The following is a 72,089-nucleotide window of genomic DNA, read 5'->3' as shown; positions in this document are numbered from 1 at the left end:
CAACAAAATCCCCATTTGCATTATACGAATTATCACCAACAGTGATTGGTCACAGGGGGATCTCTTCCAGTGAATTACTACACCCAGGCAAGGGTTAGCACAAGTGGTCCTCACAGGATACTCCCAAACCAACAGATCTACTCCAATGGATCAAACAAAGTGACAATCATATATTCGGTAAACGCTGGATCAATAATCAACCCATCCTGTGGGCATAGGAGAGTCCAAACAGTGGCCTTTGGCCTCTAGGAACCTTTGTTTCGAACTTTCCATCTTCTTTCTTTCTCTCTGGCTGAGTGTGTTTGTGACTGTCCTTGCTTAAATAAAACAAACTGCGAGCTATGTAAACACAAGCTGCGAGCAAGTGTAAACACGCTGCATCGTCAAATAGTTCCGTCCCTCTCTCTCTCTCAGTAAGAATCAAACAGGAGCCGGGAAAGCCAGGCTTGTATACATAGGAATTTAGAAGGAGAATTTAGAATTTAGTATTTTCTCCGTGTGTCGCTTTTTTAGTTATCTTCTGTTGCTCTTTAAAAGTTTCCCAATCCTCTGGCTTCCCTCTCATCTTAGCTATGTTACACATCTTCTCTTTTATTTTTATACTGTCCTTGACTTCCCTTGTCATCCACGGTCGCCCCCTACTCCCCTTAGCTGGCTTTTACCACTGAGATGGTGTGAGACCATGGGTTAAGGGTGAAAGGTGAAATGTTAAGGGTAACATGAGGGGGAACTTCTTCACACAGACAGTCATCCGGGTGTGGAATGAGCAGCCAGCACAAGTGGTGCATGCGAGCTCAATTTCAACATTTAAGAGGTTCGTGTAGGTACCTGGATGGTAGGGATGTGGGAGTGGGCAGTTTAATTCGTTCAGCACAAACCAGATGGACCAAATGTCCTGTTTCTGTATTGTAATTTTCCACAAGAACCTGAAGTAATACTAATAGTCACTCAAAATCCTTTTAACAGCTGTGCAGACCAACCATTCACCTCAGCAGGGATTTTTTATATGGCGTTAAAATTGTGGAACTTTAAGTTAATAATACGTGACAGAAAATCCCAGATGCACGTCAGGAAAGACTATTTGTGTGAGAGTGTTTCATTTACTGTGGGGCCAGGTGCCCATGCAGCTCAGCAGGAAGAGGGAATAATACCAATGGAGAGAGTCAAACTGAGCCAGGGTACAAATTGCAGATGGCAGAAATGCCCCATTCTTATAGAAATAGGAAGAGCATCGGGAAAGTAATGGTCATTCCAGATACCAGCACTCTGCCCAGTCAGGAGATGATTTCTCTGTCGAACTTGGGTTCAACCTCATTGTAACAGTGAGGAACAGCCAGATCAAAACTTGGCGACTCAAGCAATCTCATCTGAAATGTTGTCCTACAGCCATTGATGGACTTTGTAAATCATTACACAGGTTAACACGAGAAGGAATTTGTCTCCAGGAATCTCAAACACAACACGCCAGTTTTGCTGTCTCTGTCTAGGTATTTAAGAAGTGGAGCGAGGGATTCAATCGACTATCCTTCCTACTCAAGACTGTGGGGAGGGATTTATTCGGTCATCTGACTAACTGGCACGCCCGTCAGTTTACACAGGAGAAAGGCCGGTCACCTGCTCAGACAGTGGGAATAGATTCACTCGGTCATCTCAACTGAAGGTACATCAGCAAGTTCACACTGGACAAGACCATTCACCTGTTCTGTTTGTGAGAAAGGATTCAATTGGTCTTCCCACCTGCGGACACACCGTCAGTTTACGCCGGCAAAGGCTGGTGATCTGCTGAATTTGTGGGAAAGGATTCACTCAATCATCCGACGTAATGGCACACCAGCGGGTACACACTGGGGAGAGGCCATTCACCTGCTCAGAATGTGCGAAACGATTCACTCGGTCATCCGACCTACAGAGACACCAGCGAGTTCACACTGGAGAGAGGCCGTTCACCTGCTCAGAATGTGGGAAGAGATTCACTTGGTCATCCGACCTACAGAGACACCAGAGAGTTCACACTGGGGAGAAGCCCTTCATTTGTTCAGAATGTGGGAAGCGATTCACTCGATCTTCCACCCTACAGGTACATCAGCGAGTTCACACTGGGGAGAAGCCGTTCACCTGCTCAGTCTGTGGGAAGGGATTCAGTCAGTCATCCAACCTACGGAGTCACTTGCGAGTTCACACTGGGGAGAAGCCGTTCACCTGCTCAGTCTGTGGGAAGGGATTCCGTCATTCATCCAACCTACAGAGTCATCAGCGATTTCACACCGGGGAGAGGCCATTCACCTGCTCAGTCTGTGGGAAGGGATTCACTCTATCACACCACCTACAGAGACACCAGCGAATTCACACTGGGGAGAAGCCGTTCACCTGCTCAGAATAAGGGAAAGGATTCACTCAGTCATCCCACCTACTGCCACATCAGTCAGTTCACAATGGGGAATTGCCGTTGTTATAAATCCCTAGATTTCGTTTGCTGTAGACTGCCAGTTTAAGAGAGAGAAATTAAAAAAGTTAAATCAGTTTGACTTGCAGCTTGTTTACATCGCTTACAGCTTGTTTAGTTTTAACCGAGGACACAGACACTCAGAGTCAGACGGAGACGAAGTAGGTAAAATGGAAGGATCAAAACCAGGGAACTAGTGGCCAAGGGTCACTGATTGCAATTTTCCTATGCCCACAAGGGTGGGTTAATTATCGATTCAGCGTACTCAAATGTGTGGTTGTCACCTCGTTTGATCCGTAGGAGTGGATCTGATTTGGGGTATCCTGTGAAGACCACTAATGTATTAACCCTTGCCTGGGTGTGGTGGGGTAATTCACTTGAAGACGATACCCCTTGTGACAAGTCACTTTCCGTGATAATTCGTATGTGGATTTGGAATGATGACGGATAAAATTTACAGCAACTGTTGTCTCGTTTTACCACCATGAAACCTGTGGAATTCAACATAATTGCCTTCTCTCAACATTTACGCTGGATTACAAATATCTCTCTCATCACCTATTCCATGGTTGAACTGAACTTTCATACTTTGCCATTTCAAGACGCCAAGCCTTGTTTCTCCCGAAATCAATATTATATTTGCACACATATATACACATAACACATTTGTTTATCTTGTTTAAGTTATTATATTATAAGTAGATTCTAATAAAGTTGGTTCTAACATTAAAAACAGACTCCAGGTGTAGCCTATTGCTGGTGTTCGTTTCTAAAGCGTTAAAATTCATAACAAAATTTGGGCCTGCGTCTGGGATATGAACAGATTTGGGGGCGTAGTCATTAATTATCGATTTCATTGGGGAAATTCCTTTTGATTTATTTGTGTGTGAAAAATCTGTAGCAATGGATGTTGATAAATGTCTCGAAGTGACAGGCATTGGAGGACGCCAGAAGGATCGAGTTGTTACATATTGGTAAAAGGTTAAAACTTGCTAAGGGGAAATCGACAATGAGGAGGGCACAGATGCGGAGTGTAATAGCCGAACATTATGTATCTGAGGGTGAGTTTAAAGTGGAGGAATTGGAGGTGTTTCCTGAACGTAAACCTAGTGAGCTTGAGCTCCAGTACAAGTGAGAAAATTAAATGCGGAGGCTGTGGAAAGGCAGAGGCAGTTCGAGCTGGAAAGGATAGAGAGATTGCAGCAAAGGGGTCAAACGTTAGACTCTTGTGAAAAGTTTAAGGCCAGTCAGGAAGTTAAATTGGTGCCTCCAGATGGCTGCTCAGAGTTTAATGTGGCCAAAAGAGGTTTGGCCTATTCTCTTACAAAGTGTAATTAAGGGAAAGGCTCAGCAAGCCTATTCTGCTTTGACAGTTGATGAAGCAGCTGATTATGACATAGTGAAACAAGTTGTGCTCAACGCTTACGAGCTGGTCCCAGAAGCATACAGGCAGAAGTTTAGAAATTTCAGGAAGTCTGTGAACCAAACTTATATGGAACTTGCTTATGATCAGTTTTTGTGTTTAGCTGCTGTTGCACATATAAAAATATAAATGATTTTAACAGTTTGTAAGAGTTGATTTTAATTGAAGAATTCAGAGGGTGCGTGCCTGATGACATAAAGAGATATTTAGATGAAAAGGATGCTGCCACTTTGCAGGAGTCTGCTGGATTAGCAGATAAGTTTGCTTTAACTCATAAAGTTCTGAACATTCTGTTTGAGGCTCTGATAGGAAAAAGGAAAATGAGTCAGTCCCGAATGCCTGTGATCAGTCTGTTGAAGCACCTGTAAACCCACAGGGTTCTGAACATCCTGTTGAGGCTCAGATAAGGATTTGAGAGGTCTGACCCAGTTAAGATGAGATTCGATCATTTTACGTCAGATGGGATTGTATTATTAAAGGAAGGATCAACCCCGGTACCACTGAAAATTGTTTGAGATACAGGGGCTTCTCAGTCACTTATATGAGACAGCATTCCAAAGTTTGGTGATGAGACTGAAACAGGTGAGGTAAATCTTATTAAAGGGATTGGGGGCGGTGTGGTTTCTGTTCCATTGTACAAGGTAACTTTACAGTCAGGGTTGGTTTCGGGACCTGTTAAAATCGGATTGTGCTCCAGTTTACCGGTGGAAGATGTTACTTTGCTGTTAGGGAATGACCTGGCAGATGTTAAAGTAGTTCCTGCAGTGTAGTTGACAACTAAGCCAACCACTGACGACACACAGATGGATTTTAACATTTATCCTTCCTGCGCAGTAACTCGAAGTATGGTTAAAAAGTCTGCCGACGCAGACGGTTCTGTGCAGCATGATTCTGATACCCATGATAGCCAAAATCGGGATTCAGGTTATGATGACTTGTCAGGGACTTTTCTGCCTTCATTGTTTCAACAGGATTCAGGTGGCAAGTTTGATGAAAAATATTTATCCCTGTCTAGGAAGGAGTTTATAGCAGAACAGAACCGAGACCGTGAGACTGAAGCTTTAAAAGAAACAAATCTCTCAGATGATGAGATTAAGAAAGTGCCAGTAGGGTATTATCTCAAGGATGGAGTGATAATGAGGAAGTGGAGGCCACCTGCTATACCAGAGAGTGAGGAATGGGCAATTGTTCACCAAGTTGTAGTTCCTAAAGTTTATAGGAATTAAATTTGAACTTTGGCCCACAGTATGCCCTTAGGTGGCCATTTTCGAGTGAATATAACTGTAAATAGGTTTACGAAATAATTTTACTTGCTTAATTTCAGGAAAGATGTGACCTTTTGCAAACCTGTCACACTTGTCCATTTGTGGGTAAACCCCACCAGGTCACCCCAGTGGCCCCACTGTCGTCTATACCTGCATTCGGTGAACCCTTTTCTAAAGTTATAGTGGATTGTGTTGGCCCATTACCGAAGCATAAAGCTGGCCATCAGTAACTACAAAGTATTATGTATACTGCATCCAGATTCCCAGAGGCAATACCTTTCAGAAATATTAAAGCTAAAACTGTAGCGAAAGTTCTTATCAAGTTTTTTTTTCACTTTTTCTGGATTGCCTAAAGAAATCCAGTCTGATCAAGAAAGTAATTTTACACCTGGATTATTTCAGTAGGTATTTTATGAACTAGGAGCTGAACAAATAACATCATCTGCGTACCATCTGGAATCACAAGGGCTGCAGAAAGTTTTCATTCTACACTCAAAACAATGATTAAGACATAGTGTGTTGAAAATGGAAAGACTGGGATGAAGAAATATATTTGCTTTTGTTCTCAGTAAGAGTCAGTACAGGATCACTGGGCTTTAGTTCACTTGAACTATTTGGTTGTAGACTGAGGGGACCTTTCACATGTTAAAAGAACAGTGGATTGATGGGGATGTACATGTTAACTTGTTAGACTATGTTTTGAAGTTCAATAAAAACTACACCAAGCGTGTAGTCTAGTGAGACAAAACTTAAACATTTCTCCAAAAAAACTGAAGTGTTGGTTTGATAAGCGGGCTTGCGAACGAAAATACCAGGTGGGGGATATCTTATCTTTTCTTACTTTATCTCCAATGTTGACGAATCCACTCCAGGTGAAACTCAATGGACCATATGAAATAGGCTCTCAAATTAACGTTGTAAATTATGTTATTAAAACACCCGACTGACGTAAACTAACACAGGTTGTACACAGAAATATGATAAAGCCTTATTTTGACAAACAGGCACCATCTGTGAGTGTTGCTGTCAAAACATATGAATCTGGTAACCCTGAGAATAAAACAATTGTCTTGTCTTGAGACTTTTCACAAGCCAAACGTTACCCCAGTTAGGCTAATGAACTCGGTTGTTCTGGAAAAAAAAATGATAACAAGCTGGGTCATTTGCAGCCAGAGCAACAACAGCTGAAGGAATTAATTCTGAAGTTTAAAGATTTATTTCCTGATGTTCCCAAGCAAACCACAGTCGTAGTACATGATGTAGATATTGGTCAAGCCAAACCGATTAAACAACACCAATATCGTATGAAAGTAGAAAAGAGTAAATTGGCTGAGCAAGAATTTGAAAATATGCTGGAAAATGGTATTATTAGTCCTGCAGCATCAGATTGGAGTCACCCACCGTTATTGTGCACAGACCTGATGGCAGTATTAGATTTTGCACTGGTTATAGGAAGGTAAATGCAGCAACAAAAACAGATGCCTATCCTATCCCTAGGGTGGATGATTGTATCGATAAAGCTGGAAAAGCTAAATTTCCAACAAAGATTGATCTGTTGAAAGGGTTTTGGTGTGTTCCATTGATGGATAGAGGTAGAGAAATTTTTGCGTTTGTGATACCTTCTGGGTTGTATGAATACAATGTTTTGCCGTTTGGAATGGAAAAATTGTCCAGGATCATTTCAGAGAACGTTTGATTCTGTAATTCGAGGGTTAGAACACACAGATGGCTATATTGATGACTTAGTCACAGGGGGTGACACTTGGAAAGAGCATATCTCTGCAGTAGAGAAGCTGTTTGACAGGCTTTCCCAGGCCAGCCTTACATTTAGCTAAGTTTGAATTTTGCCATGCCACTGTGACTTATCTTGGCTATGTTGTAGCTCAAAGCAAGTTGGCTCCTGTTCCGGCAAAAGTCCAGGCAATTTCTGAAGTTCTTATTCCGACTGGTAAGAAGGCTCTTAGAAGTTTTCTGGGAATGGTTGGATAAAGTTCAGCAAGAACTTTACTGATATCGCTCTTCCTCTGACTAATGTCCTGAAGAGGGGTCAAAAGTTTGTTTGTACCGAGCCTTGTCAGGAGGCATTTGATCGATTGAAAGCCATTTTTATGTCATTAACCTGTGCTCAGGGCACCTGACTTTACAAAACCATTTTCTATAGTTGTGGATGCCAGTGATGAAGCTGCCGGGGCAGTGTTATTACAGAAAGATGATGATGATGTTAAACATCCTGTAGCTTACTTTTCGAGAAAATTCAATCAGCATCAAAGAAATTATTCCACCTTAGCCGGCTCACTTTTGACATTTAAGAAAAACTTGGACAGATATATGGATGAGAGGGCCTTGGAGGGATATGGCCCAAGTGCAGGTGAGTGGGACTAGGCAGAAAAATAGTTCGGCACAGCCAAGAAGGGCCAAAAGGCCTGTTTCTGTGCTGTAATGTTCTATGGTCCTTAGAGAAAGAGTTGTTGTCACTCATCTTGGCTTTGCGGCATTTTGATGTTGATGTTTGTCCTGAGAAGAAACCTCTTGTAGTTTATACTGATCATAAACTGTTGGTGTTTTTGATTAAGGTAAAGGGCAAAACCAGATGATTGTTAAACTTGTGTCGGATTTTGCAAGAATATGGTATTGTGATAATGCATATGAAAAGCACGGACAATATCATTGCCGATTGTCTTTCCAGATGAAAGCTTACAGTTTTAATAGTGAAGCAGAATCTGGTATTTGCATACGATTCTGCAATGTGTTACATGATAACCATACATGCATTATTTTACATACTGTAGCTTGCAGTTAAAATTTTTCTCTTTTAGTTCAGAAAGAAATTTCCTTTGTGGGGGGCGAAGTGTTATGTATCTCTCGGTATCGTTTGCTGTGGACTGTCACTTTAAGAGAGTGCCTGAGTGAGGTGGGGACTAACAATGACGTCAGCCGCTGACTTTCTCAGCTCACTTTTGATTTTTACAGAGAGAGAGCTCAAGGAGGCGGGACAGTCTGACTTGCAGCTTGTTTACATTACTCGCAGCTTGTTTCGTTTTCAGCGAGGACACAGACACTCACAGTCAGAAGGACGCAAAGAAAGAGAACAAAAGGATTTAGACAAGGAAGCTAGTGGCCAAGGGTCACTGTTTGGAACTCTCCTGTGCCCACAAGGGCGGTTTGATTATCGATCCAGTGCACATCGAATGTGCGCCTGTCACCTCAAATAATCCACTGGAGTGGATTTTGTTTGGGGAATCCTGTGGAGACCACTTATGTGTTAAACCTTGCCTGTGCATGTGGTGTGGCGATTCACTTGAAGACGATATCCCTGTGAGAAACACGAGGAAATCTGAAATTCAAACAACAACACACACAAAATGCTGGTGGAACACAGCAGGCCAGGCAGCATGTATAGGGAGAAGTGCTGTCGACGTTTCGGGCCGCGACCCTTCTTCAGGACTAACCGAAAGTTAAGATAGTAAGAGATTTTAAAGTAGTGGGGGGAGGGGAATTGCGAAATGATAGGAGAAGACTGGAGGGGGTGGGATGAAGCTAAGAGCTGTACAGGTGATTGGCGAAAGTGATACAGAGCTGGAGAAGGGAAAGGATCATGGGACGGGAGGATTCGGGAGAAAGAAAGTGGGGGGGGGGTAGATGGAGAACAGGTAAACAACTAAACGTGTCACAGATGGGGTAAGAAGAGGAGGAGGGACATTAACAGAAAGACATTTAATTACACGCCCCATTCCCATTCTGATATGTCTATCCATGACCTCCTCTATTGTCAAAATGAATCCAAACTCAGGTTGGAGGAACAATACCTTATAATCGGTTGGGTAGCCTCCAACATGATGGCATGAACATTGACCTCTAACTTCCGTTAATGCCGCTCTTTCCCTTCTTACCCCATCCCTGACATATTTAGTTTTTTGCCTGTTCTCCATCTCCCTCTGGTGTCCCCCCTCCACCTTCTTTCTTACTCCCAAGGCCTCCCGTCCCATGATCCTTTCCCTTCTCCAGCTCTGTATCACTTTTGCCAATCACCTTTCCAGCTCTTAGCTTCATCCCACCCCCTCCAGTCTTCTCCTATCATTTCGCATTTCCCACTCACCCCACGACTTTCAAATCTCTTACTATTTTCCCTTTAGGTTAGTCCTGACGAAGGGTCTCGGCCCGAAACTTCGACAGCGCTTCTCCCTATAGATGCTGTCTGGCCTGCTGTGTTCCAACAGCATTTTGTGTGTGTTGTTGATCCCTATGACAAGTCACTTTCGGTGATAATTTGTATGTGGATTTGGAACGCTGACGGATAAAATCTACGGCGACTGGTATCTCACTTTACCACCGTAGAACCTATGGAATTCAACGTAATTGTCTTCTCTCTGTATTTGCCCTGGATTACAAATATCTCTCTCCCATCCCTTATTCCGTGAATGAACTAAACTTTCATACTTTACCATCTCAAGACTCTAAGCCTTGCTCCCCCCCCCCCCCCCCACCCACCACCAAGCTCAATAGTTTGGGAGTTATATTTACACATGCATATACACACATATCTTGCTTAAGTTACTATATTGTAAGTAGATACTAATGAAGATAGTGGTTTTAACATCAAAAACGTGCTAGTCAGAGCAGAAATAGGAGGATATTTCAGATGAATACGTGGCTTGAAAAATGGTGCAAGGGGGAGGGATTCAAATTTTTGGGGCATTGGAACCTGTTCTGGGGGAGGTGGGACCAGTATGTCTGCGCCTGGGCTGGACTGGAACCAATGTCCTAGGGGAGCGTTTGCTACTGCTGTTCAGGAGGATTTAAACTAACGTGGCAGGGGGATGGGAACAGGTGCAGAGAGACAGAGGTGTGTAAAATGAGGGTAGAAGCAAAAAGTAGTAAGGTGAAAAGTAAAAATGGCAGGCAGGCAAATCCGGGGCAAAAAGCAACAAGCGCCACTTTTCAACATAATTGTATAAGGGCTAAGAGTGTTGTGAAAACAAGCCTGAAGGCTTTGTGTGTCAATGAGAGGAGCATTCGTAACAAGGTGGGTGAATTGAATGTGCAGATATTTATTAATGAATACTATATAGTTGAGATCATAGAGACATGGTTCCAGGGTGACCAAGGATGGGAGGTCAACATCCAGGGATATTCAATATTCAGGAGGGATAGACAGGAAAGAAAAGGAGGTGGGTTAGCATTGCTGGTTAGAGAGGAGATTAACGCAATAGAAAGGAAGGACATTAGCCTGGAGGATGTGGAATCGATATGGGTAGAGCTGCATAACACTAAGGGGCAGAAAACGCTGGTGAGAACTGTCTACAGGCCACCTAACAGTAGTGGTGAGGTTGGGGATGGCATTAAACAAGAAATTAGAAATGCGTGCAATAAACGAACAGTAGTTATAATGGGTGACTTCAATCTACATATAGATTGGGTGAACCAAATTGGTAAGGGTGCCGAGGAAGAAGATTTCTTGGAATTTATGCGGGATGGTTTTCTGAACTAACATATCGAGGAACCAACTAGAGAGCAGGCCATTCTAGATTGGGTATTGAGCAATGAGGAAGGGTTAGTTAGAATTTTGTCGTGCGAGGCCCCTTGGGTAAGAGTGACCATAATATGGTGGAATTCTTCATTAAGATGGAGAGTGACATAGTTAATTCAGAAACAAAGGATCTTAACTTAAAGAAGGGTAACTTTGAAGGTATCAGACGTGAATTAGCTAAGATAGACTGGCAAATGATACTTAAAGGGTTGACGGTGGATATGCAATGGCAAGCATTTAAAGATCGCATGGATGAAGTACAACAATTGTTCATCCCAGTTTGGCAAAAGAATAAATCAGGGAAGGTAGTGCACCCATGGCTGACAAGGGAAATTAGGGATATTATCAAGTTCAAAGAAGAAGCATAAGTTAGCCAGAAAAAGCGGCACACCTGAGGACTGGGAGAAATTCAGAGACCAGCAGAGGAGAACAGAGGGCTTAATTAGGAAAGGGACGAAAGATTATGAGAGAAAGCTGGCAGGGAACATAAAAACTGACTGTAAAAGCTTTTATAGATGTGTGAAAAGAAAAAAAAAAGATTGGTCAAGACAAATGTAGGTCCTTTACAGTCAGAAACAGGCGATTTGATCATAGGGAACAAAGACATGGCAGACCAATTGAATAACTACTTTGGTTCTGTCTTCACTAAGGAGGACATAAATAATCTTCCGGAAATAGTAGGGGACCGAGGTTCTAGTGAGATGGATGAACTGAGGGAAATACATGTTAGTAGGGCAGTGGTGTTAGGTAAATTGAAGGGATTAAAGGCAGATAAATCCCCAGGGCCAGATGGCCTGCATCCCAGAGTGCTTAAGGAAATAGCCCAGGAAATAATGGATGCAGTAGTGATAATTTTTCAAAACTCCTTAGATTCTGGATTAGTTCCTGAGAATTGGAGGGTGGCTAATGTAACCCCACTTTTTAAAAAACGAGGGAGAGAAAAATCGAGGAATTATAGACCGGTGAGTCTGACGTCGGTGGTGGGGAAAATGCTAGAGTCGGTTATCAAAGATGTGATAACAACACATTTGGAAAGAGATGAAGTCATCGGACAAAGTCAGCATGGATTTGTGAAAGGAAAATCATGTCTGACGAATCTTATAGAATTTTTTAAAGATGTAACTAGTAGAGTGGATAGGAGAGAGACTGTGGATGCGTTATATTTAGATTTTCAAAAGGCTTTTGACAAGGTCCCACAAGGAGATTAGTGTGCAAACTTAAAGCACACGGTATTGGGGGTATGGTATTGATGTGGATAGAGAATTGGTTGGCAGACAGGAAGCAAAGAGTGGGAGTAAATGGGACTTTTTCAGAATGGCAGGCAGGGACTAGTGGGGTACCGCAATGCTCAGTGCTGGGACCCCATTTGTTTACAATATATATTAATGATTTAGACGAGGAAATTAAGTGCAGCAACTCCAAGTTTCAAGATGACACGAAGCCTGGCGGCGGTGTTAGCTGTGAGGAGGATGGTAAGAGGATGCAGGGTGACTTCGGTAGGTTAGGTGAGTGGGCAAATTCATGGCAGATGCAACTGAATGTGGATAAATGTGAGGTTATCCACTTTGGTTGCAAGAATAGGAAAACAGATTATTATCTGAACGGTGGCCGATTAGGAAAAGGGGAGGTGCAACGAGAGCTGGGTGTCATTGTACACCAGTCATTGAAGGTGGGCATGCAGGTACAGCAGGCAGTGAAAAAGGCAAATGGTATGTTGGCATTCATAGCAAAAGGATTTGAATGACAGGAGCAGGGAGGTTCTACTGCAGCTGTACAAGGCCTTGGTGAGACCGCACCTAGGATATTGTGTGCAGTTTTGGTCCCCTAATCTGAGGAAAGACATTCTTGCCATAGAGGGAGTACAGAGAAGGTTCACCAGATTGATTACTGGTATGGCAGGACTTTCATATAAAGAAAGACTGGATCGACTAGGCTTATACTCACTGGAATTTAGAAGATTGAGGGGGAATTTTATTGAAACATATAAAATTCTAAAGGGAATGGACAGGCTAAATGCAGGAAGATTGTTTCCGATGTTGGGGAAGTCCAGAATGAGGGGTCAGAATTTAAGGATAAAGGAGAAGCCTTTTAGGACCGAGATGAGGAAAAACTTCTTCACACAGAGAGTGGTGAATCTGTGGAATTCTCTGCCACAGGAAACAGTTGAGGCCAGTTCATTGGCTACATTTGAGGAAGTTTGATATGGCCCTTGTGTCTAAAGGGATCAGGGGGTATGGAGAGAAAGGAGCTACAGGATTCTGAGTTGGATAATCAGCCAAGGTCATACTGAATGGTGGTGCAGGCTCGAAGGGCCGAATGGTCTACTCCTACACCTATTTTCTCTGTTTCTGAAACCAGATTCCAGGTGCAGTCTGTTCCTGCTGGTTTGTTTCTAAAGTGTTACTGTTCGTAACAAAATGCTGGAATCTATCCTGCCATACCCTATGATCATAGCTTACAACTCTTACCCCACCAGGTGCTGCATTCACTTACAGCTCTTGTCGTTCTAGCTAAAATAAAACGATTCCTGGAAAAATCAGTGAGATAGAAGGTGCAAGCTAATACTTCACAATGAAGTCAAATGTTACAGGAAACTTTACTGATACACTGTACATCATTGCCTCTGTCAAAGTAAGAATTATAAAGCTCAATTGTTTAATCACATATTGTGTACCATTTGTTATTTTGGGGTACAGTACTGATTTGTAACAGGGGACACAACACGCAGCATCCACCCAATTGAGATTTCTTCAGTTTGGCCGGGTGGGGAGGGGACTATCACCTCCTATATTAAGCTGCCAGCCTAAGCGAGAGTTACATAAGGTTAGATGAATAAGCGAATCGCTTCCCAAATTCACACTAGGTGAACAGCCTCTCCCCAGTGTAAAGTCAGTGATGCACATTTGGTTGATTTGGCTGAGAGAATCTCTTCCCAAAGTCCGAGCAGGTGATCAGACTCTACCCAGTGTGAATTCGCTGGTGTCCCCGTAGTTGAGATGACCTCATGTTTCCTTTTAGGGATATCGTCTTCAAGTGAATCGCCACACCACATACCCAAGCAAGGGTTAACACAGAAGTGATCTCCACAGGATTCCCCAAACAAAATCCACTCCTGCGGATTATTCGAATCCCTTCCCACAGTCGGAGCAGGTGAACGGCCGCTCCCCGGTGTGAACTCGTTGGTGTGCCAGTAGGCCGGATGACCGTGAATCCCTTCCCACAGTCTGAGCAGGTGAACGGCTTTTCCCCAGTGTGAACTCTCTGATGTACCTTCAGCTGAGATGACCAAGTGAATACCTTCCCACAGTCGGAGCAGGTGAACGGCCTCTCCCTCGTGTGAACTGACTTGTGTACCAGAGGGAGATGGAGAACATGCAAACAACTAAATATTTCAGGGATGGGGTAAGAAGGGGTGGAGTTGCATTAACGGAAGTTAGAGAAGTCAATGTGCATGGCAACAGCTTGCAGGCTACCCAGCCGGTAGATAAGGTGTTGTTCCTTCAACCTGAGTTTGGATTCATTTTGACAATAGAGGGGGCCATGGCTAGACATATCAGAATGGGAATGGGACGTGTAATTAAAATGTCTAACTTCCGTTAATGCTGCTCCTCCCCTTCTTACCCTATCCCTGACATATTTAGTTGATTACCAGTTCTCCATCTGCCCCCCCCCCCCTTTCTTTCTCCAGAGGCCTCCCGTCCCATGATCCTTTCCCTTCTCCAGCTCTGTATCACTTTCACCAATCTCCTTTCCAGCTCTCAGCTTCACCCCACAACCTCCGGTCTTCTCCTATCATTTCGCATTTCCCCTCCCCCCACTACTTTCAAATCTCTTACTATCTTTCCTTTCGGTTTGTCCTGACGAAGGGTCTCGGCCCGAAACGTCGGCAGCGCTTCTCCCTATAGATGCAGCCTGGCCTGCTGTGTTCCACCAGCATTTTGTTTGAATTTCGGATTTCCTCGGGGATATCGTCTTCAAGTGAATCGCCACACCACATACCCAGGCAAGGGTTAACACGTAAGTGGTCTCCACAGGATTCCCCAAACAAAATCCACTCCTGTGGATTATTCGTGGTGACAGGCACACATTCGATGTGCACTGGATCGATAATCAAACCACCCTTGTGGGCACAGGAGAGTTCCAAACAGTGACCCTTGGCCACTAGCTTCCTTGTCTAAATTCTTTTGTTCTCTTTCTTTGCTTCCTTCTGACTGTGAGTGTCTGTGTCCTCGCTGAAAACGAAACAAGCTGCGAGTAATGTAAACAAGCTGCAAGTCAGACAGTCCCGCCTCCTTGAGCTCTCTCTCTGTAAAAATCAAAAGTGAGCTGAGAAAGTCAGCGGCTGACGTCATTGTTAGTCCCCACCTCACTCAGGCACTCTCTTAAAATGACAGTCCACAGCAAACGAAACTTAGGGATTCATAACACTTCCCCTCTCCCCAAAAAAATTTGTTTGCTCTAAAAGAGAAAATTTTAACTGCAAGCTACAGTATGTAAAATAATGCATGTATGGTTATCATGTAACACATTGCAGAATCGTATACAAATACCAGATTCTACTTCAGTATTAAAACTGTAAGCTCAGCATGTGGAAAGACAATCGGCAATTATATTGTCTGTGCTTTTCATATGCGTTATCGCAATATCATATTCTTGCAAAATCAGACTCTAGTTTAACAATCATCTGGTTTTGCCCTTTACCTGAATCAAAAACACCAACAGACTGTGATCAGTATAAACTACAAGAGCTTTCTTCCTAGGACAAACATCGACATCAAAATGCCGCAAAGCCAAGATGAGTGACAACAACTCGTTCTCTAAGAACCACAGAACATTACAGCAGAGAAACAGGCCTTTTGGCCCTTTTTGGCTGTGCCGAACCATTTCTTTGCCTAGTCCCGCTGACCTGCACCTGGGCCATATCTCTCCAAGCCCCTCACATCCATATATCTGTCCAAGTTTTTCTTAAATGTCAAAAGTGAGCCCGCTAAGGAGGAATAATTTCTTTGATGCTGATTGAATTTTCTCGAAAAGTAAGCTACAGGCTGTTCAACATCATCATCAGCATATAGTCTATTTCTTGCTCAGCCAATTTACACTTTTCTACTTTCATACGATATTGGTGTTGTTTAATAGGTTTAGCTTGACCATTATTTAGATCATGTACTACGACCCTGGTTTCCTTGGGAGCATCAGGAAATAAATGTTTAAACTTCAGAATTAATTCCTTCAGCTGTTGTTGTTGCTTTGGCTGCAGATGAGACAACCTGTTATCAATGTTTTCTAGAACAACCGAGTTCATTAGTCTAACTGGGAAGAATGTTTGGCTTGTGAAAAGTCTCAGACGAGTCAATTATTTCATTCTCAGTTTTACCAGATGCATATGTTTTGACAACAACACTCACAGATGGTGCCTATTTATCAAAATAAGGCTTTATCATATTTATGTGTACAACCTGTGTTAGTTTACGTCAGTCGAGTGTTTTAATAAGATAACTCACAACATTAATTTGAGAGCCTATTTTATACGGTCCATTGAGTTTCACCTGGAGTGGATTCGTCAACATTGGAGATAAAATAAGATAAGATAAGATAATCCCCCACCTGGTATTTTCTTTCGCAAGCCCGCTTATCAAACCAACACTTCATTTTGTTTAGAGAAATTTTTGAGTTTTGTCTCACTAGACTACACGCTTGGTGTAGTTTATTTTTGAACTTCAAAACATAGTCTAACAAGTTAACATGTACATCCCCATCAATCCACTGTTCCTTTAACAAGGTTAAAGGTCCCCTCAGTCTGCAACCAAATAGAAGTTCAAGTGAACTAAAGCCCAGTGATCCTGTACTGACTCTCTTACTGAGAAGAAAAGCAAATATATTCCTTCATCACAGTCTTCCCATTTTCAATACAGTATGTCTTATTCATTGTTTTGAGTGTAGAATGAAAACTTTCTACAGCACTTGTGCTTCCAGATGGTACGCAGATGATGTTATTTGTTCAGCTCCTAGTTCATAAACTACCTACTGAAATAATCCAGGTGTAAAATTACTTTCTTGATCAGACTGGATTTCCTTAGACAATCCAGAAAAAGTAAAAAAACAACTTGATAAGAGCCTTCACCACAGTATTAGCTTTAATATTTCTGAGAGGTATAGCCTCTGGGAATCAGGATGCAGTATACATAATACTTTGTAGTTACTGATGGCCAGCTTTAGGCGTTGGCAATGGGCCAACACAATCCACTATGTTTAGAAAAGGGTTCACCGAATGCATGTATAGACCACAGTGGTGTCACTGGGGTGACCTGGTGGGGTTTACCAACAAATGACAAGTGTGACAGGTTTGCAAAAGGTCACATCTTTCCTCAAATTAAGCCAGTAAAATTATTTCATAAACCTGTTTACAGTTATATTCACACCGAAATGGCCATCTAAGGGCATACTGTGGGCCAAAGTTAAAATTTCAGTCCTAAAAACTTTAGGAACTACAACTTGGTGAACAATTGCCCATTCCTCACTCGCTGGCATAGCAGGTGGCCTCTACTTCCTCATTAACACTCCATCATTAGATAATACCCTACTGGCACTTTCTTAATCTCAGGGTCTCGGTTCTGTTCTGCTATAATCTCCTTCCTAGACAGGGATAAATCTTTCTCATCAGACTTACTACCTCAATCCTGTTGAAACAATGAAGGCAGAAAAGTCCCTGACAAGTCATGATAACAGAAATCCCGATTTTGGCTATCACGGGTATCAGAATCATACTGCACAGAACCGTCTGTGTCTGCAAAAATTCTTAGCCATACTTCGAGTTACTGGGCAGGAAGGATAAATGTTAAAATCCATCTGTGGGTCTCAGTGGTTGGCTTAGTTGTCAGCTGCAGTACAGGAACAACTTTACCATCTGCCAGGTCATTTCCTAACAGCAAAGTAACATCTTCCACCGGTAAACTGGAGCATAATCCGATTTTAACAGGTCCCGAAACCAACACTGACTGTAAAGTTACCTTGCACAACGGCACAGAAACCATACCGCCCCCAATGCCTTTAATAGATTTACCTCACCGGTTTCAGTCTCATCACCAAACTTTAGAACGCTGTCTAATATAAGTGACTGAGAAGCCCCTGTATCTCAAACAATTTTCAGTGGTACTGGGGTTGACCCTTCCTTTAATAATACAATCCCATCTGACATAAAATAATCAAAGCTCTTCTTAACTGGGTCAGACCTCTCAAATCCTTATCTGAGCCTCAACAGAATGTTCAGAACCCTGTGGGTTTACAGGTGCTTCAATATACTGAACACAGGCATTCGGGACTGCCTCCTTTTCCTTTTTCCTTATCTGAGCCTCAAACAGAATGTTCAGAACCCTGTGGGTTTACAGGTGCTTCAACAAACTGAACACAGGCATTCGGGACTGCCTCCTTTTCCTTTTTCCTTATCTGAGCCTCAAACAGAATATTCAGATCCCTGTGGGTTTACTGGTGCTTCAACATATTGAACACAGGCATTCGGGACTGCCTCATTTTCCATTTTCCTATCTGAGCCTCAACAGAATGTTCAGAACCCTGTGGGTTTACAGGTGCTTCAACAGACTGATCACAGGCATTCGGGACTGACTCCTTTTCCTTTTTCCTTATCTGAGCCTCAAACAGAATGTTCAGAACCCTGTGGGTTTACTGGTGCTTCAACAGACTGATCACAGGCATTCGGGACTGACTCCTTTTCCTTTTTCCTTATCTGAGCCTCAAACAGAATGTTCAGAACCCTGTGGGTTTACTGGTGCTTCAACAGACTGATCACAGGCATTCGGGACTGCCTCCTTTTCATTTTTCTTCCCCAGGAGGCAACAATTAGCCATCTTACGACCAGCTTTCTTGCAATAGTAACAAGTAAGACCGGCATATTTCTCCATCAACTGCTTCCCTTCATCCTTACTCTTGTCACTAGTCCCAGCTTTAATTTCTGGTTTACCCTGGTTATCCCTGCTACTCTGTTGGAAGCTCTATTTCGGGATAAACTTAACCATATGAGTTAAACCAAACTCATCTGCTAATCTAGCAGACTCCTGTAAAGTGGCAGTATTCTTTTCATCTAAATATCTCTTTATGTCATCAGGCACCCACCCTCTGAATTCTTCAATTAAAACCAACTCTTTCAAGCTGTTCAAATCATCATTTATATTTTTATATGTGCACCAGCGGTCAAAACACACAAACATCTCATAAGCAAGTTCCATATAAGTCTGGTTCACAGAGGTCCTCAAATTTCTAAACTTTTGCCTGTATGATTCTGGGAAAAACTCGTACTCTTTGAGCACAGCCTGTGTCACTATGCCATAATCAGCTGCTTCATCAGCCGTCAAAGCAGAATATGCTTGCTGCGCCTCCCCTTTAATTACACTTTGTAAGAGAATAGGCCAACCCTCTTCTGGCCACTTTAAACAACCTTCCTAAAATGCTGAAAGTATTTATTAACCTCTGCTTCGTCAAATAGAGATACCAACGAAACTTCCCGAATGGCCTTAAACTTATCACCAGAGTCTAACACTCGACCCCTTTGCTGCAATCTCTCTTTCTTTTCCAGCTCGAACAGCCTCTGCCTTTCTGCTTCCTCCCTCTGTTTTTCTGCCTCTCCAGCCTCAAACTGCCTCTGCCTTTCCGCAGCCTCCGCATTTAATTTTCTCACTTGTAAACGGGAGCTCAAGCTCACGAGGTTTACTTTCAGGAAACACCTCCAACTCCCCCACTTTAAACACACCCTCAGATACATAATGTTCAGCTATTACACTCTGCACCTGTGCCCTCCTTATTGTTGATTTCCCCTTAGCAAGTTTTAACCTTTTAGCAATACTTAACAACTCAATCCTTCCGGCGTCCTCCAAAGCCTCAGAGGCTGGCACTTCGAGACATCTATCAACATCCATTGCTACTGATTTTCCACACACAAATAAATCAAAAGGAATTTCCCCAATAAAATCGATAATTAATGACTACGCCCCCAAATCTGTTAATATCCCGGACGCAGGCCCAATTTAGTTACGAATTGTAACGCTTTAGAAACGAACAGCAGCAATAGCTACACCTGGAGTCTGTTTTGATGTTAAAACTATCTTTATTAGAATCAACTTGTAATATAGTAATTTAAACAAGATAAATAAAAGTGTTATGTGTATATATGTGTGCAAATACAACTCCTGGACTATTGAACTCGCAAGAAACAAGGCTTGGAGTCTTGAGATGGCAAAGTATAAAAGTTCAGGTGATGAGAGAGATATTTGTAAACCAGCGTAAATGTTGAGAGAAGGCAATTATGTCGAATTGCAGAGGTTTCATGGTGGTAAAACGAGATAACAGTTGCTGTAGATTTTATCCTTCATCATTCCAAATCCACATACGAAATATCACGGAAAGTGACTTGTCACAAGGGGTATCGTCTTCAAGTGAATTACCACACCACACACAGGCAAGGGTTAACACATCAGTGGTCTTCAGACGATACCCCAAATCAGATCCACTCCTACTGATCAAACGAGGTGACAATCACACATTCGATGTACGGTGAATCGATAATTAACCCACCCCTGTGGGCATAGGAAAGTTGCAATCAGTTACCCTTGGTCACTAGTTCCCTGGTTTCGATTCTTCCATTTTTCCTCCTTCGTCTCCGTCTGACTCTGAGTGTCAGTGTCCTCGGTTAAAACTAAACAAGCTGCGAGCGATGTAAACAAGCTACAAGTCAAACTGAAATAACTTTTTAATTTCTCTCTCTTAAAATGACAGTCCACAGCAAACGAAACCCAGGAATTCATAACAACGGCCACTCCCTATTGTGAACTGAGTGATGTGCCAGTACTTGGGATGACTGAGTGAATCATTTCCCTTATTCTGAGCAGGTGAACGGCTTCTCCCCAGTGTGAACTCGCTGATGACTCTGTAGGATGTCTGGCCGAGTGAATCTCTCCCCACAGACTGAGCAGGTGAATGGCTTCTCCCCAGTGTGAACTCGCTGGTGTCTCTGTAGGTTGGAAGACTGAGTGAATCCCTCGCCACAGACGGAGCAGGTGAATGGCTTCTCCCCAGTGTGAACTCGCTGATGAATCTGTAGGTGGGATGACTGTGTGAATCCCTTCCCACAGACTGAGCAGGTGTATGGCTTCTCCCCAGTGTGAACTCGCTGATGACTCCGTAGGGTGGATGACTGAGTGAATCCCTTCTCATAGACTGAGCAGGTGAATGGCTTCTCTCCAGTGTGAACTCGCTGGTGTCTCTGTAGGTTGGAAGACTGAGTGAATCCCTCGCCACAGACTGAGCAAGTGAATGGCTTCTCCCCAGTGTGAAGTCGCTGATGTATCTGTAGGTCGAATGACCGAGTGAATCGTTTCGCACATTCTGAGCAGTTGAACGGCCTCTCCCCAGTGTGAACCCGCTGGTCTGCCATTACGTCAGATGATTGAGTGAATCCTTTCCCACAAATTCAGTAGATCACCAGCGTCTGCTCGGTGTGAACTGACTGGTGTGTCCACAGGTGGGAAGACCAATTGAATCCTTTCTCACACACAGAACAGATGAATGGCCTTGCCCAGTGTGAACTTGCTGATGTACCTTCAGTTGAAATGACCGAGTGAATCTATTCCCACTGTCTGAGCAGGTGAACAGCCTTTCTCCTGTGTAAAATGACGGGCGTGCCAGTTGGTCAGATGATCGCATAAATCCCTTCACACAGTCTGAGTAGAAAGGATGGTCGATTGAATCCCGCGCTCCACTTCTTAAATATCTGGACAGAGACAGCAAAACTGGCGTGCTGTGTTTGAGATTCCTGGAGACAAATTCCTTCTCGTTTTAACCTGTGAAATGATTTACAAAGTCCATCAAAGGCTGTAGGACAACATTTCAGATGAGATTACTTGAGTCGCCAAATTTTGATCTGGCTGTTCCTCGCTGTTACAATGAGGCTGAAGCCAGGTTGGACAGAGAAATCATCTCCTGACTGGGCAGAGTGCTGGAACCTGGAATGACCATCAGTTCCCCGATGCACTTCCTGTTTCTATAAGAATGGAGCATTTCTGCCGTCTGCAATTTGTACCCTGGCTCAGTTTGACTCTCTCCATTGGTATTATTCCCTCTTCCTGCTGAGCTGCATGGGTCCTGGCCCCACAGTAACTGAAACACTCTCACGCAAATTGTCTTTTGGACGTGCATCTGTGGTTTTCGTTCACGTATTTTTAACTTAAAGTTCCACAATTTTAACGCCATTTAAAAAATCCCTGCTGAGGTGAATGGTTGGTCTGCACAGCTGTTAAAAGGACTTCGAGTGAATATTAGTATTACTTCAGGTTCTTGTGGAAAATTACAATACGGAAACAGGCCATTTGGGCCATCCGGTTTGTGCTGAACTAATTAAACTGCCCACTCCCACATCCCTACCATCCAGGTACCTACACGAACCTCTTAAATGTTGAAATTGAGCTCGCATGCACCACTTGTGCTGGCTGCTCATTCCACACCCGGATGACTGTCTGTGTGAAGAAGTTTCCCCTCATGTTCACCTTCCACCCTTAACCCATGGCCTCTGGTTGTAGTCCCGCACCATCTCAGTGGTAAAAGCCAGCTAAAGGGAGAAGGGGGAGACCGTGGATGACAAGGGAAGTCAAGGACAGTATAAAAATAAAAGAGAAGTTGTATAACATAGCAATGATGAGAGGGAAGTCAGAGGATTGGGAAACTTTTGAAGAACAACAGAAGATAACTAAAAAGGCAATACGGGGAGAAAATACTAAATTCTAAATTCTCCTAAATTCCTGTGTAAACAAGCCTGGCTTTCCCGGCTCCTGTTTGATTCGAGAGAGAGAGAGAGAGAGAGAGAGAGAGAGAGAGAGAGAGAGAGAGAGAGAGAGAGAGAGAGAGAGAGAGAGAGAGAGAGAGAGAGAGAGAGAGAGAGAGAGAGAGAGAGAGAGAGAGAGAGAGAGAGAGAGAGAGAGAGAGAGAGAGAGAGAGAGAGAGAGACGGAACTATTTGACTATGCGCGTGTTTACACTTGCTTGCAGCTTGTGTTTACATAGCTCGCAGTTTGTTTTATTTAAGCAAGGACAGTCACAAACACAGTCAGCCAGAGAGAAAGAAAGAAGATGGAAAGTTCGAAACAAAGGGCCTAGTGGCCAAAGGCCACTGTTTGGACTCTGCTATGCCCACAAGGTGGGTTAACTATTGATCCAGCCTATACCGAATGTGTGATTGTCACTTTGTTTGATGCATTGGAGTGGATCTGTTGATTTGGGAGTATCCTGTGAGGACAACTTGTGCAAACCCCTGCCTGAGTGTGGTAATTCACTTGAAGAGGTACCCCTGTGACCAATCACTGTTGGTGATGATTCGTATAATCCATATGGGGATTTTGTTGGAGTATCCCGTGGCTACCACTTTTGTTAACCCTTAGCTGGATTCGGGTGTGTTATGTGGTAAACACTTGTGAGAAGGGATATTCTGTGGAAATCACTGTCGGTAATACTTTGTGATTTGGATCTGGATTGGGAGTACCTTGCCGAATATTCCTGTGTGTTAACACTTGCCTGGGTGGTAGTTCCTTCTGACGACAGTACTCCTCTGATAAGCTACTTCTGGTGATAATTCGTATGTGGATTTAGAACAACGACGGATAAGACCTACAGCGACTGTTATCCTGTTTTACCACTGTGGAATTTGTGGAATTCAACGTAATTGCCTTCTCTCGACATTCACCTTGGATTACAAATATCTCTCTCTCGTCATTGATTCCGTGGATGAACTGAATTTCATACTTTCCCATCTCAGGACTTTAAGCTTGGTATTTCCTGAGCTCAGTGGTTTGGGAGTTACATTTACACATATGTGTAATCATAACACTGTTATCTTTTGAGTATTTTGCTTAATTGGTTATATTATAATTAGAGACGAATAAAGACAGTGGTTTTAACATCAAAACCACACTCCAGGAGTGGTCTATTGCTGCTGGCTCATTTAAACCGTTACGGGAATGTAACAGAGGTGTTCGTGTTTATGTCTTTCTGGGGGTCCCCATGTTATCACTTTAATGTATCTCTGTCACGCCGATGCCAAGCAGGCAGAACCACGGGCCTGCTGAGTTTGTGTCGAAATTCCACAGCATGCTAACACTCTGATTCCAATGTCAGTAATCCTGCTCAACCAGAGTGAGGAACTCTCAGCCTGGGCTTTCTCAAATAACTTCCGGGGAAGTGAGATGAGGACCTGTGGTCCAGTCAGAGATGACTCTGGCTGTCGGTGTTTTGAGGGATTGTGTCTCAGGCCCCCACCAAACGAAACTTCCTATACTGGGAAACATGCATCCTGGCCATAACTGCAGGTGCCCAGCAGCCGAGAGGAATAACTGAGACTGAGCGATTTTGGATGATCGCTTTTCTCTCCTATGGAGTAGCCAGGAATTCATGAGAGATAATCAATTTGGCTACAAGCACTTGAGGAGATGGCCACAATATTGCAGGGGCCCTGACAGTAACACAGGCCCAAGTAACAGAAATATCCACTGAAATGATTGTAATCCGACAAACAGTCGTACAGAATCGTATGGCTTTAGATTTTATCCCAGCTGAGAAAGGGGGAACCTGTGCTATTATTGACACAGAATGCTGCACCTATATCCCTGATGAGTCTACTAACGTTACATCCCTCTCCAAGCACACTGCCAAGGAGACTGACAGCATCAAGAGAGTAGGGCAGGATTTACACGGGTTCACCGAAGGGTCGAAATGGTGATATTCGAAGACCTGTCGGTAATATGTGGGGCATGATATTGCATTATCTCCAAATGGTTGTACATATCATTGTTATAATTACTGATGTATGCCGTTTTTACCCACTGAGAAGTTAATGCTGTACTTGGTTGCTTTCTCTATAAAAAGTTACTGCTTTGTTGATCATGTAATGATTTAAAGGAGGGAATGATAAAGTATGTAAAAGGGTTAACTCTACATTACAAAATAGCAGCCTGTTTTTCTGAAAGAAACTTCTGATGATGAACCAATGTACTAAGCCGTGCTGAGCCATATTTCTTCTTCAGGGTAGCTAGCTCGGGTTTCAGGATGCTTATCTCCTTGTGCACTCATGTGTACAGATAGGACAACTTCTGTCTGTTCTGTGTGTGTAAGCCATTATGACTATTTTGTAATTTGTATTTAGGGTCTGTCATATGGTAAATATTTTTGGCTCCAGCCTGTCTTGTGTGGGGAGTATCTGGACAGATATATCTGTGGTGTAAGGGAAATTGGTGAATTGGGTGGGAGCATTCACAGACTGTTCCTGTCTGAGTGACTAACTAACTAAGTCCCGCTCGGAGTGGATAGTTCAAAGGTTAATTTATTATCAAAGCAGGTATTCATAAATAACGCTGTTTTTTTTTTCTTCTCCAGAGAACCACGAAACAAAGAAAACATGAAAGTCGTTCAGAAAGAAAAAAATGAAACTCCATCCCTACCCCTCGCATCAAAACGGACGGCATCCCGATCATCAACCCCCAAAACCTGCCCTCCCCCGCACAAAAGGGAAGAAAAATATCGACACCCGTTAAAAAACATTCCTACCCGGAACAACTGAGGAGGAGCCGGTGTCACCAGTGTCGAGGCGGCCACATCGGGAGCAGCGGACACAACAGGCGACCCCGGAAGATTCACAGATGAAGTGTCGCCTCACCTGGAAGGATGTTTGGACAACGGAGAAAGTTCGGTCGTCCCGCCCTTTCACTGTGACACCCCAAACCCCACATCAAATCCGTCCAAACGAATCTGGGCGAACTTTAATGACCAATAAATATAATTCATCTCAGCGATCAGCTGTCTCAGTGATTCCCTGACTCTGAGAGGAAGCGGTACCTATGGTCCACATTGTCAGGGTGTTGAGTTTACCAGGAGACAAAGACTGCAGGGACGAGAGGTTTTCTGTTGACTAATACACTGTGTGTGGACCCCGCTGGCAATTCTGGTGTTGTGACCCGAATCGAGACAAACACCACGCTGCCCATTCCACCAACAACACGGCACAGCCGGACACTTAACAGAGGACTTTACATCTCACAACACTGGATTCAGTGATGAAATCCGTGATTCATGTTGTTGTCCCACTGAAAAGTCCATTAACCCTAACCCTAACCCTGCAATATGGTGTAAAATCCCGCTCCCCATACTAACACGGGTTATACAGACCAAAGAACAAATTGCAGGAGGAACTCAGTGGGTCGGGCAGCATCTGTGGAGGGAAATGGACCGTCAACATTTCGGGCCGAGACCCTCCCTCTGGACTGAGAGTGGACGGGAAATAGTCAGAGAAAAGAGGTGAGGCATGGGGATGGGGCAAGAGCTGGGGATGTAGATGTGGATACAGGTTAGGGGTGAGGTGGAAGGTGAAAATAGTGACAAGGGTGGGAGGTGAATGTTTGGGGCAACACGGGGCTACAGAAGATGGAAAGTAATTCCATAGAGGATGAACAAAGAGGTTAGAGAGTATTTGTTATAGAGAGCGCAATGAAGATTCACCTGACTGATCCCTGGAGCGGTGGGGTCATCATATGAAGAAGATCAAATGTGATAACTCTAAATGTCATTTAGAGAATCGAGGACCGAGAGGTGAACACATTGAAATGCACAACATCATTACGGGTTGAACCAGGGATCCCAGTCTCTGAAAAAGGGGGTGGACTGTCCGGGACTGTGATGAGGGGAAATGTCTCCATTCCGAGGGTGGTAAATGTCTGTAAATCCCGACCACAGAGGGCGGTGAAGACTCAGTGATCACCATCACGTAGAAAAGAGGCCGGCAGATGTGTGGAGACCGAAGGGATCGAGGAAATGAGGATGGGACAGAAAAATGTGGCTGAGTTGGGAGAGCAGCCGCCATCTTGTTGATGGTTAGAGGGGCCGAATGGCCACCTGCTGCTGTTTCTCACTTGATGTTTCAGTGTTCCTGTCCACTGAGGCCGGAGGAATGTGAATAGAATTTAGTGTTTATAAACACAGAACCGATTAAAATGAAATGTGAACACTTCCTGTTTGGGCTTGAATTATGTTTAGGAACGGGATGGGAATCGAGCCCTTGACTCTGTGACCTGGGGGTGGAGGGAAAGGGATCGGTGTAGATATGGTGTGGAAAAGCAGACATGTATCTGGTGTAAATATGGAACAATGTGGGGAATGCGGCGGATGGGTCGGGCAGTGTTTGATGGGCGAAGAGCAGAGTCACCAGTTCAGGTGGGAGACCCTCCACGCGTGATCTGATACCGTTTCCTGTTCACGTTTTTCTGCAGATCTGCAGCATCTGCGGGTCACTGTTCTACGTGTCCGTGTAGCTTCACCTTTCCCCCTTCAGACAAGGCAGTGAGATCCGGATCTGTCACGTCCTCTCGTTGTGGGTGGACAATGTTTTTTTTCCTGCAATATTTTCTGCATGTTTCATTCACTGTTTCAACGTGCTGAAGTGCAGCCGATGTTTCTGAGTGTATGACCCATTTGTGTGAGAATTTAGCCATTTATATTTATCTGAGCTTCTCATAAATGTGTACAGTTTAATTCAGCTTCACTTCAGAATTTCCAAAGCAACAACGCTGTCAGTCAAATAGTTCCACACAATTAAAATGGTTTATTACATGTACACAATTAAAATAGTTTATTACATTTTTATTTTTGTACTATATATATATATATACTTATTTTAAATCACAATTGTTAAAATCTTTTGTTAAGAATTAGGTTCTACTGCTACCGCAGAGACAACGAATTTCAAGGCATATGCCGGTGCTATTAAACCTGATTCTGATATTGATATGGGAGACCCAACACCGGTCACCTGATCCCAGTTACTGCAGATCGTAATGTGAGATTGAAGCATCTTCCATATATTTGCTTTCCTCAGAAATGACAACAGTTCAGTTTCCTTCTGTGGTTCCAGAGCAGAAGCTCAGTCTGTCTAATATTTCCACACAATTAAAATGGGGAATTTGTTTATTATCATCATGTACTGAGCTACAGTGACAATCTTGCCTGATGTACCATCCACACAGCTAGATACATTACAACAGTACATTGAGCTGATATACGACAAAACAATAACATTAATGCTGCAGAGAAAGTGCAGTGCAGATAGACATATGGTGCAGGGTCAAGTCGAGTTACATTGTGAGGTCGAGTCCATTTTATCATTCATTTGGCTTATAACTGCAGACAGGAAGCCGTCCTTCAGCCTGGTGTTACGCACTTTAAGGCTTTTGTATCTCTCCGCCAATGTGGGAGCGGATTTGCAGCAAGAATGTCCAGGTTATGAGCTTCTTTGTGTACATGGCCTGCTTTTCTGAGGGAGGGGAAGTGTAGGGAGAGTCCATGGAGTGGAGGCTTGTTTCTCTGATGTTCTCTGCTCTCGAAAGTTATCTGCAGTTCCTTGCAGTCATAGGCAGAGCAGTAGCCATTCAAAGCATGAAGTATCGACAAGGAGCTCAGAGACCTCGGCCTTCACCCTGCCTTGTGTAGCTGGATCCTGGACTTCCTGTCAGATCCCCAGCAGGTGGTAAGAATGGGCTCCCTCACCTCTGTCTCTCTGACCCTCAGCATACATACCCCACAGGGTTGTCTCTTTGGACCTCTCCTTTACTCTCTGTGCATCCATGACTTGTGTTGCCACCCACAGCTCCAATCTGCTAATTAAATTTGCTGACAATACTACATTGATTGGTCTAATCTCAAAAAATAACTTTCAACCGATCAAATGCCTACTGACAAGGTTCGGTCCGAACAAACTTTTCAACCTTCTTCAGGAGATTAGTCAGAGGAAGAGCGATAGCAGCAAAGTTCTTACAGAACTTACGATAATATCCATCCATTCCCAGAAACCTTCTAAGAGCCTTCTTAGCAGTCAGAATAGGAACTTGAGAAATTGCCTGGACTTTTACCCGAACAGGAGCCAACTTGCTTTGACCTACAACATAGCCAAGACAGGTCACAGTGTCATGGCCAAATTCACTCTTAGCCAAGTTAACTGTAAGGCTGGCCTGGGAAAGCCTGTCAAACAGCTTTTCTACTGCAGAGATATGCTCTTCCCAAGTGTCAATCCCTGTGACTAAGTCATCAATATAGGCACCTGTGTGTCCTAACCCTCGAATTACAGAATCAAACGTTCTCTGGAATGTTCCTGGACCATTTTTCATTCCAAACAGCAAAACGTTGTATTCATACAACCCAGATGGTGTCACAAACGCAGAAATTTCTCTACCTCTGTCCGTCAATGGAACACACCAATACCCTTTCAATAGATCAATCTTTGTAAGAAATTTAGCTTTTCCAACCTTATTGATGCAATCGTCTACCCTAGGGTAGGACATTTGCCTTCCTTTTATCAGTGCAAAATCTAACACTACCATCAGGTTTGGGCACAATGGTGCAGGGCGAGCTCCAATCTGATGCTGAAGGGCTAATAATACCATTTTCCAGCATATAGTCTATTCCTTGCTCAGCCAATTTACACTTTTCTACGTTGATGCAATATTGGTGTTGTTTAATCGGTTTGGCTTGACCAATATCTACATCATGTATTGCGACCGTGGTTTGCTTGGGAACATCGGGAAATAAATCTTTAAACTTCAGAATTAATTCCTTCAGCTGTTGTTGTTGCTCTGGCTGCAGATGAGCCAACCTGTTATCAATATTTTCTGGAACAACCGAGTTCATTAGCTTAACTGGGACCATGTTTTGCTTGTGAAAATTCTCAGACGAGTCAATTGTTTCATTCTCAGGGTTACCAGATTCATATGTTTTGACAACAACACACACAGATGGTGCCTGCTTGTCAAAATAAGACTTTATTATATTTATCTGTACCACTTGTGTTAGTTTACGTCATTCGGGTGTTTTGATAACATAACTCACATTATTAATTTGAACGACTATTTCATACGGTCCATTGAGTTTCGCCTGAAGTTGATTCGTCAACATTGGAGATAAGGTAAGCAACTTAACCCCCACCTGATATTTTATTTCGCAAGCCCACTTATCAAACACTTATTTTGTTTTGAGAAATCTTTAAGTTTTGTCTCGCTAGACTACAGGCCTGGAGTATTTCATTGTTGTACTTCAAAACTTAGTCTAACAAGTTAACATGCACATCCCCATCAATTCATTGTTCCTTTAACAAGGTCAAAGGTCCCCTCACTCTATGACCAAATACAAATTCAAATGGACTAAAGCCCAGTGATTCCTGTACCAACTCTCTTACTGCGAACAAAAGCAAATATATTCCTTCATCCCAGTCTTTTCCATTTTCAACACAGTATGTCTTTTTTTGGCATGTGTGTGCGTGCGTCCGATGATGTATTTTTCAAGCCTTTACAAGGCACGGAGCGAGAGAGAGAGACAGTGTAGAACACATTGTGTATTAATCATTGTTTTGAGGGTAGAATGAAATCTTTCTAGAACCCATCGTAATTCTGGATGGTACGCAGACAATGTAATTTGTTTCGCACCCAGTTAATCAACTACCTGCTGGAATAATCCAAATGTAAAATTACTTCATGTCAGACTGGATTTCTTTAGGCAAACCAAATAAAGTAAAAAAAAACTCGGTAAGAGCCTTCGCCACAGTTTTAGCTTTAATATTTCTGAGAGGTATTGCCTCTGGGAATCTGAATGCAGTACACATAATAGTTAGCAGATACTGATGGCCAGATTTAGTCTTTGGCAATGGGCCAACACAATCCACTATAAATTTTGAAAAGGGTTCACCAAATGCAGTTATATATAGACTGCAGTGGGGCACTGTGGAGATCTGATTAGGTTTACGAACAACTTGACCAATGTGACAGGTTCTGCAACAGGTCACAACATCTTTCCTCAGATTAGGCCAGTAGAATTATTACATAATCCTGTTTACAGTTTTATTCACTCCAAAATGGCCACCTGAGGGCAGACTGTGGGCCAAAGTTAAAATTTCAGTCCTATAAAGTTTAGGAACTACACCTTGGTGAACAATTGCCCATGCCTCACTCGCCGGTATAGCAGGTGGCCTCCACTTCCTCATTATCACTCTATCCTTGTGATAATACCCTACTGGCACTTTCTTAATCTCATCATCTGAGAAAGCTGTTTCTTTTAAAGCTTCAAACTCAGAGTCTTGGTTCTGTTCTGCGATTAACTCGTCTGCGTCGGAAGACATTTTAGCCATACTTCGAGTTCCTGCGCAGGAAGGATAAATGTTAAAATCCATCTGTGGGTCGTCAGTGTTTGGGTTAATTGTTAACTGCACTGCAGGAACAACTTTACCATCTGCCAGGTCATTCACTAACAGCAAAATAACATCTTCCTCTGGTAAACTGGAGCATACTCCGATCTTAACAGGTCCTGAAACCAACCCTGACAGTAAAGTTACCTTGTGCAATGGCAAGGAAACCATGTCGCCCCCAATGACTTTAATAAGATTTACCTCACCAGTGTTAGTCTCATCACCAAACTTTAGAACGCTGTCTAATATAAGTGACTGAGAAGCCACAGTAACTCAAAGAATTTTCACTGGTACCCGGGTTGACCCTGCCTTTACTAATACAAACCCATCTGACATAAAATGATCGATGCCCTTCTTAACACGGTCAGACCTCTCAGACCTTAACTGAGCCTGAAACAGAATGTTCAGAACCCTTTGGGTTGATAGGTGCTTCAACATACTGACCACAGGTATTTGTGACTGAATCCTTTTCCTTTTTCTTCTTCAAGATGGAACAATTAGCCATAATATAACCAGCTTTCTTACAATAGTAACAAGTGAGGCCAGAATATTTCTCCTTCAACTGCTTCCCTTCATCCTTACTATTGTCACAAGTCCAGCTTTAATTTCTGGTTTACCCTGGTGATCCCTGCTACTCTTTTGGAATCTCTTATTCGGGATAATCTTAACCTTATGAGTAGAAACAAACTCACCTGCTATTCTATCAGACTCCTGCAAATTGGCAGCATCCTTTTCATCTAAATAGGTCTTTATGTCATCACGAATGCACCCTTTGAATTCTTCAATTAAAAGCAACACTTTCAAGCTGTTACAATCGTCATTTATATTTTTATATGTGTACCGGCAGTCAAAACACACAAACTTCTCATAAGCAAGTTCCATATGTCTGTTTCACAGATTCCCTCAAATTTCCAAACTTTTGTCTGTATGATTCTGGGACCAACTCGTAAGCTTTGAGCACAGACTGTATCACTAGGTCATAATCAGCTGTTTCATCAACTGTCAAAGCAGAATAGGCTTGCTGGGCCTTCCCCTTAATTACACTTTGTAACAGAATAGGCCAACCCTCTTTTGGCCACTTTAAACTCTGAGCAACCTTCTCAAAATGCTGAAAGTATATATCAACCTCTGCCTCGTCAAATGGAGGTACCAATTTAACTTCCTGACTGGCCTTAAACTTATCACTAGAGTCTAACGCTAGACCCCTTTGCTGCAATCTCTCTATCTTTTCCAGCTCAAACAGCCTCTGTCTTTCTGTTTCCTCCCTCTGTTTTTCTGCCTCTCTAGCCTCAAACTGCCTCTGCCTTCCGCAGCCTCCATCTTTATTTTTTCTCACCTGTTCTGCAGCTCAAGCTAACGAGGTTTACTTTCAAGAAACGCCTCCACTTTAAACAGTCCCTCAGATACATAATGTTTAGCTATTATCCTCTGCATCTGTGCCTTCCTTATTGTCGATTTCACCTTAGCAAGTTTTAACCTTCTAGCAAGACTCAACAACTCAATCCTTCTGGCGTCCTCTAATACCTCAGAGGCTGGCGCTTCCTGACATCTATCAACATCCATTGCTACTGATTTTCCACACACAAATAAATCAGAGGGACTTCCTCAATGAAATCGATAATTAATGACAATGCCCCCAAAACTGTTAATATCTCGGACGCAGGCCCAATTTTGTTATGAATCATAACGCTTTAGAAATGAACCAGCAGCAATAGACTACACCTGGGGTCTGTTTTTGAAGTTAAAACTATCTTTATTAGAATCTACTTATAATATAGAAACAAGCAAGATAAACAAAAGTTAACATTGTTGTGTGTATATATATGTGCAAATATAACTCCAAAACTATTGAGCTCGGGAGAAACAAGACTTGGAGTCTTGAGATGGCAAAGTATGAAAGTTCAGTTCAACCATGGAATAGGTGATGGGAGAGATATTTGTAATCCAGCGTAAATGTTGAGAGAAGGCAATTATGTCGAATTCCACAGGTTTCATGGTGGTAAAACAAGACAACAGTTGCTGTAAATTTTATCCGTCATCATTCCAAATCGACATACGAATTATCACGGAAAGTGACTTGTCACAAGGGGTATCGTCTTCAAGTAAATTACCACACCACACCCAGGTAAGGGTTAATACATCAGTGGTCTTCACAGGATACCCCAAATCAGATCCACTCCTACGGATCAAACGAGGTGACAACCACACATTTGAGTACGCTGAATCGATAATTAACCCACCCTTTTGGGCATAGGAAAGTTGCGATCAGTGACCCTTGGCCGCCACTTCCCTTGTTTTGATCTTTCCATTTTTCCTTCTTCGTCTCCGTCTATCTCTGAGTGTCTTTGCCCTCGGTTAAAACTAAACAAGCTGCACGTGATGTAAACAAGCTGCAGGGCAGACTGATTCACCTTCTTAATCTCTCTCTCTCTTAAAATGACAGTCCACGGCAAACAAAACCTAGGGAATCATAACAACGGCCACATCCCAATGGGAACTGACTGGTGTGCCAGTAATTGGGGTGAATGTGTGAATCCTTTCCCACATTCTGAGCAGGTGAATGGGCGCTCTCCAGTGTGAACTCGCTGATGTCTCTGTAGATGGGATGACTGAGTGAATGTCTTCCCACATTCTGAGCAGGTGAACGGCCTGTCTCTGGCATGAACTTGCTGATGTACCTTCAGATGCGATGATTTAGTGAATCCCTTCCCACATTCTGAGCAGGTGAATGGCTTCTCCCCAGTGTGAACTTGCTGGTGACTCTGTAGGGTGGATGAATGAGTGAATCTCGTCCCACAGTCTGAGCAGGTGAATGGCTTCTCCCCAGTGTGAACTTGCTGGTGACTCTGTAGGGTGGATGAGTGAGTGAATCTCGTCCCACAGTCTGAGCAGGTGAATGGCTTACCCCAGTGTGAACTTGCTGTTGACTCTGTAGGGTGGATGAGTGAGTGAATCTCGTCCCACATTCTGAGCAGGTGAATGGCCTCTCTCCAGTGTGAACTCACTGGTGTATCTGTAGGGTGGATGACTCAGTGAATCCTTTCCCACATTCTGAGCAGGTGAACTGCTTTTCCCCCGTGTGAACTGACTGGTGTGCCAGTAATTGGGATGACCGAGTGAATCCCTTCCCACACTCTGAGCAGTTGAAGGGCTCTCTCCAGTGTGAACTCGCTGATGACTCTGTAGTGTGGATGACTGTGTGAATCCCTTCCAACAGACTGAGCATGTGAATGGCTTCTCCCCAGTGTGAACTCACTGGTGACTCTGTAGCTGAGATGAATGAGTGAATAACTTCCCACAGACTGAGCAAGTGAACGGCTTCTCCCCAGTTTGAACTCACTGGTGTGCCATTAGGTCAGATGACTGAGTGCATTCTCTCCCAGAAATTCAGCAGATGACAGCCTCTGCCCGGTGTGTACTGACTGGTGTGTCCACAGGTGGGAAGACTGACTGAATCCTTTCTCACACACAGAACAGGTGAATGGCCTTGCCCAGTGTGAACTTACCTTCAGTTGAGATGACCGAGTGAATCCATTCCCACTGTCTGAGCAGGTGAACGGCCTTTCTCCTGTGTAAAATGACGGGCGTGCCAGTTGGTCAAATGCACGAGTGAATCCCTCCCCACAGTCTGAGCAGGAAGGATGGTCGATTGAATCACTTGTTCCACTTTTTAAACATCTAGACAGAGACAGCAAAACTGGCATGCCAAGTTTGAGATCCCTGGAGACAAATTCCTTCTCATTTTTAACCTGTAAAAAGATTTACAAAATACATTAATGGGTGTAGGACAACATTTCAAGTGAGATTACTTGAGTTGCCAAGGTTTGATCACCCAATTTACTATCTCACCTTGAATGCTGAATGACTGAACCTTCGTGACCAAACTCCCTTATGAGAGTTTGTCAAGTGCCTTGCTAAAGTCCATGTAGACAACATCCACTGCCTTGACCTCCCCATCTATTTTGTTTCCTCATATGGATTACCATTCTGATCTTGCAGAGGATTAATTTTTTCCCATGTAATCTTTTTTACTCTTAACATATCTGCAGAATCCCTGAGGATTCTCCTTCACCTTGTCTGCTGGGGCAACCTCATGCCTTCTTTTATTTCACTCATAAGTGTTCACTTGAATTTCCTGTATTTCATAACTACCCCATTTGTTTCTATCTGCCTGTACCTGGTATGTGTCTCCTTTTGTTTTGATCTGGGAGAGGAAAGCCAAAGGGGTGATAGAGCTGCATGCTGGGAGGTGGTGGTAAGGTGGGGGGAGGGGGGGTTGAACGAAAGTTACAGGGGGAATGGGAGCCTGAATAACTGAACAGTGTTTGTGGAGATAGTTGTTGTTCAGTCCTCAAAGTCAGGAATGAAAAAGTTGAGCATGATGCAGTGAATATGCTGAGCCCTGAATATTTCAATACAAGGAGCAGCGTAGGAAAGGTGGATGTGTTCAGGGCATGGATCAACGCCTGGAATTATGATACTAGGATCTGGCTGCTTGGGACAGGCTGCTTTATGGCAAAGGTATAGGCAGGCAGAATCTTATGGAGTATAAGAAATGCAAGAGAACACACAAGAAATAAACCAGTATGGCTAAAAGAAGGCATGAGGTTGCCCTCACAGAAAAGATGAAGGATAATTCTCTGAGATTCTAGAGATAGATTAAGAGCAAAAAGATTTCAATGCACAAAGGTGGTCCTCTGGAAAACCGGAATGGCAATCCACATGTGGAACCAAAGCAGATGGTGGAGATGTTAAATCTTAAATATTTTTCCATCTCTGTTTACTCAGGAGATGGCAAAGAGTCTATGGGAGTGTGGAAAAGCGGCATTTAAATCATGGACCCTATACAGATTAAAGAAGAGTAGTTAATTCACTGTTCAAAATAGAAGATAGAAATCTACAGCATATTCCAGGCCATTCAGCCTAAAATGTTGTGCCAACCATGTAACCTACTCTAGTAACTGCCTAGAATTTCCCTAGCACACAGCCCTCTGTTTTTCTAAGCTCCATGTGCCTATCTAAGAGGCTGTTAAAAGACCCCATTGTATCTGTCTGGACCACCACTGCTGGCAGTGCATTCCACGCACGCACCACTCTCTGTGTAAAAATCTTACCCCTGACATCCCTCAGTATCTATTTCCAAGCACCTTAAAACTATGCCCCCTCGTGTTAGCCATTTCAACCCTGGGAAAAACCTCTGGCTATCCACACGCTCAATGCCCCTCATCATTTTATACACCTAAAAAAGGCTCTAAACATAAACAAGGAAATTATACATTGGATTGAGGATTTGTTAGAAGTATAGAAAATTATGAGGGTATAGATAGGGTAAATGCAAGCAGCTTTTTCCACTGAGGTTGGGTGGGACCACAACCAGAGGTCATGGGTAAGTGGGGAAGGTGAAAATTTAATGGGAACATTTGGAAAAGCTCTTCACTGTAATGGCTGTGAGAGTGCGGAATGAGATGCCAGCACAAGTGGTGAATATGAGCTTGGTTTCACCACTTAAAGGAAGTTTGGATGGGAGCCTGGATGGTACGGGTATGGAGTGTGATGGTCCCAGTGCAGGTAGTTGCATTAGACAGCTTAAATGTTTTTTCAGCATTTACTAGATGGGCCAAATAGCCCATTTCCGTACTGAACTTCTCCATGTTTCTATGACAGAGAAACTGGCCAAACTTGTTTGGAAGGGAAAGATAGGAGTGACAATGGAGCAACAATGGCTGGAATTTCTGGGAGCAATTCGGGAGCTGAGTGATTCCACAGAAGTGGAAATATTAGAAAGACAGGAGGACACAACCGCGGCTAAAATGAGAAGCCAAAGCCAACATAAAGCCAGAGAGATGGCACATAATAGAGCAAAAACTTTTTAAAACCAACAGCAGACAACTAAAAAAACTCAGATGAGCTCAGTGTGTGGAATCCTGATATTGTAGTCATTAATGGGTCTTGGTAGCTCCCAACAGTCTGAGGGATTTAGAGGAACAAAATATCTGGGGCCTCGATATCTCTTGAAAACCAAGGTTCCCTGCACCAGTTATCTCTCAACTTTTATTTTGGCAGGCACATACAAACTCCACACCCTCAAAATTTCACTTCTGAAGGCCTCCCACTTACAAGTACTCCATTGCCAGGAAACAGCCTGTCCCAAACCGCACTTGTTAGATCCTTTCTGATACCATCAAAATTGACCTTTCTCCAATATAGAATCTCAACCCATGGTCCAGACCTTTCTTTTTCCATATTTCCTTTGAATCTCATGGCACTATGATCACTAAATTCTGTCACCAGCCTTGGATCATTTCCTAACAGCTTATTGCACACTTCTACGTCGGGAATTTTACATACTGATTAAAGGCACATTTGACAAACTTTACCCCATCTAGTCCTTTTACAGTATGGGAGTCCCAGTCAATGTATGTAAAGTTAAAATCACTTACTGAATAAACCTAAGTTTATTGACATGGTCTACAATCTCGTTACAAATTTGTTCCTCTAAATCCCTCAGACTGTTGGGTGTAAACAAGTCCCAATAATGGCTACAATATCATAATTCCCTGTCTTGAGCTCATCGGGCTTTCCTACGGTGCTTCTTGCATTGTGATATACACAGCTCAGCACATTCATCGCACCATGCTCAACCATTTGATTGCTGACTCTGTCTGAGGTCTGAACAACATCCTACTGGTGTCAAGAAAACAAACTCTCCCACATTATCATAAAAACAAAGGAGCTGATTGTGGACTACAGGAGGAATGGAGACAGGCTAACCCCTATTAACATTAATCAATCTGTGGTTAAGAAGGTGAAGAGCTTTAAGTTCCTTGGTATAAACACCACCGAGGATATCACATTGTGCCCTGACGAAAGGTCTCGGCCAGAAACGTCGACAGTGCTTCTCCCTATAGATGCTACCTGGCCTGCTGTGTTCCACCAGCATTTTGTGTGTGTTGCTTGAATTTCCAGCATCTGCAGATTTCCTCGTGTGTACGTACCGGCTGTGTTGTGAAAAAAGCACAACAGTACCTCTTTCACCTCAGACAGCTGAAGAAGTTTGGGATGGGGTCCCAAATACTAAGAACTTTCTACAGGAATGTAATTGAGAGCATCCTGACTGGCTGCATCACTGCCTGGTATGGGAACTGTACTTCCCTTAATTGCAGGAACCTGCAGAGAGTGGTGTGGACAGCCCAGCACATCTGTAGATGTGAACTTCCCACTATTCAGGACATTTACAGAGACAGGTGTGTAAAAAGGGCCCAAAGGATATCGGGGACCAATTCCACCACAACCACAAACTGTTCCTGCTGCTACCATCCTGGAAACAGTACCACAGCAAAAGGACCAACAGGCTCCTGGACATCATCTTCTACCAGGCCATCAGACTGATTAATTCTGCTGATACAGTTGCATTTGTATGTTATATTAACTGTCCTATGTACAAACTATTTATCATAAATGACTATATTTTACACATTGCAAATTTAGACGGAGACATAATGTATAGGGAGGATCGATGTAATAAAGTCAATTCAATTCAATTCACCCTCTCCACTATCTGTTCTGTCATTCTGGCTCGCATTCCCCCTACAACTTATTTTAACCACATTAACCCTCACCCCCCACCCCACCACTAGCAACCATTACCACTAGGATATTAGTCCCCTCTTGTTCTGTTCCCCTAACTATCGAATCCCATATCACCCCTTTGACTTTCCTCTGCCAGGTAATCCCCCCCAACAGTTTCTAAAGTGTTGGGGAGGAAGCATTAAGAAGAGGGACTTAAGAACTTTTTTAAGCTATTATTAATGCTTTTTGAGACGGTGATTTAGATGCATATCATATTTTTTTTTACTGAGTTAAGTATTGTATGTAATTAGTTTTGCTACAACAAGTGTATGGGACATTGGAAAAAAAGTTGAATTTCCCCATGGGGATGAATAAAGTATCTATCTATCTATCTATCTATCTATCTATCTATCTATCTATCTATCTATCTATCTATCTGTTGTTCTTGGGGGATGAGCACTAGAGTACTCTGCAATGGCTATTTACCCTCATTCCCCTTCCTGACTCTCATCCCGTTTCCTGTGTCCTGCAACTTGGGTGTAACTCACCTCCTAACTATCACCCCCTCCAACTCCTGGATGATCCAGAATTCATCCATTTCTAGCTCCAACTCCTTAAATTGCAGCTGAACACACATCTTGTAGGTGAGGGCATCAGGGACACTGGAGGACTCCCCACCTTCCCACCAATGTCCCCTCAAATTTCTAATGACCATTGTGCACATAAATCATGTACTGTGCATTCTTTCACCCAGTGACAACATGTGCACAGTGAATTTTATCTGGAGAGGTAGGAACTTGGATCTCCTTTGAGTTCGATCGAGTTCATCTGCACTCTCACAGAACCTATGTAGCAGGCCTGTAATGGGTAATGAAGGATTTGCACATTGCCTATATGTGGTTTGCCTGCTAAATTACACTTTAAAAAGACAGATTTCAAATAGCACTCCACTTCTTCCCACTTGTAATTTCTCCAGCAACGTTTGCATCGCCACAATACACACATCAGTTTCTGTATTGTACATAAATATTCCCCCTGAAGACTCCCCCAATGACTGACGGTGGTGAACTCAGTGATGGCAATGCCAATGAATATGAAGGGAAGGGCAGTAGTCTGTCTCATTGGAGTCTGGCACATTTGCGATGTGAAAGCTACTTGTTGCCCAAGGACAAAGGTTTTTGATGTCATTATCTTCCCAGAGAGAATGGGTCAAAACATGTCGTCACGGGCAGAAAAGTCCAGAAAAACGGAGGTAGCTCAAGCAACACACACAAAATGCCGGAGGAACTCAGCAGGCCAGGCAGCATCTAGGGAAAAGTGTACTAATGCTGAGTTTCTGGTGATTTTCTCAACTGATTATGTAAAAGACCCTAATTTGTTCCCTTTCTCCGAGTTCCTAATCCTTGCATTTAGATAGCTGGAGCTCAGCTCTGTCTGAGAGATCCATCGGTTCCCATTCCCTCATCAGTCGGTGTACGGATCGTGGGGCTGAGAGACAGGGAGGTGAGCAGGACTGTCCCGGGATTGCGGGGTACAGTGTCGGAATGTCACAGCAATTGTCCCTCAGTCGGTGTTTAGGACAGTCGCCCGGAGATAATCACTTAACTGAGTCCGATCCAGAAGCCGTACTCCCGAGGCCTTTCGTGAATTGCGCGCATGCGTGATATTCGCAAACGTCATCAATCTTGACGCCTGCGCATGTGATCGATGCTTCAGCGCCGGCGAAATTTTTAATGCAGGGCATTATCGGTAATCAAGGTGCCGTTAAAAGTTTCTGCAAGCTCCGGTTCCATCTCCAAACCTCAGTTTTTTTTTTGTATATAGAAAACTCAGGAGCTGTTTTAACGCAGAAAGCTGCTCCCATAAGCAATATACTCAATATCAAAGTGTATCTAATGCCCAAGTCCAATCCACAAAGGCAGATATAAAACACAGGAGTTTAATTTATTACCATCCTTGTGGATCAAGTGTGGGATTACTTCCGATATTGGAACAGTATTTGACGCGTTCATCTGAGCGGTACAGATTTCTAAAAAAATTCAAAGCTGAGGTACCGGGGGAGAGCAGAAGAGCTTTTACCTGCTCTCTGAATCTGGTCTGGGTCACTCCGTAGATAAATGTATTGGTGCAGCTGCTGAAATTCTGAATCACAGAACCCCAAAACTGTGCCTGAAAAAGCCGGATTGACACTTCCAGGTCTGTGTAGAGGCATCGCATGAGAATGAAGACCAGAGTAGTTGTCGCCCAACAGAGAAGGAAACTCGCCGACAGGCTGAAGAGCAGAATGATGGATTGTCTCCGACTCTCCATCCCCGGATCTCGCTGTTTCCCGCAAATTCCCCGTCCCTTCAGCTCCCTGCGGACTCTGCTCGCCGCCAGTATCTGTCTGACGGTCAACGCATTGAGGGTCAAAATGAGGAAGAAAGGAAGTAGCGGATTCAACAGACGGTCCACCCAATAAAACCCCTCAAACGGTCCCGAGAAAAGAAGTGCGGGCCTACCGAAACAGATCCAGTCACCCCTCACCAACAACGCCTTCCATGTATATGACATAAAATGGGATGTTTTTTAAACAGAAACCGATCGATATTGCGCCAATCACTATACCCGCAATTTTGGGGGTACTGTATTTTGATTTAAATTTAAATTTAGCGGAGCAAAAAGCGATCGAAAGTGAAAGCGACAGTAAACCACACGGAACAGTCAACGGCCACGTGACACAGGGCGTAGTGGACAAGGCAGAACGGAGCGTTGTCCAGGACTCCGTAATGAAATCTGTATGCTCGACGCATCTGGTAGAACAGGACTTCGATAATCACCACCATTAGATCCGCCGCAGCCATCGCCACCAGGTACCGCGTGACGCATTTGGAGAGACCGCAGTTTCCTCGGCTGAGAATGATGATTGCCACAAGGTTAACTGCAGCGTGACAAAAACGACTAAAAGGACCAAAAATAAGAATAAAGAAATTCAAAAGCTTTTTTTTGCATTACTACAGCCGTCAATTGTTCTCTTGAAATAAAATCCATCGTTTATCTCTGCTGGACATTATCAGTTGAAGTAAAAAGATACTTTGTTTGCTTGAACACGTGACCGCAGCATAAAGCGTTTTACAGTAGCGCATGCTCACATTAATCTCTTCACGTTCACAGATGCAGCAGCGATGAGCAGAGTCCAAGAATGATAGATCACAGAAACGGGTCCTTCGGCCCAATATCTCCATGCCGACCGACATGGCCACCTGGTACCGTTGTCCGTGATTGGATCAGATTCGTCAAACTGTCCACCTGTATTTTAAATATTATTAATGACTCTGTAAAGCCCATTTCCTTTCTCAGGCTGTTCAATACACAGAGCAACTTCTATGTGACGAAACGTCGCTCGGAATCCAGCTACATTCTGCCCTCAATAAAATGCCACTCAGCCGAACCTCTCCCTGTAACTCAACCCCGAGAGTCCCTGCAGCATCTTTGTGAATACTGTCTGCACTCTTTTCAGCGGACTTCTGCCTTTCCTATAACAGGGCGACCAAGACTGTTCACAGAACTCCAAGCGCCGTATCTCCAAGGAGAGGGGGAGTGTAATTGAGGTGCGCATCTACACTTCTTTCCGAAAGTCTGAGTTACTATTCGATTGCAGGGTCAGATTCTGAAAACAAGATCTCGCACCGCAGCAACCTTCCCTCAGTTTTATTTTACTGATTCGGGGACAAACCATTGCTCTGAGCAGAACATCGTTACACGGTCGTAAAAGTGCTCGGCACTTGTAATGTTTTTTTAAATCTGTAATATGCAAGTCAAACGATGACAAAACATAACACACAACACACGTAAACACTGTCAGGCAGTCACAATTGACAGGGAGGATGCAACAGTGAAATGTTCTGACGGGACGGCGATGGTGGTTTCTGAACAGTGAGCGACCGACTTAGATAGATAGATAGATAGATAGATAGATAGATAGATAGATAGATAGATAGATAGATAGATAGATAGATAGATAGATAGATAGATAGATACTTTATTCATCCCCATGGGGAAATTCAACCTTTTTTCCAATGTCCCATATACTTCTTGTAGCAAAAACTAATTACATACAATACTTAACTCAGTAAGAACTATCTCAAAAAGCATTAATAATAGCTTAAAAATGTTCTTAAGTCCTGGCAGTTGAATTGTAAAGCCTAATGGCATTGGGGAGTATTGACCTCTTCATCCTGTCTGAGGAGCATTGCATCGATAGTAACCTGTCGCTGAAACTGCTTCTCTGTCTCTGGATGGTGCTATGTAGAGGATGTTCAGGGTTTTCCATAATTGACCGTAGCCTACTCAGCGCCCTTCGCTCAGCCACCGATGTTAAACTCTCCAGTACTTTGCCCACGACAGAGCCCGCCTTCCTTACCAGCTTATTAAGACGTGAGGCGTCCCTCTTCTTAATGCTTCCTCCCCAACACGCCACCACAAAGAAGAGGGCGCTCTCCACAACTGACCTATAGAACATCTTCAGCATCTCACTGCAGACATTGAATGACGCCAACCTTCTAAGGAAGTACAGTCGACTCTGTGCCTTCCTCCACAAGGCATCTGTGTTGGCAGTCCAGTCTAGCTTCTCGTCTAACTGTACTCCCAGATACTTGTAGGTCTTAACCTGCTCCACACATTCTCCATTAATGATCACTGGCTCCATATGAGGCCTAGATCTCCTAAAGTCCACCACCATCTCCTTGGTCTTGGTGATATTGAGACGCAGGTAGTTTGAGTTGCACCATATCACAAAGTCCTGTATCAGTTTCCTATACTCCTCCTCCTGTCCATTCCTTACACACCCCACTATGGCCGTGTCATCAGCGAACTTCTGCCATTCTGTCTTCATTGTGACCATTTGTGACAGTGTTGTAACTTGAAACAATGACAATGCACGTACGCTGAAGCTAAAATGTTTCAATGTAAATGTGGTTAGTTTAGCGTTTACCCATTTATGGATTATATTCATTAATACAGTTAAATTCATCATTATATTACCAAAGATTTCGAAAGATTTTAGCATAATTTCAAAATGATGTTAACATGCTGTAAAATAAATTCCAGCTGCTTGTCCACAAATGCCACGTTCGCGGGGGACAATTTCAATCATGGCGAGGCTGTGGTCTGGAATTGATGATGGGCGCAGTAAAAGAAGTCCTGATCCTTCGAGCCGGAATCGAACCAGCGACCTAAGGATGACTCTATTTCCTCTACAGTCCTCCGCTCTACCAACTGAGCTATCGAAGGAAAAGCGACACCAAGTTTCTCCACGTTGGCTCCTACCGACAATCATTATGCAGATTTCAGCCTGGCATCTGTCGACCGATGGCAAAAGCCTGCCTATGGCAACTATCTCGTCCTTCCAGCACTGGGGGCCACAGGCCACGGGGCGACGCCTATCACCGCGCATCTGACAATTCTAGGGACACTACGATTCCAACACAGCTCTTTGATCGTCCTCGCCCGTTCAAATCAAAGGTTACTCAGCTTTCTCTTTTCACCCAGTAACCAGGGCAATGTCCTTCTAACTACTCACCTGATTTATGCCTGAATCGTCGCCTGCAGCTCATGCATTACTGAAACACCAGCTGCCAGACAGCTTTTCCTCCTATCTGCTTTCAACGCAGCAAACCTACGACATTTTCTCCCGGCCCTTTGACTGAGGCACTTCCCGCTCGCTCTGCGCCAACCGCATCTTTTGTGCATTCCAAGATCAGGAATCCCTGATTCCAAAATCAGGAATTTGGTGCGACGAATCCTCTGAATACAAAATGCCAATGGAGAATGCGAGCATCGATCTCGCTACCTCTCGCATGCTAAGCGAGCGCTCTACCATTTGAGCTAATTCCCCCGCACGTCGCGCTAACCTCCTATAATTTGCTCTGTTGGACAAACATCATTGCATGCCTGCCACTGTTCACCGATGCACATTCAGCAGCTCACAGACAGGCACACTCACTCACTCACTCACTCACTCACTCACTCACTCACTCACTCATCAGTAGCTGAGAGCGGCGTGAGGTCTCTGCTTCCGTATAAGTAATCGAAAGGTACTTACCCGGGATACCGACAATTACAGTGACTGTATAACAAATATCCCTGTCTGGAAATATTGTTAATCCAAGGCTGTTCTGTTTGGAATTATGTCAATTTCTAAATTTCATAAAAGTTGTAAATAGCCAGTAAATAAACTCAAACAGTTATAACAAAGCCCAAAGAGCAAATTTCTTTTACGCCTGCAAAGTAAAACCCTTCACCGATCACACGTTGTTGAGAGTCCACCGCGTCTGGATGTTTCCCTCCTAAATGTAGCTGAAGCTCAGAATGACGTACTTTTATAGAAAAATCGGTCACCAATAATGAAAACAACTTGTACAGTGACTGGTGCTAATTACCGCTAGTTAACAAAAATATCTCTGCTCTAACGAACCGTAATGTCAGTGGGGAAATAACACGCCGTGGTGACCCACTTCCTAGCGCACTCGAACCGGCTCACAAATAGCCAGCGCGCCGGCATAAAGGCCAGTCCCAAAAGGGCGCCAAGTCTGCTTCACCAGCAAGGGGAAAAGCCCGCGCGGGTCTGTGAATACGTGCCCCCTACAGCATCCGCGCGCGGGACAGGACTGTGAATACGTGCCCCCTGCAGCATCCGCGCGCGGGACAGAACTGTGAATACGTGCCCCCTACAGCATCCGCGCCCGGGGAGGGCGGGATCAGAAAGACTTTAAAGCGAGGCCGCGAAGTTCGAATAAAATCTTTATGTAACTGCAGCTCACCGACTCTGTGTTGTTATTTTAGCGCTGCGTGTAGCACATCGCTACAATTGGTGACCCCGACAGCCCAAACGATATTTGGGCCGAAGATGACCGACGCCGCATCTGTTCATGCTGTTTCGTTGAAACTGCCAAGCTTCTGGACGCTGCGACCTCACCTATGGTTCCAGCAAGCAGAAACCCAATTCTACGTTCGGCAGATAACCTCAGAGGACACACGGTACTACTACGTGGTGAGCTCCCTCGACCAGGACAGTGCGGCTCAGGTTGAGGAGTTCATACAGTCTCCCCCAGCGGACGGCAAGCACAGGGAATTCAAAGCCCTGCTCATAAGGACTTTCGGACTCTCACGGCGCGAGAGGGCTGCCCGTTTACTGCACCTGAATGGTTTGGGGGACAGACCTCCATCGGCTTTAATGAATGAGATGTTGTCTCTGGCCGGCGAACACACACCCTGCCTTATGTTTGAGCAGGCATTCCTGGAGCAGCTGCCCGAGGACATACGCCTGCTGCTGTCCGACGCGGATTTCAGCGACCCCCGGAAAGTGGCAGCCCGGGCGGACTTGCTGTGGAACCCAAGAAGGTGAGTGGGGCGTCCATCGCACTGATCACCCGGCCACGCTCCCAGCAGCAGACCAGTCCAGGCCCGGCCGCAGAGCCCGCTAACCCCAGAGGCAGGGGTGAGGAGCCCAACGAACAATGGTGCTTCTACCACCAGTGGTGGGGCGCAGAAGCCCGCCACTGTCGCCCGCCCTGCAAGTTCCCGGGAAACGCCAGGGCCAGCCGTCGCTGATGGCTACGGCGGCTGGCCATCGGGATAGCCTCCTGTATGTGTGGGACAAGCGGTCGGGACGCCGTTTTTTGGTCGACACCGGTGCCGAGATCAGCGTCTTACTTCCGACGAGTTACGACACCCGCAGCAGGGCACCGGGTCCCCCCCCCCCCCCCCCCGAGGGCCTTGAACAGCAGCACAGTTAGGACTTATAGCACCCGTCCGGTGCAGCTACGGTTGGCTCCAGCCAGTTCATGTGGTAATTCACACTGGCCGCCGTAGCCCAACCGCTTCTGGGTGCGGATTTTCTGCGGTCTCACAGCCTACTGGTCGAGCTGCCCAGGAAGAGACTGGTTCACGCCGAGACCTTTCAGACGTTCTCCCTGGGTGAAGCCCAGTTGCCAGCCCTTCCCCTCGGCTCCATCACGCTGTCCGACGACGACTTCACCAGGGTCCTGGCGGATTTCCCATCGGTTCTGGCACCGCAGTTCACGGCAGCCATGCCCCGACACGGCGTACAGCACCACAACCCGACCCAGGGACCACCTCTCCACGCCCGCGCTCGGCGGCTTCCCCCGGACAAGCTCCGACTGGCGAAGGAGGAGTTCAAGAGGATGGAGGAATTGGGGATCATCCGGCGGTCCGACAGCCCATGGGCCTCCTCCCCTGCACTTGGTGCCCAAAGCGACAGGGGGCTGGAGACTGTGCGGCGATTACCGCAGGGTGAACGAGGCTACAACACCGGACCGCTACCCTGTGCCGCACATTCAGGACTTTGCAGCAAACCTGCACGGCGCACGGATCTTCTCCAAGGTAGACCTCGTCCGAGGGTACCATCAAATCCAGATGCATCCGGACGACGTCCCCAAAACGGCTCTCATCACCCCGTTCGGCCTTTTTGAGTTCCTCCGCATGCCGTTCGGCCTGAAGAATGCCGCAGAGATGTTCCACCGGTTGATGGACGCGGTGGGACGCGACCTGGACTTCGCATTCATCTATTTGGACGACATCCTCATAGCCAGCAGCAGTCGTCAGGAGCATCTGTCCCACCTCCGTCAACTCTATGCCCGACTGAGTGACTACGGTCTAACAATCAACCCGGCCAAATGGCAGTTCGGGCTCGGCACCATTGACTTCCTGGGCCACCGGATTACTGCAGACGGGGCAACCCCTCTGCCCGCTAAGGTAGATGCGGTCCGTCATTTCCCCCAACCCACCACGATCAAAGGCCTTCAGGAATTCGTAGGTATGGTCAATTTCTACCACCGCTTCCTCCCTTCAGCTGCCCGGATCATGCGCCCCCTGTTCGCCCTGCTGTCCGGTCCGGGCAAGGACATACCTGGGACGAGGAGTCCGCCGCCGCTTTCATTCAAACGAAGGATGCCTTGGCGAACGCCGCGATGCTAGTGCACCCCAGAATGGATGTCCCTACCGCCCTCACAGTGGACGCATCTAACACGGCAGTCGGTGGGGTACTGGAGCAGCTCATCGCGGGCCGCTGGCAACCCCTGGCGTTTTTCAGCAAACACCTGCGGCCACCCGAGTTCAAATATAGTGCTTTCGACCGGGAGCTGTTGGCGCTATACCTGGCAATCCGGCATTTCAGGTACTTCTTAGAAGGTAGGCCCTTCACCGCGTTCACGGACCACAAACCGCTTACCTTTACATTCACAAAGGTGTCCGATCCCTGATCGTCCCGCCAGTAGCGCCCTCTGTCCTACATCTCTGAATACACGACGGACGTCCGGCACGTCTCGGGTAAGGACAATGTCGTGGCGGATGCGCTCTCTCGCCCTAACATTCACGCCCTTTCCCAAGGGGTAGACTTTGAGGCGCTGGCAGAGGTACAGCAGGCAGACGAGGAGATCCCGAGTTACAGGACCGCAGTCTCCGGTTTGCAGCTCCAGGACCTCCCCGTAGGCCCAGGTGAGAGGACCCTACTCTGTGACGTCGCCACCGGCCAGCCTCGTCCCGTCGTCCCGCCACCTTGGCGACGACGTGTTTTCGACTCTGTTCATAACTTGGCGCACCCCTCCATCCGCACTACGGTTCGGATGGTCTCCAGCAGGTTTGTTTGGCACGGACTCCGCAAGCAGGTCCGTGAAAGGGCCAGAAAGTGCATGCACTGCCAGCCGGCCAAGGTGCAGCGACACACCAAGGCCTTGCCGCAGCAGTTCCACCCCACCCACCAGCGTTTCGACCACATTCATGTGGATATCGTGGGCCCCCTGCCAGTGTCGCGCGGAGCGCGGCACCTCCTGACTATCGTGGACCGGTTCACAAGATGGCCAGAGGCGGTCCCGCTCCCCGACACCACCTCTGAATCTTGCGCCCGGGCACTGATCGCCACCTGGGTGTCCCGGCCCACATTACCTCCGACAGAGGCGCCCAGTTCACCTCCAGCCTGTGGTCAGCGATGGCCAGCCTGTTGGGGACTCAGCTGCACCACACCACTGCCTACCACCCACAGTCGAACGGACTGGTGGAGCGTTTCGACCGTCACCTGAAGTCGGCTCTCATGGCCCGCCTGCCAGGAGCTAACTGGGCGGACGAGCTTCCCTGGGTCCTACTCGGCATCCGCACGGCGCCTAAAGACGATCTGCACGCTTCGTCGGCCGAGGTGGTGTACGGCGCACCCCTGGTCGTTCCCTGGGAGTTCATACCAGCCCCAAGGGGGCGAGAGGAAGAACCCGCGGCGGTCCTGGGCAGACTACGCGAGAGGCTCGGGGCCCTGGCCCCCATACCCACTTTGCAGCATGGGCAACACCCGACCTGCGTACCCAAAGACCTGCAGAACTGTAAGTTTGTGTTTGTACGACGGGGCGGGCATCGGCCACTGCTGCAACGGCCCTACGAGGGGCCGTTTACGGTGATCAGAAACGACAGGTCCACCTTCGTGCTGGACGTTGGGGAGAGAGAGGAGGTTTTCACGGTGGACCGATTCAAACCGGCCCATGTGGACTTGGCGCAACCGGTCGAGTTTCCGGCACCGCGGCGCAGAGGCCGACCTCCCAAACAGGGTCCGGCCCAGACTGTGGACATTGGGGGGTGTATCGCCGGTTCTGGGGGGGGGGGGGGTTATGTGGCGACCCAATTACTAGCACACTCGAACCGGCTGACAATTAGCCAGAGTGCAGGCACAAAGGAAGAAAGCCTGAGGGGGTTTCAGTACGTGCCTCTCGAGGTATCCGGTGGGGGAGACAGGCTTTAAAGCAATACTGTGAAGTTGAAATAAACTTATTATTTGGCTGCAGTTTACCGACTCCGTGTCGTTATTTTAGCGCTGCGTGTAGCACACCGCTACAGTACAATGTATAATGTTATCAGCTCTCAGTGTGTCTCTCTGCAAGCCACAGAGAACTGGTTATGAGCCTGTCTTAGCTAAATGCTGATAACGGAGTTCACTTCAGTTCAAAATTCCTATTCAGTCCCAATTATTCTTTTAGCCAGAGGTTACATAGGTTCAAAATGATTTTTTTATATGTCTCTCAATTCCTCAGGTGGGTTCAGGGGAAATATTTATGTCCAATATAGAAATTGCTGTTACCTGTGTGTATTGTGGCGATGCAAAGGTTGCTGGAGAATTTGCAAGTGGGAAAAAGTGGAGTGATATTTGGAAATCTGACTTTTTAAAGTGTAATTTAGCAAGGAAACCACATATGGACAATGTACAAAAGCTTTGGTGAGAAAATCCTTCATTACCCGTTACAGGCCTGCTACATAGGTAGTGTGAGCGTGCAGATGAACTCAATCACGTATAATGTGTGATGTCCTTGTTTATGTTAAGACCCTTTTTTAGGTGTATAAGATGATGAGGGGCATTGATCGTGTGCATAGCCAGAGGATATTTTCCCAGAGCTGAAATGGCTAACACGAGGGAGCAGAGTTTTAAGATGCTTGGAAATAGATGCTGAGGGGATGTCAGGGTAAGTTTTTTTTTACACAGAGAGTGGTGGGTGCATGGAATGCACTGCTGGCTTTTTGTGTGAGAGTATTTCAGTTGCTGTGGGGCCAGGCACACATGTATCTCAGTGGGAACAGGGAATAATATCAATGGAGAGAGTCAAACTGACCCAGGTCACAGATTGGAGATGGCAGAAATGCCCCATTCTTATAGACACAGGAAGGACATCCGAGAGTTTAGTTAGTTAGGTAGATAGATAGATAGATACTTTATTCATCCCCATGGGGAAATTCAACATTTTTTCCAATGTCCCATACACTTATTGTAGCAAAACTAATTACATACAATACTTAACTCAGTAAAAATATGATATGCATCGAAAATCACCCTCTCAAAAACCATTAATAATAGCTTTTAAAATGTTCTTAAGTAGTTTACTTAAATACATTGAATCCTAACCCCGGCACTTTAACCTATCTTACTCCTGGCGGTTGAATTGTAAAGCAGTCATTCCAGATACCAGCACTGTGCCCAGTTAGAAGATGATTTCTCTCTCCAACTTTGGTTGAACTTCACTGTAAGAGTGTGTTGCCAGATCATACCTTGACAACTCAAGTAATCTCATCTGAAATGTTGTCCTACACCCTTTGATGGATTTTGTAAATCTTTTTACAGGTTAAAAATGACAAAGAATTAATCTATGGGAATCTCGAACACCACACACCAGTTTTGCTGTCTCTATCCAGATATTTAAGAAGTGGAACAAAGGATTTCCTTGATCATCCTTCCTGCTCAGACTGTGGGGAGGGTTTCACTCTATCATCTGACCGACTGGCACGCCTGTCATTTTAAACAGGCGATTCCCATTCATCTGCTTAGACAGTGGGAATGCATTCTGTCAGTCATTTCAACTGAAGGGACATCACCAAGTTGACACTGGGACAAAGCCATTCACTTGTGAGTGAGAAGGGATTCAGTCGGTCTTCCCACCTGTGGACATACCAGTCAGTTCACACTGGGCAGAGGCTGGTCATCTGCTGAATTTGTGGGGAAGGATTCACTCGGTCATCTGACCTAATGGCTCACCAGAGAGTTCACACTGGGGAGCGGCCATTCACCTGCTCAGACTGTGGGAAGGGATTCACTCGGTCATCCGACCTACTGGGACATAAGTTAGTTCACACTGTGGAGAGGCCGTTCCTCTGCTCATTCTGTGGGAAAGGATTCATTTCATCATCTAACCTGAAGGTACATCAGCGAGTTCACACTGGTGAGAAGCCATACACCTGCTTAGACTGTGGGAAGAGATTCACTTGCTCATCGGAACTGAAGGTACATCAGCGCGTTCACACTGGGGAGCGGCCGTTCAGCTGCTCAGACTGTGGGAAGAGATTCACTCGGTCATATCAGCTGAAGCTACATCAGAGAATTCACACTGGAGAGAGGCCATTCACCTGCTCAGACTGTGGGAAGAGATTCACTCGGTCAATCGATCTCCTGTGACACAAGTAGGTTCACACTCAGGAGAGGCCGTTCATCTGCACAGACTGTGGGAAGGGATTCACTGCGTCATCTCAACTACAGACACACCGGCGAGTTCACACTGGGGAGAAGCCGTTCATCTGCTCGGAATGTGCAACGGGATTCAATCAGGCATCTCACCTACTGAGACACCAGCGAGTTCACACTGGGGAGAGGCCATTCACCTGCTCAGACTGTGGGAAGGGTTTCAATTGCTCATCCCAACTGAAGGGACATCAGCGAGTTCACACTGGAGAGAACCCGTTCACCTGCTCAGACTGTGGGAAGGGATTCACTCGGTCATCCCATCTGAAGGAACATCAGCGAATTCACACTCGGGAGAGGCCGTTCACCTGCTGAGACTGTGGGAAGGGATTCATTCAGTCACACGAATTACTGGTACACAAGTCAGTTCACACTGGGGAGTGGCCATTCACCTGCTCAGACTGTGGGAAAGGATTCACTCTGTCACACGCACTACTGGTACACCAGTCAGTTCACACTGCGGACTGGCCATTCAACTGCTCAGTCTGTGGGAAAGGATTCACTTGCTCATCCCTAATGAAGGTACATCAGCGAATTCACACTGGAGAGAGGTCGTTCACCTGCTTAGTCTGTGGGAAGGGATTCACTTGTTCATCCCAACTGAAGGTACATCAGCGAATTCACACTGGGGAGAAGCCGTATACCTGCTCAGAGTGTGGGAAGGATTCATTTGTTCATCCCAACTGAAGGTACATCAGCGAATTCACACTGGGGAGAAGCCGTTTACCTGCTCAGACTGTGGGAAGGGATTCACTTGTTCATCCCAACTGAAGGTACATCAGCGAATTCACACTGGAGAGAAGCCGTTTACCTGCTCAGACTGTGGGAAGGGATTCACTTGTTCATCCCAACTGAAGGTACATCAGCGAATTCACACTGGGGAGAAGCCGTTTACCTGCTCAGACTGTGGGAAGGCAATCACTCAGTCATTTCAACTACAGAGACACCAGCGAATTCACACTGAGAAGAGGCCGATCAACTGGTCAGACTTTGGGAAAAGTATCTCTCAGCCAAATCAACCAAATTGTGCATCATTGAGTTCACACTGGGAAGAGGCCGTTCACCTGCTGTGAATGTGGGAAGGGATTCATTCACTTATCTATTCTTATGACACTACCTGGTTCACAGTGGGAAGAGGCGAATCAGCTGCTGTGAATGTGGAAAGGGACTCACTCAGTCATCTAACCTGATGTAACCCTCGCTTCGGCTAGCAGCCTAATATAAGGGGGTGATAGCCGCCCAGCCCGGCCAAACATAAGAAATCTCATTTGGGTGGATGCTGTGTGGTGTGTCCCCTGAAATAACACAATATGTGATTTAATGATTGATCTTTATAATTCATTCTCTGACTATAGGGTTAGTAAAGAAAACAAAATTAAAGAAAAAGGGCCCACTCTCTCCATTCATGTCTCCTCATCTCTCCCCAGCAAAAAAACAGAATAATCTCTCTTCCAGACTCACAAGAAAAAAAACATTTCTGCCATCGGAAAGCCTTGCACTCCAAAACCGTGTTATCTCTAGTCATAACCTAAACATTGCTGCTACAGAGAAACCATTACATCAGCAGTGAAACCTTACAGCGTGTTACACTTGTGACAGACTACCAGGTTCACACTGGTGAGAAAGTTTCAACAAGCTTCATGCTGGATATTTGTCCATCACCATTGCTGAATGCAATTTTGAGAGTGACTGTAAGTGCTGAACTCTGCAATTATTGCTGCTGCTCACCACACCCAGTTCTGCACCCTGGTCTCTGGGCATGAGAGGAGTTTCTTCTGCTGCATATTCAACTTTAATGGACAGGAGTTTAATATTCTGCATCTGAGACAAATAAATCAGTTCCATTTTAAACCCTGTCCTTGGTACTTAGTGAATTTACATCACACCTATTGTACAGTAGAGAGTCAACTCAGGCTGGCTGGACCCTGCTAGTGATTCTGTTCCAGGACAGTCCTTTTAAACCCTCCCCTGTTGTTCACCTCTTCCTCTCTCTGTAGTGGGTTCCAAACAGTCACCACTCTGTGGGTGAAGTGGTTTCCCTTGAATTCTCTGCAGACTGAAGAAGTTAAGCTGACTGCAGTTCTGACTGAGATGTTCTTTACCCCTGAAATCTCTGGGCTGATGAAGAATTAATTTTGGAGTTACCCTCCTTACTCATGGCTCATTTCCACATTGTGGGTCATTTTCTCTGCTTCTAAAGGGTTGTTGAAAACACCACTGTCCTCTAAAGACTGAAAGCAGAATGGGAAACCATTAGATGGATGTTCAATGGAGCAGGGTCAGAAACCAGAGGCGGGTCTGGACAGGGCAGAGTTTGGGGATCTGGACGATGGTCGGGGTAAGAACTTATTATGAGAAGGGAATCAGCAGCGGGGCGTGGCAACAAATGACAGAGTAGCAACATTTGGAAGCTGATTGATAGAGAAAATCTTTTGGTGGTTTGACTGATGATACAAACTATACCCGTGTGACATCTGTGTGTTGGGAATGGTTTCATCTATTGAGGGTGTTATTCCCGCTTGTTTATCCTGTAATATTATATCTGGATAGTGATTATGGATTGGCCTATCTGTAACAATGTATTGATTGTCATATAATTTATAAGATTTTGACTCTAAAACCGGATCAGGCTTGAACTTACAGTGCCTGTATGAAGTGATGGTGGGCAATCATGAGTCAGTATTTAAAGCAAGAATTTGGTGAATGATATTGTATCTTTATAAGTAATCAGATTGAGCTAAATTCCTGCTGTATCCTGGAATGTGTTGGATTGTGTCTGGTTTATCTTGGCCTTTTCTGCACTTACTGCCTTAAATACAAACAATTTTATTTTATGTATTTTCGATAATTTTTCCCCTTTTGTTAACCAGCTTGTCCTGTATTCCTGCAAGGAATCCCTCTGTTTCTGGGAAGAGGAGTCCAACTCTCAGTCAGGTGCTCGATGCTTCCTTGTCAACATCTGATCTGCTCAGATTGTTGCGATGCCATACTCATTCCACTTATCAATGTTTTCTTCCAGAGTGATGATTTATTTTTCTGAGTTGGCCTCTCATTTAATTTTTCTGATCTGTATTCCATATCACAACTGTATATACACACATGGAGTGCTGAATCCAGTTCATTTTTCTTGAAAATATAGAAGTTTTATCTGACTGTTGTGTGATCTTTCCTCCTGTGTTATTTCTCTTCCTCCTGTCCAAGGTAGTGTTAATCTAAGTGGGTTTCAGTGTAAATACTCTTATCTAAAGCTTTCTAAAATTCTTATTTACCATTGTAAATTTTACTGATTGAAATGGGACCAATATATTTTTCTTATTAATAAGTCAATGCCGGTATTGAAGAAAGTGTTTATTGCCCTTGTTGTATTTGTAAACTAGTGAGCTCTGTTTGACAGAACTTTTTAAGCCGTGAACTAATTTTTTTCAAAGGTTTTCCCTATTTCGAACCACTTTCTATTTCTTTGCTTGTTGATATTCCAGATACGTGGGTATCAAGAGTCCCGGTGAAGGGTCTTGGCCCGAAATGTTAATTCCCATCCATAGATGCTGCCTGACATGCTGAGCTCCTCCAGCACTTTGTGTGTAGCTCTCTAGATTTCTATCATCTGCAGGCCCTCTTGTTTCTCAGATACTTAATAACGAGCCGGTAGTAGGGTTGTGTAGCTCCTTTGGTAAAATATTAACTAAACTCATTATAAAGATGTTGTATAGGGTTGGAAGGTGCAGACTCTCTAGGTAGACAAGAACAAGCTGGTAGTGGGGTTGTGTGGCTCTGTTGGTAAAATATTAGATAAAATCATTAGAAAGAGGTGGCAAAGGGTTGGAAGTTGTAGAATCAAGGAACAGCAAATGTTAAAAAAGAATCCCTAATGGGAATTGTACAGAGACCTTCAAACAGTAGTAAGTATGAGGTCCTGTAATTACAATGGCAGATTGGAAATGCGTGCCAAAGGGCAATGTTACAATAGTCATGGGGGATTGTCATGCAGGTGATTAGGAAAATCAGGATGGTGTTGGTCTCAAGAGGAGGAATTCCGAGAATGTCTACAAGGTGCTTTTTAGAGCAGCTCGTGGTTGAGCCCAGTTGGGGATCAGCTATTCAGGATTGGGTGTTGCAATGAACCGGAATTAATTAGGTCACTGAACTTCAAAGAACCCTTAGAGGCAAGTGATCTTAATGTGATCAAATTCACCCCGACATTAGAGAAGGGGAAGTTAAAGTCAAATGTAGAATAAAAGGAATTAGAGAGGCATGAGAGAAATATTGGTCAAAATTGATTTTAAAAGAACACGGGCAGGGACGAAAACAGTGCAGCAATGGCTGGAATTTTTGGAAGCAATTCGGAAGGCACAGGATATACACATGCAGAAGTTTGGGCACCCCTAGTCAAAATTTCTATTACTGTAAATAGCTAAGCGAGTAAAAGATGACCTGATTACAAAAGGCACAAAGTTAAAGATGACACATTTCTTTAATATTTTAAGCAAGATTACATTTTATTTCCATCTTTTACAGTTTCAAAATAGCAAAAAAAGGGAAAGGGCCAGAAGCAGAAGTTTGGGCACCCTGCATGGTCAGTGCTTAATAACACCCCCTTTGGCAATTATCACAGCTTGTAAACACCTTCTGTAGCCAGTCAAGAGTCTTTCAGTTCTTGTTTGAGTAAATTTCTGGGTTCAGACATTAGTAGCAATGTACTAAATGTGGAAATTACAAATCTCAATATTATTAGAATCGCAGAGCCAAGCAGCACTGAAACTTGCAGTCAATGCTGACCTGTTTTTGTTGTTACTGCCCATTTCCAACTACCTGCACCAGAGCCTCCATACACCTTCCATCCACGTCCTTGCCCAAATTCCTCTTTAGTGTCTAAGTCAAATCCACATCCTCCACTTCCACTGGCAGCTCATTCCACACTCTCACCAACCTCCGAGTGAAGAATTCCCCTTCAGATTCCCCGAAAGTAATTCACTTGCACCCTGAACGTATGTCCAATGTCAGGGTGAGCGGGAGGACGGGGCAGAGAGGGAAGACGGGAGTGGGTGGTCAAGTACAGAGCGGAGAGTTTATAGCGGAGAGTTGCTACAGCAAGTGTATGGGACATTGGAAAAAAAAGCTGAATTTCCCCATGGGGATGAATAAAGTATCTATCTATCTATCTATCTTAATATCTTTCAGAAAAAGTAATTGTTTGAACTTGCTGCAAACTTACTTTCCATACCCTGTACATTCTTAACCAAATTATTGATCTAGGTGGCAAGTAGCAATGGTTGATGTTCAAAGTAAATTTTATCAGAGTACACATATGTCACCACATTCAACCTTGAGATTGTTTTTCCTACAGCAAAGCTTAGCAAATCTATAGAATAGTAACAGGATCAATGAAAGATCAAGTAAAGCATAGAATTCAACTGTGCAAATGGAAATATCAATGAATAAGGAGAGCAATGGGGTGTAACCCTGGGGAACCTCACTAGGCCCGGGCCTTGAGTCCAATAAACAGCCTCCCACCATCACTCTCTGCTTCCTACCTTCAAGACAACTGTGCATCCAGTGAGCCAGCTGTCCCTGGATCCCGTGTGATCTGACTTTCCACAGCAACTTACCATGTGAACCTTATCAAAGGCCTCACTGATGCCCATATCGGCCCCGATCCTGGGACAGAGGTGTCACCGATCAGAGGGCATAGATTTAAGCAGAGGATGAAGAGGTTTAGAGGGATCTGAGGAAGAGATTTCTCACTCAGAGGGTAGTTGGAATCTGGAACACACTGCCCGAGGTTGTGGTGGAGGCAGGTCCCTTCACAACACTTACGAAGAGGATGAGCATTGAAACTGCCGAGATACAGTCGGCTATGAACCAAGTGCTGATAAATGAGACCAGTGTAGACACGGAGTGGATGGTCAGAACAGGTATGGCCGGCCAAAGGCCTGTTTCCGTGCTGTGTGATCCGCCACTCCGAACATGCTAAATTAACGATGGTGGCACCGCAAGGCACTGATTTCAAAACTCCACACCCCTCTCTAAGCTGAAATAAACCAGACTGAACCCCTTTGTCACCACTGTGAGTATCTGTTTCTGTCAAGGTGACATACAAATTGATCACTTTTGCTAAACAACTGGCAATTGATGAAGTTCCTGTGTTTTCTTCCATTAATGTTGCCGCCTTACAGCTAAACTAACCTTCTCACTGTGTCAGAATCAGTGATTAAATCAGACCCCAAACACTGTGCTTTCATCCCTGCACGTTATAACTGGAAACATCTCACTGAGGGTCTGATGGAGACATGGGATCACATCTCCCCTGCTTCTGACATTTCAAATACCCTCAGAATGGTTTTCTGATTCATTCTGAAGGTTATGGTACATTCAGCTCGTCGTCAGACCTGACAAACCGTGTCTTCCCACAGCTGGTTCCACCTGTTGGTGTGTCCTCTTTCCTCCACCTCCAGGGAAGCCGCATCTCCACACAAACTCCTCACTGGAGACGACTGTCTATACCCGTGGCACAGGAAATCACATCACTGTCACTCTCCTAATTCCGTGTCTGACCTGCTCACCTCCGGGCATCCTCCCTCAACAAGCTTCGTCCTCAGTCACCATCTGTGAGATTATAAAAACACTATTAAAACGATCTATCAGACAGCTCCTGTACCCCTCCACCTCTGACCATGCTGCGCTGGTTAAAACTCTCCCTCCCTTTGCTAACTCCGGATGTCCCACTAGATCCGAACCATCTGTAAAACCCCGTGTCCTCCTCTGATGCAAAGGTCACTGACCTCCCCCCCCCCCCCCTTCCCAATCTGCAGTCGCAGCCCATGGTCTCCCAGACTCTGGGGCTTGGTAACAAACACAATGTTAACAGCAAGATTACACAATAATTAATATGAACAGAGAATTGCTGCTTCCTGAAAGGACACGCCAACTGGCTCATCCAATTGCCCAGATTCTCCGTAGTTAACAACTTAGTTTGTTCCGGGACCTCTCTTCCCCGGGTTACAGAACGTCCGATCACCACTCTGCTCCCACATCCCTCATCCGACCACTCACCCCACACCTATACATCCACCTATCAGCTCTATCCACACACACAGACAGATCCCCTTCGTTCCAACCACCCTTCCGGCTCGGGGAACCACAACTTACCGATCCCACAGGTTTCGGGCGCAAAGCTAAAACCGGGGCTGCGGGACTGGAGTGCCCGGAGCTTCCAGCCGTCCGGCCGAGCTCGATCCCAGGCCTTTCCCTCTGCAGCCGGTCCCGATTTACACAACCCCGGGATCAGCCCCTTACTCACCGGTGCCCGAATAGGAAAACGCCGCGCCTGCGTTTAGCAGGAGGTACTCCGAAGCAACACCGGTGGACAGAGGTCTGCACAGCGCCACCAGTGGCCGGAGGCGGGAGGGGCAACGGAGAGGTAAATCACAAATAATACGTGCACAACGCTGGGAGAATTCAGCATCCGTGAGAAAAGAGTAGCCAACGTTTCGGGCCGAGACCCTTCATCAGGAGTGGGGGGGAATAGAGGGCCGAAGCCCTGAAATAGAGATAGGGGAGGGGGAAGGGCTACAGGCGCCAGGTGGAGAACCAATCAGAGGAAGGATAAAGGGGGGAGGGGATAAGCATGAAGGAACTGTAGAGATAAAGGAGCAGAAAGTTGAAAGGGGAGAGAGGGACCTGGGATAGGGGAAGGGGGAGGGGGAGGGAATTACCGGAAATTGGAGAATTCAATGTTCATACCATCAGGCTGGAGGCTAGCTACTCTGACAGTAGAAGAGGTGTTGCTCCTCCAACCTGAGTTTGGCCCCATCATGGCAGTAGAGGAGGCCCTGTATGGACATATCTAGATGGGAATGAGAGGCCGAGTTGAAGTGGGTGGCAACCGGGAGGTCCTATCTATTAGGACGAATGGAGCGGAGGTGCTCGACGAAGCGATCCCCCAATGTCCATACATAGCCTCCTCTACTGCCATGATGAGGCCAATCTCAGGTTGGAGGAGCAACCTGGCACCTCTAGACCTTCCCCCTCCCCTATCTCGTGGGCTTCGTGTACGTATTCTTTGATCCACAGCATCTGCAGTTGTATTTTTGAGGTAAATCACAAACAAGACAAAGTCTGCAGATGCTGGAAATTCAGAGCAACACAAATAAAATGCTGGCAGAACTCAGCAGGCAGGGCAGCCTCTATCGAAAAGAGTCAACAGGCGACGTTTCCAGTTGAACCATCCTTCAGGACTGAGATGGACTGGGAGAAATATCTGAATAAAATCGGGGCGGGCGAGGAAATGTCTCGCTGGAAGGTGACAGGTGAAGCCAGGTAGGTGGGAAAGCTCAAGAGCAGAAGAAAATAGCGTCTAATAGGAGAGGAGAGTGGAGAACAGGAGAAAGGGATGGGGCAGTGTACCCAGAGAGAAGTGATAAGCAGGTGCGATGACGTGAAAAGTCAGAGAGGAAGAGAGGGAGTGGGAGGGAGGGGTGTGAGGAGGAAATTTGTTCACCGGAAGGAGAAATCTATATTTATGCAAATGTAAGAGTGCAGAGATACATGGTGAAGGCTGCAATTTAGAATTGCTGAGGGAAATGTATTCATATAAATAATGCTGGTACATGAAACAAGCTGCCTTAGTGGGTTTTATTTCGATCAATTTATGAAATTAATTACGCACTTATTTATTTAACATAATTCATATTTTTTTTTCATTCAACGTTTCAGAAGTTGTGTTGCCGAACCACAGAGGTTTACGGATCAGATGCTGCTCACTTGGCGCTGCGTGGTTTAGCAGCGAATAGCATGCAGAATTATGCCGGGCCGAACGGTCTGTTTTCCAAATGACCCTATGACGCTGAATGTGCTGCTCAACACAACCGTCATTATTCATCAGTTCACAGTCCCTCACAATTTTAACATAATCCAACTGTAGAAGACTCTTGTTCTAAGAATAGCTCAGTGAATACAGATTCTATTTTAAGAGTATTCAGTAGATTGGTGGAACAGTGGGAAAGAAGGAGAAAAAAACCCATCGGCTCACACTGAGTCAGATATTCACAGGTACGGGACTGAGACAACACCGGTAACGCTGGAGCAGACAGATACAGAACGAAACCGACACTTACATGATAGTAGAGACTGACAGATACCGAATGAAACCCACACTCTCACACTGTAGCACAGACTGACAGATACAGACTGAAACCCACACTCTCACACTGTAACAGAGACTGACAGATACAGAATGAAACCCACACTCTCACACTGTAATAGAGACTGACAGATACTGAATGAAACCCACACTCTCACACTGTAACAGAGACTGACAGATACTGAATGAAACCCACACTCTCTGACTGTAACAGAGACTGGCCTGTACAGAATAAAATTCACACTCTCACACCGAACCAGAGAGTGACACCTACAGAACCCCACACTCCCAGTGTGTAGTAGGGACTGTTATCCACAAAATGAATCCGCCCCCCATTCTCACATTGCACCCGAGACCGGAGGGTACAGAATGAAGCACCCTTTTCACTTTGTACCGGCGATAAGCAGGGGAAAATGAAACACACATCCTCATATTATCCATCTGAATGTCTCCCCTTTGTTGATTGTCTTTGCACTGCTGTCGTTTTATCTCACTAATTCTACATATTATGTGAGGTACATGTCAACCATCTCTTCATTTTCAGCTTGAGACCTACTGAATCATGAATCCTTTGCTCTCTGGCAGCCTGGGCTATTGCTCTCTGCTCTCCCAGTTTACTGTTTGTGTGTCATTCTGCTATGAGTGTTCTTAGGTTCTACAACATGGTCCTGCGGCTGTTTCAATGTCGCTTCTGTTTCTTTTTTCATGCTGACTCAACCACACAGTGCATTCTTAAACGCGTTTGGAGTGGGAAGGGAAAGTCATGGGCAGTGAGATCGGCAAAGGATTTCATACATGCACGGGCGTTTACTTGCCTGTGTGTTGGGGATGGGGAGAGAGAGAGGGAGCGTGTCTGCATTTAGGTTTGTGTGTGTGTGAGAGAGAGGGAACGTTCTGGGTTTATGTTTCTGTGCTTGTTTATATGTGTATGTGAGAGGGATAGTATCTGTGCGTGTGTGAATGTGTGCGCGTGAGAGAGAGAGAGAGAGAGAGAGAGAGAGAGAGAGAGAGAGAGAGAGAGAGAGAGAGAGAGAGAGAGAGAGAGCTAATAATGGTTTCTAACATGGTTTTATGCGATGGTGTGACCTTATTTGGTGGTGCTGCATTTATTTATTCAAAGGCATTGAGGAAGTAATGCCAAAGTCACGGGTATTCTTATGTTAAACCATGACATGAAATTGGAATGAAATCTATACACGGCAGAAGGTATTTTGTTAACTCATGTCGGTATTCTCACCAGAGACAAACGTGTTGATGGTTGTGCCCGTAACCCACGGGACAGTGAATGACAGCCTTATCAGCCATTATATTCCTACACAGTATTTCAGCATCAAACTGTTCCTCAGGTGGATTAACAGTGGCTTTTCCGTCACTTTACCCTTACAAATCCACAGCTCTAGTAAGAAATTTTATACATATAAATTACAAGAAGTACACTCACACAGACACACACACACACACGCACTCACTCACGCACACACACACACACACACACACGCACACACACACATACCCACTCACACACACAGACACACACACACAAACACACACACACACACATACACACACACACACATACACACACATACACACACACATACACACTCACACACACAGACACACACACACAAACACACACACACATACACACAAACACACACATACACACTCACAAACACAGACACACACACACAAACACACACACACTACACACACACACATACACACACACACACTCATACACACACACACACACACACACACACACACACACACTCACACTTTTTCTTCGGCTGCCCATCAATTTTCTTTTTTTAATACTTTAATTACAATTTTCAGTTTTACAAAGACAAAACATATTGAAGACATACAAAACAATACAAAGGAAATGCAGCTCCAGGTGGAGCACAGACAAAACAAATCAAAAACAAGAACAAAAAGGCTGCCAGACAATTTACAAGATTACATAAATATACTTTCAAAAAGAAAGTTGAAAGAATAGTGGTATCACGGAAGCAATGTGAAATAAAATGAATAAAAGAATCCGGTTAGGCACCACACCCACTCATGAGACTAGGCAGGTCAAGGTCACAATGTATGGGAGGTAATATGACACTGAGCCAAGAAAGGTCCCCTTATTCTCTCAAATATATTCCGTGTAATGGGGTTGTGCAGGTGCACAAGTTCAACCTTCCAAATTCACAATTTTTCGCTATCTCCAAGTTAGACACTACTTTAAGGAAAAGTGCCCACACTTCGAGCCTATTTCCACCACACATCCCTTTCTCGAAAACCTCTTGCTCCCTCCAGACCCCAAACAGTTAATATCAAAATGTGTGAATTGTTGTACTCCTTTGGTTTCTACAGATTTTATTAGGGAAGCCTGGGCTAGGGACTTGAACTCAGAGATATCAGTGGAACTTTGGGAGGAGGCAATGTCCCGGGTTCACTGTTGTTCTATTAACGCTGCAGCTTAATCCAGTACAAGGTGATGCATAGATTGCTTTATTCAAAAACAAAACTGAATCGCATCTTTCCATCTGTGTCTCCTGATTGCGACAAGTGCCGCTCTGCCGAGGGCTCACTAGCACATCTTTTCTGGTTTTGCCCTACATTATACAACTTTTGCACTGCAATTTTTGAGTGGCTCTCAAAAGCCTCTTGTAGAGACATTCAGCCGAATCACGACCTCGCCATCTTTGGATGCTCTGCACTGACTCTTGAGTTGCCGCACGACATGCGGATTGCTCTGCATCTAGGAATGGTGGTGACTAAGAAACTTATTCTTCTGACCTGGAAGTCTACTACTCCACCCACCTTTGCACACTGGCTCAAGGAGATGTCCATCGATTTTCGATGTTGACTGAGGCCTTCGCAAGCTTGTATGGGAGACCGGCAGTTGTCCATGCTGCAAGTCTCCCCTCTTCACGCCACCGATGTTGTCGAAGGGAAGGGCATTAGGGCCCATACAGCTTGGCACCGGTGTCGTCGCAGAGCAATGTGTTGTTAAGTGCCTTGCTCAAGGACACACACGCATCTAAGATCGAAACAGCGATCTTCAGGTCACTAGACCGACTCCTTATCCACACACGCCGCCCACGCACGCACACACACACACACACACACACACACACACACACACACACACACACACATTCACATATTCACACATATGCATACACACAGAGATACACACTCACACAAATATACACACAGACATACATACACATCTACACATAAACACACAGATGTACAGACTCAAGCAAACATACACACACACACACACACACACACACACACACACACACCAGATGTAGAGAAGATAGTTTAAGAGATGGAGGGATGGAGGGATCCGTGGACAGCTCTGAGCTTCAAGATATCGAGAATATATATTGTACTGGGAACCTGATAAAAATGACTTCAATATCGATGTCGTCCAGGGCTGATGGAGAACTGGACAGAGTATCCGTGTACACAGCGGGGATGTTTTATATCTGGAGGCACATAGCGTGACGGGGTGGAGCAGCTGAATTTAAAAAAATGTGGAAGATATTAAACTGAAGTCTGTAGGAGGAGAGTGGGAGGGGTTTTCATGTGTCCCTGGATCCAGAGCACAGTGAGGGGAAAGCGGATTTATTTGTAGATGAAACAGCGGGCGTGACAGTGAAAAGCGGCAGAAAATGGTGGAACCATAGTGAAAGTTTCTGTTCGGAAAATACGAACAGTCGTGACCGCTGCCAATACAACTATGAAAAGTTGTAAATAGGGCGGCTCATTGTTCACTTACTGGTCTCATTACACGTTTTGGTCAAATTACACAGAGGGATCTGACTGAGGTAATGCCAATGGCATTGACGTGTTCGTGTTACATACCAACAGTATTTGCAACTGCGACACTGCCGGTGATGTAATTTGTTTGTTGAATAACAATGGTGGGAGGTGGGACCTTGTCACTGGAGATCGATCCCCTGTATAAATCAGAGCCTGTTGCAGTACGTCAGCCCAGAGTGTCTTGCCGAGCTGTGGAATTCAGAGTAATAGCGTTCACTGCGTCACTCAAATGGGATATCCAGTAATCTGGCGGATAGAAGAGATTTACTACCCTGTTATTTCAGCCTTTGGAATACCCGGTAAGCCGCTGTCACTCCTGCAAACGGCAGAAACTGAGAGTTAGTTCCGATGTTCTGAAGTGTTTCTCTCACTACTTGTTTCCACAGCCACCTGTCCAGTCCCCGCATTTCAGTCATGGGCGGAAGGCGCTGACAATATTAATCCCATTGCTTTCGTAGCAGACAGCGCTCCATATTGGAGCCGAGATGCTGCCTTTGACTGAAATCCTCTCCGATGTCTCGATATCATGTAATAATTGTGAAAGGAAATGTCTGCACAGGAGGACACCGGGCTACACTGCATCCGTGGGAGCCAGCCGACCTTCTGTTCTGTCCGTATGAATCGACTGTGAATTGCCTGACTGGGTGATGGAACAACGCGAATGGCTCATTTATGTTAGAAATATGAGCAGAGGGAACCGCCGATGTGGATTTCATTTCATTCCTGTTCGGCTCAGACCAGTGACGTTGGTATATCAGACCCATTCCTTACTGCGGCCAGGAAGCGTTTAACCAGCTGTCATCTGGTCGGTTTGGGAATTCACCCAGATTGAACACATTTACAAAACTCGTGGAGAGTTCTCTGTCACGCCGATATTGCACACTGTCAGCGGGTTCATATGTTCTGGGTCCAGTATCCACCATTTGAAGCAGAAAAATAAAACAAGATGAAGTCTAATAATAATAATTTTGTTCTATTGCCCTGACAGGTCAGTAATTTCTCTGTTTCCCTCCCTCTCTCTTGCAGTTAACCTGGTGGCGATTGTTATCCTGTCCCGGGGAAAGTGCGGCCTCTCCAAATGTATCACTCGCTACCTGCTGGGAATGGCAGCGGCCGATCTCCTGGTCGTTATCTCTGACCCTCTGATGAAGTGGACTGTTCTCTTATACTTTCGGTCTTCCTTCCTCTATTGGACTCCCATTTGTAGGATTGTTCTTTGCCTGCTCATAGGAAGCACCGGGGTCTCTGTCTGGTTGACAGTCGCGTTCACCTGTGACAGATTTGTAGCCATTTGTTGTGAAAAGCTGAAAACGAAATATTGCACCGAAAGAACGGCGGCTGTGGTTATCGGAACAGTGAGTGTTCTGGGCTGTTTAGAAAGTATCCCTTTCTACTTTACAACAGAGCCTTTGAAGATAATTGATGGAGTTTTCTATGGCTGTATCACCAAAGAGAGCTTCTATACATCTCCCTCGTGGGCCACACTTCTTATGATTCATCGCATTTTCATGCCTTGTCTCCCGTTTGTTCTGATTTTATTGTTCAATACTTTGACAGTCAGACGGATTTTTTCCGCTAATAAAGTCCGGATGGGGCTCCGGGGCCGCAGCAACGGAAAGAATGACAAGGACCCGGAGATGGAGAACCGAAGGAAATCGGTCGTTTTACTATTCAGTATAACCGGTAGTTTTATATTTCTGTGGTTAACACTGCTGGTTTCTGATATTTACGTTCTGATTGCAAACATCCCTCGTTACTCGGACACGGGTCCGATTTATATCGCAGAATCCACGGCGACGATGCTGCAGATCCTCAGCTCCTGCACCAACACATGTATTTACGCCGTGACTCAGAGCAAGTTCAGAGAGGAGCTCAAGAACGCGGTGAAATACCCGCTAAAACTGTTAACCAAATGCCTTAAAACATAGAGCCACTTGTTGGTTTCTGCCGGAGATTTCAGTCAAACACCATGTTTCCTCCATAATCTATCCACTTGCCGATATGTAGAACCAAAGGTAACAACTGAGCGCTCTGAAATACGCATGCGTTTTGTGATGATATATTTCACTCGCTGTTTACCCCGTACGGGTGAAATGTGTCCTTCATCAAATATGTAATATGTAGCGGTCAGCTCAGCTGTAATTCACCCCGATGGAGGGTCTATAGTCAGATCCTGCCCGTTTGATTTTAATAAACTCCCTTACATCTGACAGCGTTTTACTCTGGGTTGGTCCAGTTAGGAAGAATCCTCTCCCTTTTCTCCATCCTCTCCGTTGTTTCTGATTCATCCTTTTCAGTGACGCTCACGGTGTTTTACTCCCAATATCTCTTACGTTGTCCTCGCTCACTCCTTCCCCCACGCCAGTGAGGGGAACGTGATCAGACTGAAACATAGCGGAGGTGTGTGTGTGTGTGTGTGTGTGTGTGTGTGTGTGTGTGTGTGTGTGTGTGTGTGTGTGTGTGTGTGTGTGTGTGTGTGTGTGTGTGTGTGTGTGTGTGTGTGTGTGTGTGTGTGTGTGTGTGTGTTCTGAACAGAATCTAATCTCATTGCAGACGAGTGAGTTTCACCGTGAGGGAGACATAATCGGGCTGGAACATGGCGTGTGTGCGTTCTTTTCCTTCTTTTTCAATCCCATCTCCATCTCCGACCTGCTCCCTCGTTGTCCCCGCATATCTCCGGCTTTATCTCTGTTCAAATCCCGAGGCCCTGTCACAGTCTGTTTCTTTCCCTCTGCTTCTCTCTATTCTGTGTTTCTCTCTGACCACACCTTACGTCGACCTGAGCAAAATAAATCTCATTGCAGGAACATATATTTATATTGATAATCAATGTACGCTGAAATTTTATCAGCTTCCAGAGCCGCGGGGAAAAAAAAGTTATTTGTTTATTTGTTTCTCTCTCGAACTAACTGAGCTCTACCTGGAAGTTTTATCGATGTATGAAAAATAGAAGAATGATACTGGAAATCCGAATTAAAATTACTTTAAGAGATGTTGTACCGCTTTCTGACGGAACATTACTCACACTGTTGCATTTCCAGTTCCGTCTCACTGATGTCTGTCCTGCCACCGATCAGCGTTATACAACACCGGTGATTCTCCTCGCCCGGGGTTGACGGATGTAAGAGTCGACACGACAGATATCTTTTCGAGCGCACAATTGATTTATGCGCCTCGCGTCAGTTATGACCAACTCAACGCTTTATCATAAATAATGTTTCCAGTAATACGTAAGGATTGCGTCCCATCTCCTGCCACCGTGAACACAAAAGCAGCGTTCAATCCCAATCGACGTCATTCTAGTCTTGTCCAATTTAAATCCCAGTCAGATTGAGTGTCTTAAAGACTACGACATAAATGCCTGGCAAGATTAAATGACAAGAGCATCGCGTTCCGGAGTTGGTAATGACCTGGGGTTAATTTTGCCTCGTGAAGGCAGCGCAGTTTCCAATGTTGTTGACTGTTGTCCCAGTCTAATCGCAAACTGGAGAACATCTGCAGACGCTGGAAATCAAAGTAATACCCACACAATCCTAAGGAGCTCAGCAAGCCGGGCAGAATCTATGCAAAAGAGTAAACAGTCAATGTTCCGGGCCGACACACTTCATCAGGGGGATACAATGCAATAGGATCGGACGTTTCTACTATAATTATATGTACAAGATGATGAGCGGCATTGATCTTGTGGATAACCCGTGGCTTTTTCCCCGGGACAAAATGACTAACACGCGGGGTATACTTTTAATGCGCTTGGAAATAGGTACCGAGGGAATGTCAGAGTTCAGTTTTCACACAGAGAGTGTTGGGTGCGTGGAAAACACTGCCGGCGGCGGTGATGGAAGCGAATACAATAGGGTCTTTAAGAGCCTCTCGGACAGGTACATGGAACTTTGAGGTCTATCCAACAGGGAAATCCAAGGCAGTTTCTAGAGTGGGTTTCATGGTGGGCACAACATTGTGGGCCGAAGGGCCTGTAATGGGCTGTAGGTTTCTATGTTCTATGTTTTTTAATTGTAGCGTCGGCGACAGATGTCCGACACCCAGTCATGCCTCTTACAACTGCAGGTAATTGTGCAGAGCACTATGCACTGGGTTGTCTGCGGCCCCGTGTCGTTCTGCTAAATTGCCATTAGTAAACCCTTGACATGCCATCCTGCTAATCGCCCTTAAGTATTGCAAAATAGTCACTGATTATCACAACCTGGTTTCGGAACTGGTAAAATAAGAGAATTGCAGGGAGTACAGGTTGGTACACACCCTTCCTGATCGAAAAGTGCTTTATGACAGGTTTCATTCTTTACATTGTCGCCAGTGACAAATCATATTGTCGTATAGAGAGTAGAATAGCATAGATCTTCGTGTGTTGTGGCGGAATGTATAAGTCCTTCGAGATTTTTGTTTATCGCCCACCGAGAGAGAGGTGCCTACGAAAGCAACAAGACTACGACATACTCAGGCAAAACGGGGGAAGCAAACAGGCCAATCTTTGTTTTAATGATGAAGAAGGAAATATTATACACCCAGCCTGAGCGGAATGAAGTTGTCGAGTAGCGTTAGTATTAGGCAGAGTTATACACTGTGTGCGGTTTAACCCTGTAAAGTCTGAAGCGCGGGTCCGAGTAGTTCAGGAGTTGCAGGGGGTTTGATGGCTGTGGTGACATGAGGGGTTACGTTTGGCAGTTTAAATCGCTCATTCTGATATTCACTCAAAAACCCCTTCTGCCACTTTGTCCTTTGCACCATAATAGATGTGGTCAGTTACAGAAAGAGTTTCTGTTCTGTTAGTCACGGAAAGGAGCTTCTGGTGATCGCTCGGCTGAGATGTTTCAGTGTATCGGACGGTGCAATGGAAATGAATCAGAGGTCGGCCTGTCAGAATAAACTGTCGTTGGTTAACATCTTAGTCCAAATGTATTTTCAATTCTGTGTACGGCAGCGCAGAGTTGTTCTGCCAGTCTACTCTATCATGTGTCAGGGAAACGGGACATGAAGTCAGTTATATTGTCTCCTGATATTTGCCTGCACCTGGTTCCCTCTCCAAAATCACTCTGTTGACGGATTGCCCCACACGGACAGCCGAACACGGTCCCCTTTAACCACGTCCCCATGGTAATGGAATATCCATCATTATCGTTTCCCCCTCCATTCCTCTGGGGAATTCAAACGCGCTTTGTACTTCAGGCCAAGTGGGTTCCACACACCACTTTTCAGAACATCTCAACATTTCCAGGCAAGGAGTTATAAATTTCACAAATTTGTCCCATAGCCCGGACTTCAAACGGGGTCTATAGCCCAATTACTGCGGTGGTGCCAATCATAATTTTTTGGATAACATGTAACAGGATCGACTTCTGAATTCTCTTCTAGCTTATTTCTCCCCGTTTCCTGTTCAAATACGCAAATTATAGACATGTCCTTTTTTTTGAAACCCCTCGACAGTTCAGAAGCGACCTTAAAACTGGGCTCATCTTTCCTTGCATAGTTCTTTGTCTTGCTGTTTGTCCCCCTCCTGCTCCTCTGCTTCGTTTGACTGAGCGGGGTCGGGGTGTTTGATTTTGTCGAATCGCTTCTGCTGACATGAAAACTTTGTCCAGACCTGATTCCGGCCTGGTCACAGGCTGTCTAGGTGAGGATATAAACATTGAGACGCCTCCACTTTCTTTTGTTTGGACATCGTTTGATCAGTCAGTCTATTTTTTTTGTTGTTGTTGTTTCGGAGTTTGGTGTCTCTTAGATGCCTCCAGCACTTATTCAACTCAAGTCCAGTTTACTGTCATTTAACTACGCACACGCACACCGACAAACGAGACAACGTTTCTCCGACCCAGGGTGTGAAGCACAGCAGCGCACACAGAACATACACAACACAGCAACACTTCTCAAAGCAAGGACAACATCCTCCGATGAGACAGGCACCAATAAACAAAGTTAAGTGCATAAGTCAAAGCACGTTTTTATATAATCATAATCCCACGTAGGATCTCCGTCTCCGCTACCAGTTTACTGTTGAAAATATTTGATATACTTTAACTAAAAAGATCCCCATAGAGCCACCGTCCTTTGGTCCAATCACACAAGCCACTAGTAAAAGGAATCACATGGCTAGTATACCCACTTTCCAACCAGACCTTATCAACCGGGAGACCCCAACGGATCTCCCAGTGGTTACTTCATTCGTTCAACATTCGGATGCTTCTTTCTCGTTTTCTTCTTTACCTTTACAGATAAAATTCTCCCCGCATTACACTCATCAACATTACTATCATTACTTATCATCTTCCTTCAATCTACTTACCTTGTTTTCATCTTTATCTTTACAGGGAATTCTCTCCACTCCAACGCATTCCTGATCAACGTTACTGTACTACTTCCCATCCTACTTCAATCTACTTACCTGGTCCTGCAAAGGGAAGACAGTCAGTCGCAGGCACAAGCGCGAAAGAAATTTCGTTACATTCCTCTCTTCAAATCTTATTTATATCTATTGGTTTTATTTACTAATCGGAGAATATCTTGGGTGGGACTAGGATCCGGATCCGGATCTCCTTATTTCAGACAATACTTCACATAATACAGCCGTCTTTCCTACTTGGTTCCGCCGATCCCACCCTTTCTACCCGCTCATGGGCCAGGATCAGGGAGGCTCACAGCGGAACACCCAACGGGTGGCGAACTCGAAATTGCCTCTGCGACTCTCAGTTACTCCATCGTTCCACCCCGTTTTGTCAGGATCCTGCTGGACTACAGCAATTTGTCAGAGATATTTCAAAATGAAGTTCGGCACCAGATTTCAATAGGAGAATATTTTATTTTAGCAAGATATCACGGAGAGTCCACATGTGTGGAACTCTGAGGTACAAGTAAAAGGCTTGCCTTTAAATCTAGTAGTAGGGAAGCGTGCGAAACCGTAGAACAATAGGATCCGGTCATAATGTTGTTTTCTTGATTTGTGGTTCATCTGTTTGCACCCATCTGACTTGTGCGGCCGCGTTATCGTTCCGAGGAGTATTGGCGAGGAGAGGATATTCTTGAGTGGAAAACGCAGAAGTCTTCAATTTCACAAACTAAAGCAACATCAGGTAAAACACCGGGATAATGAACGATACAAAGTCCTGTACCGCTTGATTGAAAGACAATGTAAAGAGGCGAAAGAGAATTGGATGAATGAACAGTGCGGTGAAGTTGAGCAGCATGAACGAAGTCATGATTATAGAGGCCTTCACCAACAGGTAAAGGATATGAGGAAATGAAGGAGGACTGTGTCATCAGCTGGGTGTATCGAAGACGGTAGTGGTAATCCATGCCATGATAAAGAAGAGATCACGGACAGATGAGTTGAGTACATCTCGGAATTATTTGAAGATAGCAGGATTGAGGATTTACCACAATCAAATCAAATGACTAATCAGCAGAAAAACAATTGATGTCAGAGATGGAAAGTGCGATTTGGAGTCTAAAAGTCAGAAAGGCGGCCGGTGAAGATAAGATTTCTACTCAAGTTCTGAAATCACTTGGCCCGAAGGGAAAAACGAACCTTTCAGCGATACTAAACAACAGTTATATGACAGGAAATCTTCTGGAGGACATT

The 72,089-nt window shown here is 45.0% G+C and overlaps 3 pseudogenes; 2 read left to right on the top strand and 1 right to left on the bottom strand.

Moving 5' to 3' along the window:
- Positions 1 to 1,789: 1,789 nt before the first annotated feature.
- LOC140722085 (uncharacterized) lies at positions 1,790 to 2,455 on the top strand (annotated as a pseudogene).
- Positions 2,456 to 33,147: 30,692 nt separating this feature from the next.
- On the bottom strand, positions 33,148 to 34,259 carry LOC140722084 (uncharacterized; annotated as a pseudogene).
- A 16,783-nt stretch (positions 34,260 to 51,042) lies between these two features.
- On the top strand, positions 51,043 to 52,604 carry LOC140722083 (uncharacterized; annotated as a pseudogene).
- Positions 52,605 to 72,089: the final 19,485 nt, after the last annotated feature.

Source organism: Hemitrygon akajei, unplaced genomic scaffold, assembly GCF_048418815.1.
Source record: "Hemitrygon akajei unplaced genomic scaffold, sHemAka1.3 Scf000069, whole genome shotgun sequence".
Lineage (NCBI taxonomy): Eukaryota > Metazoa > Chordata > Chondrichthyes > Myliobatiformes > Dasyatidae > Hemitrygon > Hemitrygon akajei.
The sequence above is the reverse complement of the archived record's forward strand: the minus strand, read 5'-3'. Positions and strand labels throughout refer to the sequence as shown.